The sequence below is a fragment of the Onychostruthus taczanowskii genome, unplaced genomic scaffold, assembly GCF_017590055.1.
Source record: "Onychostruthus taczanowskii isolate IOZ18803 unplaced genomic scaffold, ASM1759005v1 scaffold140, whole genome shotgun sequence".
NCBI lineage: Eukaryota > Metazoa > Chordata > Aves > Passeriformes > Passeridae > Onychostruthus > Onychostruthus taczanowskii.
In genome coordinates this window covers 444,094-516,182 of record NW_024498574.1, presented here as the reverse complement: position 1 = coordinate 516,182, position 72,089 = coordinate 444,094, and the positions used below count along the sequence as shown (strand labels likewise).

The window sequence follows — 72,089 nt, the reverse complement described above, 5'->3', positions numbered from 1 at the left end:
AGACCTCTAGGGAGTGCAGGGACCCAGAGTGCGGCGAACAGGGGCAAGCAAAGAGGAGCATGGCGCATCTCTGATGGCGTGGCACGGCAGTTTGCAGGGCAGTTCACACAGGCAGGGCAAGCAGGCAACGTTGCAGGGTTTCTTGCTAGTAAGGTGTACTGTGTGTTGTTTATGGTGTTTCTGTTGGTTGGTAGGTTTTAGGATTTCTGGTAAGTAATGGCTTGTATGCGATCGAAAACTGTATTTAGTATGAGTATACATAATCAAATGGCACCCTCCAAAAAGGATGCATCTGTCCAGACCCATTCCTGTGCAGACTGTTTGAGCTTATCAGTGGTTACAGGGGTCGTTGCAGAGGAAACCTGCCTGCGGTGGGAACAGGTGAATGATCTTTCACCGGTGGCTGAGCTTAGAGAGGAAGTTGAAACACTAAAGAATATCAGGGAAAGTGAAAGGGAAATAGATTGGTGGAGTTCAGCCCTTCCATCCTGAGGGAGGCCCACCAAGAGTCAGAGGACTCCTATGCCTCTCACTGTCAGACAATAGGACACCTGGTAGACAAAGGGGAGTGGAAATGGGTCCCTACTCGAGGAGGTAATAATAAAAATTCCTCCTGACCCCCACTCCCAAGCCAGGTACCACTTCAGAATAGGCATGAATCCCTGGATCTAGAGAGTCACGGTGGCTGAGCTTAGAGAGGAAGTTGAAACACTAAAGAATATCAGGGAAAGTGAAAGGGAAATAGATTGGTGGAGTTCAGCCCTTCCATCCTGAGGGAGGCCCACCAAGAGTCAGAGGACTCCTATGCCTCTCACTGTCAGACAATAGGACACCTGGTAGACAAAGGGGAGTGGAAATGGGTCCCTACTCGAGGAGGTAATAATAAAAATTCCTCCTGACCCCCACTCCCAAGCCAGGTACCACTTCAGAATAGGCATGAATCCCTGGATCTAGAGTCAGACAGATGATTTAGAAGAAACTTATCTGCCCAGTGAGCCTTCCAATCCATCTGTGAGAAGGATTACTGCCTCTAACATCAAAAAGAAAAGAAGGGTAATCTTGGTTCCTTCTGAGGGGAACAGAGAGCCCCATATGTCAACCAGACCCACCCCACAGCTGCTGCCTCCCTGGGGTCTGGGTATGGGATATTACTGAGATACTTTCTGGGCTGCTTCAGATTATTATCCACTGATGATACTCCAGGCTGGCAGTGATGAGATTGAAAAGAGGAGTGTCAGGGCAATTAAAAGGGACTTTAGGGCGCTGCGTCAAGTAATTGATAGGACAGGGGTACAGGTAGTCTTTTCCTCAGTCCCTTTGGTGGCTAAGAAAAACAGTGGAAGAAATGGGAGAGTTCACATTATCAATAAGCGGTTCAAGGGCTGGTGTCATCATCAGAATTTTGGATTCTTTGATGATGGGACAACTTTCACGGCACCTAGCCTAGTGGAACTAGATGGGCTCCATCTCTCTGTTTAAGGGTGGAAGGTTTTTAGCTCATGAACTGGCAGACCTTGTTGGCTTTAAACTAGGTCTGAAGGGGGAAGGGGATGTATCTAGGCTGTCTGGAAGCAGGCCCAAGGGTGGTAAGCCTGAGATAGGAGTGAAATCAGCAGCCCAGCTGAGATGCATGTATACTAATACACGCAGCAGGGGTAACAAACAAGAAGAACTGGAGGCCATGGTGCATGCGATAACTCACATGGCTCACATGGCTCACATGACTCACAGTGCTGTACTGGATGGCTACAAGCTCTTCAGGAGAGACAGGAAAGGGAGAAGAGGTAGAAGGGTGGCCCTTTATATTAGGGAGGCTTTGGACACCATAGGCATTAAAACTAATGAAAATGAAATTGAATGCCTATGGGTAAGAATTAGGGGGAAGGCCAACAAGGCTGATATCCTTCTGGGAGTCTGTTATTATCCACCCAACCAGGAAGAAGTGGTGGCCAACTCATTCTATGAGCAGCTAGATACTGTTTCAGGATCATCAGACCTTGTTCTTGTTGGCAATTTCACCCTGCCGGACATTTGCTGGGAACTTAATACCACTGAAAAAAGGCAGTCGAGGAAATTTTTAGAGTGGATGGAGGACACCTTTTTGTCGCAGCTGGTGGCTAGGCCCACCAGGGGAGGGACTATGTGAGATCTGTTATTGGCAAACAGAGGTGAGTTGGTGGGAGATGTGGGGGTTGGAGGCTGCTTGGGCCATAGTGATCATGAAATTGTAAAATTCTCAATATTTGGGGAAATCAGGAGGAATATTAATAAGACTTTTACACTGGACTTCCAGAGGGCAGACTTTGGCCTATTAGGGAGACTTATTCATAGAGTTCTTTGGGAAGCAGTCCTTAAAAACAAAGGAGTTCAGGTGATGAGAGAGCTGGCAGGTGAGCTTGCGAAGCCACCCCCCATCATTTACCAACAATCATGGCTCACTGGCAAGGTTCCAGATGACTGGAAGCTGGCCAATGTGACGCTTATTCATAAAAAGGGTGGGAAGGAGGATCCTGTTAATTTTAGGCCAGTTAGCCTGACCTCAGTACCAGGTAAGATTATGGAATGGTTTATATTGAGTCTCATCACACAGAACTTACAGGATGACCAGGATGTCAGAGCCAGCCTGCACAGGTTTAGGGGGGGTAGGTCATGTTTGACCAACCTGATCTCTTTTTATAACCAAGTGACCTGCCTGGTGGATGCAGGAAGGGTTGTTGATGTTGTGTACCTGGACTTCAGCAAGGCCTTTGACACCGTCTCCCACAGCATACTCCTAGATAAGCTGGCAGCCCATGGCTTGGACAGGAGCACTCTTTGCTGGGTTCAGAACTGGCTGGATGGCCGGGCCCAGAGAGTGCTGGTGAATGGTGCTGCATCCAGCTGGCAGCCAGTCACCAGCAGTGTCCCTCAGGGCTCTATGCTGGGACCAGTTCTGTTTAATATTTTTATTAATTACATGGATGAGGGGATTGAGTCTTTCATTAGTAAATTTGTGGATGACACTAAGCTGGGCTCGTGTATTGATCTGTTGGAGGGTTGGAGGGCTCTGCAGAGAGACTTGGAACGGTTGGATGGATGAACAGAGTCCAATAGAATGAAGTTTAATAAGTCCAAATGCTGAGTCCTGCATTTTAGCCACAATAACCCCCTGCAACATCACAGGCTGAGGATGGTGTGGCTGGACAGTGCCCAGGTGGAAAAGGACCTGGGGATACTGGTCAACAGCTGACTGAACGTGAGCCAGCAGTGTGCCCTGGTGGCTAAAAAGGCCAATGGCATCCTGGCCTCTATCAAGAATAGTGTGGCCAGCAGGAGCAGGGAGGTCATCCTTCCCCTGTACTCAGAACTAGTGAGGCCGCACCTTGAGAGCTGTGTCCAGTTCTGGCCCCTCAGTTTGGGAAGGACATTGAGACACTTGAAGACATCCAGAAGAGGGCAATGAGGCTGGTGAGGGGCTTGGAACACAAGCCCTGTGAGGAATGACTGAGGGAGCTGGGGTTGTTTAGCCTGGGGAAAAGGAGACTCAGGGGTGACCTTGTTGCTCTCTACAACTTCCTGAAAGGTGGTTGCAGTCAGGTGGGGGCTGGTCTCTTTCTCCAGGCAGCAACTGACAGAACCAGAGGACACAGTCTCAGAATCTGTGGAACATAATCAATAAACAGTAGGGCATAACGTGTTTTGCGTGCTGCAGCTGCCACAGTGCTGTGACCAAGTGAAAATCAAACAAAAGGTAAAGCTTACGCTCCAAACATAATAAAATGTATTACCTAGAGGTTAATAACAAATTTCAGAAAGTCAAGGTGTGATAAATTTATACTAGACTTTACACTTAATTGTGCACTTATATACTAAATTGGTACATTACCTGCTTGTAAGAACATAGAATGAAAAATACGATAGGTTTGTGTGGTACTTTTTGAAGGCAGGAGGTAGATATACATTAATTTTAGGTTACTAGAGATTTTCTCATCATTAACTTTTTTCTGCTGTCCTTCCACAGGGTAATTAGGGAACAATTACTGCAAATCAAAATTTTCAAAACAGACCTTAGACTGTCATCTCAAACCTCAGTTCTGTAGCTGAGATGAAAAACAACCCTTTTCTTTGATCTTTTATTAAAGTAATAAGTCTAGACAAAAGACCTGTTTGCTTTCAGAAAATAAAAGGGCAGCAAAATTGAGCTCTGTGATGCAGAAAATATTTACAAGCATTCTCCAAGTCACAGACAGTCTTCTGTCACAAACTGGGTCAAGCTACTAAAGAACATACCTGATAATAATTTTAAAATGACAAGCCTGCTCATTGAGACATATTTGATATGAATGGGCAACTTTCACCTCCATTGTGTTCTGACAGTTAACCATTCTTGAAGACAGTGTAGTTTCTCAGTCCCAGTGAAAAGGTAGATGAAACTTAAAGCTGTCATGGTTTTAGACAACTGGTTCTACCATCTGTATGCCTTCCCAGGAAGAAAAATACACACACACACACACACACACACACACACACACACACACACATATATATCTATATAAATCCTAAAATATCCTTTTTTTTTTTTTTTTTTTTTTTAAACAAACTTGCCTAAAAACCAGGGCATTGTTGTAAGTTGTAGCATCAGAACAAGGAATTGGGAGGACACCTGTCCACACAGTTGAAAACAGCATTTTCTCACCATAGGTGTTTTCCAAACAATATTCTCGTGTTCTTGAAATGGTTTTTTGTCAATATCAGGAAAAATTTCATCACAAGGCAGAGGTTCAGCTCTAGATTAGATAAAACTCCATGCCCAGCAAATACCAGTCCAGAAGGTCTGCTAATAAATTAAAACAATGTGATCTTACTTCTCCAGAATCAGCTTCATCAACACCAGCAACACTCAAGTGCTGGCAGAACAGAAGTTCAGATCTCAGGATTATCTTCTGCTAGCTCTTCCTGAGTTGTGCACGCTACAAATGCTGAGCACTTCAGAGCTCAGCCCCAGGAAGGATGTGAAAACACCTCATGATGAAGAGGATGTGATACACAGCAGGACTCAAGAGCTACCAAGTGGTGAGGGATTTGTCAGAGCTTTCCCCTAGAAGGGAGTATATATCACCCTTTCCAGCATTTATCAGGATATTGCTTGATACCTGAGTGCAGTTTATTTTAATAAAAAGCAAACCAAAGATAAAGAAAAAGGAAAAAAAAAACCAACAAAACCACAACAACTAAAAAAACACCCCACCACTAAAAATCCCCAACCAAACAAAAAACTGCCCACCATGCTCTGTAAAACATTCAAAATTTCAATGAATCACCATGGTTGTGTAGAAAAATTCTGTATCTAGCTTCTTCCACAATTCCTCCTCAAATAAAGCAAAACCTGGTGATACAATGTGTGGGGGGCTTGCAGGGAGGAGGGTCTTGTTTTGTTTCTCTATTTCATAACTCCTGACACTGATCTGATGATTTCCTGATATATGTTGGTGCAGTAGCAAAACACAAAGCAGAAATATAATGTCTGCTGGAGGTCCTCCTTATCACACTGGATCTAACACAGAATTGTAGAATCAATTTTCTTATACATGAGGGAGAACATCAGTTGATCTGCTGACTTCAGACCTTGGCACCTTAGTCATTACAAACACAGTGAAAAGACATCACTGCTTCTTTCCAGAATGCTTGTGTTGAATGAGGCTGAGAATCTGCACAAATTCAGCGATGCAAACCATTACTAATACAAAGAAGTTATTATGGTTCTGTTACCCTTTTACAAAAGAAGCCTATACTCACCGTTGTGACCTGCCAGCTGTAACATCTGTAGCCTATAGATTTCTAACTTGAATGATGATAAAATTGATTTTCAGATGACAGTAGGACCTCTAAAAATCTATAAAATGCAAAACCAATTCATGTTACAACCTAACTATTTATATATTATTTGACATACATTATAGCCAACTGCTTTTAAAATGTGCTAAATACTTACGCTGTAAAGTTTATAGAGGAGTTCAGTTAAGTTGTAATTAGGAGCACTATAACAGTATCTTGAGATGGACTGCTTGGAGCTGAGCCAGCTACCAGCTTGCAGTGCAATCTCTTAGAGTTAGTTTCATTATTGTGTTTCTGTTTCAATGTAGAGAATGCAATTACAATGGAGAATGCAAAATAATTCACAAGACCCATGCTTTCATTCAATTACCTGTGCAATCCATCTGCACTAGAGACCCTCCTGTGCTTTAAACTAATGCATAAGACTTTCATGAAACCATAGAATTATTTAAGTTGCACAAGACCATTAAGATGATCAGGTTGAATTGGTAACTCAGTACCACTGTGTTCATCACTAAACCATATGGCCAGGAGCCACATCCGCACGCTTTTTTAACACTTCCCAGGATGGTTATTCCACTGTTTCGCTAAGCAACCTGTTCAAATTCCTGACTACCCTTTCAGTGAAGAAACTTTTCCTAGTGTATAATCTATACATCCCCTGACATAATTTAAGGCCATATCTTCTCATCCTTGAATGCCCTTGTGAATACCTGCCTAAAAATATATCTGTTATGTTCATAAATACCATTGGCTTTTGCTTATCAAAAGTAAAAAGTAATTTTAAAAATTAGGACAAATTTTCCATAGTTTTCTACTAGTGTTTCTCCCGACACTTGCTTTATAATTTAAATTACAAAGTCATTGGATCATTTCAGGTCGATAAATGAAACCATTGCTAACAAAGGAGTGTTCCAACTCTGCTTAAGCTCTGTGTCAGCATAATTTAATCTTGAGGGTAGTTCACTGTTTTTAATTCAGTGGTTTTACGGTCTCTGAATATGATGCACATGTCAGCTTGTTAGATTTTGCAGTGTGTTGTTCAATAGTATATAATTTTATACAACAATAATAATAGTATAAACCCTGTTTCTGGGAAGTTTATACACTTAAAAACATACAAACCATACATCATTACCCTTTTTAAAATTAATTTACTTCTGTGCATTTGTACAAGACTTCAGCCCATAAATCTCAGTTTGATGCTGAATTGATTTTTGCCTTTTTTACTTTTATATATTCTCTATATTTTTTACACATACTTTGTTTCTCTGTGGCTTCTTACTGAATTTGTAGCTAGCCCCAGTACTTTTCCCTATCTTCTCCCCACCCTGATAGGCAAACACAATCCAGAGGATCCAAGCTGAAGGTCCAAGGCCCCTGTCCTGTCTCGGTTCTTCCTGAGAGCCAAGGTTGAAACCAGCTCTTAAGACCCATATTCATAAACAAAGTTTAGTTCCTATCTGAGGGGGGAGGATTTAGAAGAGGGTTGAACTGGAGGGAATTACCTCACCACTTATGTGTCCAATTGGGGATTTTTGCCAGTTGTGCTAATTTGCTAAACTTACAAAACTCTATTCACCTTGTGTGGGGGGTGTGCATTTGGCCATTTTCCATATCTGCTCCTTGGAGGTCTCCAATAAAGACCAGCCTTAATACTACCTCCTATACTAATACTATCTTGAAAGCATGTTGTTTCATTTCTAGGTTATTTAAGGCATCAAGTTACTCTAAAAAGCCACTCCTTTGACAGTCTGCAAAAACTATTTCAGCATGCAAATTATCGCCAAAGCATAAATGTGGATGTTCTTTCTTCACGAGTACTGCCTGAAAATGAAAATTCCATTATAAAGTTTTCCTTTTAGAGGGTGTCTTAGGTTGCAAATGCAAGATGTGGTCAGGGGTGTGTATTCTATTGCCATCTGTTAGAGGTGGGGCAGTTCTCTTCTGTTAATTGGGCCACCTGTTAAAACCAGGTGCTGCAGTTTTCTTTATCTCTTCCACCTCCCTCTGGGGAGATATCTTCTGTTAATGGGCTATTGAGTGTCACTGCATGACTCATAAAATTACATCATCCCATTGTGAGATGTTCTACCCAGGGAGAGGAGCCAAGCATTCCTACCTGGATATAATCTGAGATTTGGAACACCACAGGCAGCTGCTGGATCCCCAGAAGAGCAGCTTTCTTTTCCACCGGATTCCCAGAGGAAGACCAGGCCCACTTACACCACCACTGGACCTTCAGAGGAAAACTACACCCTTCTCCAGGATCACTGCTTCAACAGAACGACATCTGTCACTCCAGGAGGCCTGCAGCCATCATTTAATAAGACTGCTGCAAACACCCTGACCAACAGAGTATCAGGTCATATTCTGACTCTGCCAGTGGTGGGGTTTTTTGGGGTTGGTTTTTTTTTGGTTTTTTTTGGTTTTTTGTTTTTTTGTGGTGTTTTGTTTTGGTTTACATTTTCCATTTCAAGGGAGGCTCCTGCCTTCCGTAGCAGATACCTGTATTTTCAAACTGAGACAGATTTTGGTCCCAATCATGGGGCTCGAGGACATCAAGGGTGAAAAAAAGGAGTAACAGTTATTGACTAACCTAATTCTTGTGTGCTGGATATAGGAACCTCATTAGGTGGTGTTGTAGTGTGCTTTTCATTTTATTAGTAGGTTTATGGCTTGATTTGTAATTTGGTAGTTTTCTTTATGCTGTTTTCCTTTTGTCTCCGCCTTTTCCCAGTTATTTCGTCAGCTAGTTTCTAGTTTCTATTTCTCCAAACTTTACCAGTTTACTGAAACTGTTTTTCTTCCTTGGAATTTTATTGGTTCATACATTGTAATCCCCGCCTGGTTTTTACTCCCAAGTCTCCTGATTTGCTGAAGATTGTACCTTCCCCTTAGACCTGCCCACACATATAAGTTTTTGTTTGCCCCTTGATCGGGGTCCCGGGAGCGGAAAAGGGGAAGTTTACCATCAAATAAAGTTACCCTGGGACCCGAGTGCTTCCCTGTGTTTTATAATGTGCCGAAACAGTTGACACCTGGGATTCAAATGGAGCTCTAGGGGTAATCTGCCACCCCCCACCTCTTGTCATCAGCTAGCCGGGGGAAAGAGAAGCAGCAGGTGGCACTATGTGGTCTAGCTTACCATGATTTGGGTTGCACATGGTCATGGCTGTATTTCTCCTGCTTGCAGGCCCTTATCTAAACATGGGTCCCATAACTAAGGCTGATGTTTTACTTATCCAATTTGCTTTATGGGTTAATAAGGTGAGGAATGAATGGATTTTTAACTTTCTGTGGAAGGCAGGCACATGTATTCAGAGCTGTGATGCACTAACTGTATGTTTTACTTTAATAATAGTACCTACTGTGAGGAAATGACACTGGGGGAAATTTTCTCCCAACCCTTCAACCAGCTCTTTGGGTCTGCCCCACCAGTTTTTGAAGGGTTTAGATCCTCTCAAAATGCTAATGATATCATACAGTAGTTTGTGTTGCTGATATGCCTGTTAAGCTTGTTCTATTTAGCATTCAGAGATAAGGGAAGATTGGCTTAGATAACCACCCTGATACCCACCCCAGAAAATAGGGATGCTGCCCCAGAACCTGATATGGCACCAGAGATTAAGGATGCTGCTACAGAGCCTGACCCTGCCAGTCCACCTCAGAAATAAACCACCCAGACTGGATGGGGTAATAGAAGAGAAGATACACCAGGTGTATCTTCACCAGGTGAAGAAGTACATATCCCCAGCTGGTGGGAAACCCTCCCCCTACCTTGTAGAGGGATAGTCTAATGGTGCAGCCGTGAAATCCACAGATGTTGCAACTGCCCAGGTTCCAGCTGAACTGGAACTGTCACAGGCAGCAGCAGTCGCCCTTGTAAAAACGAGGAAGTCTAAGATGAAGTCAAAGCACTCAGATAACATAAGAAAGGAGGGCCCTCACAACCCATAGGGGAGCCAATGGTTGAGATCATCACTGAGTCCCTGACATATAAAAGTCTCTGTAACCTGCACAAAGACATTGTACGACAGAGGCGTGAGGCTTATGCAACCTAGTTGCTTCAGGTCGGGGACCTTATGGGTACAAGCATGCCACTAAATGGTGGTGAGGCAAAGAATTTAGGACCCTTGACCCAAGACTCAGTTGTGAATCGGAATTCATAAGGGAGCCAAGGCCCCTTTCCCTCTGGAGCCCTTTTAATGACTGTAAGAAAGAGGTTTGTCCACAGAGAGTGCAAGAGCATCATCACAGAATGCCCTGGAAGACCCTTGAGGAAGGGATCCAACACCTGAGAGAAGTGGCAGTATTGAAGGTACTCTTTAGGAGGAACGGACAGCATGATAATGACCCTGACAAGGTCAATACACCACCTTCATTGCAACAATTAATGCCAATAACAACTGCTACAGTGAGTTCTGTTGCCAACAAGCTTAGAAATTACGAGAATATGATCAATGACCCAATGCAGGCTTGTGTCTCTGCTGTAATTAAGAGCTTCCAAGGCAAGATGAGGGAGGAGGTGAGGAGGAACAGTTCCCATATGGCAGCAGTGTGAGTCACAGGTCCAAAAGTCAGAACCCAGCATGCTCCAGCTAGAGGGATGGTACACCCCATGACCTGACCTCTGGTTCTTCCTTTGTGACCATGGGGAAGACATGAGAAGGTGGGATGGGAAACGCACTTCTGTCCTGGCTGCACGGGTGTATCAACTCAAGGAGGGAAACACTAACCAAGGGAGTTCCACTAAAGTGAAGGTAAACTCAACCTCCCATGACTGAACTGCCAGGTGTGATCCGTCAGAACCCCTTGAAGGAACTTCTAGTATGCCTGCCCAGGAAGAAAATTATAACCAGGGCTAGAGGGTCCCTTCCTCTAGCCAGGAAGAGGCATGGGAAAACCAGGTATTTTGGACGGTGTGGACCTGATGGCCTGGCACATCAGAGCCACAAAAATATGAAGCGTTAGTTGATACTGTTGTGCAGTGTACCCTAATACCACTGGGACATGTTGGGGCAGAAACTGTTTCCATTGCCAGGGTGATGGCAATGGAAATTGGCCCTTTTGGAAACTGAGGTCAGCCTGACTGGGAAGGAGTGGCAGAAGCATCCTATTGTGACTGACTCAGAAGCCCTGTGTATTCTGGCCACAGACTTCCTCCAGAATGGCTATACAAAGACCCAAAGGGACTCAGGTGGGCTTTTGGAATAGCTGCTGTAGAGGCAGAGGGCATTAAGCAATTTAACACCTTGCCTGCACTATCGGAAAACCCATCTTCAGTAGGACTCCTGAGGGTGGAAGAGCAGCAAGTACCAACTGACACCTCAACGGCGCACTACAGGCAGTATTGGATGAATAGAGATGCTGTGATCCCCAACCACAAAATTATCTGTGAGGTGGAGAGCCAAGAGGTGGTCAGTAAGGCCTACTCAACCTTCAAGAGTCCCATCTGGCCTGTGCACAAGTCTGACAGAGAGTAGAGATTGACTTTGTGTTGAGATCGGCGGGAGAAAGGCGGCACTCAATATGAGTGATCAGCAAATCTCAAAACTTTATTGATAGGCACACATAGTTATATTGGTGTTAATGAGGTTAATGCATATTGCAAAAGGCGAGCTCATTATTGGTTAGTTACTTATCAGCTAACTATGCCTACTTCTACATTCTTGTGGTTATTCTGTTTGGGCTTTTCTTATCCTTTCTTCACTTTTCTAGCTAATGAACCTCTCCCCCATGCAGCTGTTGCAGCAGGGGCATAGTGACCTTTGTCAGCTAGCTAACTGTCCACAAAATCCTCTACAACTTTGGAATATTGTGCCTTGAATGAAGTGACTCCACTGCTGAGCACTGCTGTGCTGGACATGCTGGAACTCCAACACAAGCTGAAGTTGAAGGCAGCAAAGTGATACACCACTATTGACATTGGTAAGGCATTTTTCTCCATTCCTCTGGCAGCAGAATGCAGGCCTCAGTTTGCTTTCACCTGGAGGCGCATGCAGTATATCTGGAACTGACTGCCCCAGGGGTGGAAACACAGCCCCACCATCTGCCATGGACTAATCCAGGCTGCATTGGAAAATGGTGAAGCTCCAGAACATCTGCAGTATGTCGATGACATCATTGTGTGGGGGAGCACATGAATGGAAGTATTTGAGAAAGGAGAGAGGATCATCCAGATTCTGCTGGAAGCTGGCTTTGCCATCAAAAAAAAGCAAAGTCAAAGGACCTGCCCAAGAGATCCAGTTCCTGGGAGTAAAGCAGCAAGACAGACGGCGTCAGATTCCCAGTGAGGTTATCAGTAAGATCACTGAATGTCTCCACCGACCAGCAAGAAGGAAACACGGGATTTCCTAGGTGCCACAGATTTTTAGAGAATGCACATTCCTGAGAACAGCCAGACTGTGAGCCCTCTCCGCTAGGTTACTTGCAAGAAGAGCAGTTTCCATTGGGGCCCTGAACAGCAGCAAGCCTTCACCCGTATCAAGCAGGAGATTGCAGTAGCCCTTGGCATAGTCAGGACAGGACCAGTGGTGAAGAGTGTGCTTTACTCTGCAGCTGGGAACAATGGCTTGTCCTGGAGCCTGTTGCAGAAGGTGCCTGGGGAGACTCAAGGCCAACCACTGGGATACTGGAGCCTTAGTTACAGAGGGTCCAAAGCCAACTACACTCTCACAGAGAAGGAAATCTTGGCCACCTGTGAAAGAGTTCAAGCTGCCTCAGAGGTGATTGGCACAGAAGCACAACTCCTCCTGGCACCTCGACTACCAGTGCTGAGGTGGATGTTTAAAGGAGAAGTTCCCTTTACCCACCATGCCACTGATACCATATGGAGCAAATGGATTGCCCTAATCACACAGCACACCCATATTGGAAACCCAAGTTGCCCTGGGATTTTTGAGATAATTACAAACTGGCTGGAAGGTGAAAACTTTGGTCTCACTGATAAAGAGGAGCAGGAACAAGTGATATGTGCTGAAGAAGCTCCACCACAGAATCAATTACCAGCAGAGGAAACACGCTATGCTCTTTTCACTGATGGTTCCTGTTGTATCGTAGGGATGAATCGGAAGTGGAAAGCAGCCGTATGGAGCCCCACACAACAGATCACAGAAGCTACTGAAGGAGAGGGTGGATCAAGTCAGCTTGCGGAACTTAAGGCCATTCCAGACTCAGTAACTAGAAATACTAAAGGTAAAACAGAAAACAAACAAACAAACAAAAACTAAACCAACAAACAAAAAAAAAAGAAACCAAAAAACCTGCATAAAAATGATCTCTCACAATGAATTGCAAGGCATAGTTTTCCTAGGCAATATTCAAGATGAGGATCTCCTCCTGCATATGAGGTGAACTGCCTGCAGGTTGCTCAGAGAATTAGTTAGTGAGGTCCCTGGTAAAATGCTTTAGAAGGTGCTGGGACCTGTCAGTGTTGGTCACTTTTTAAGCCTCACCTTCTATTAGCACAGGATCTGGCAATTCCAAAATGCTGGAAGTCAAGCAGGTGAGAGAGAAGGTCAGCTTGGCTGAGCAGAGATCTTTGGAGCTAAGATGACAAAAAGGAAAGTGAAAGCAAGCTTGGATTACATGGGAGGAATACAGATGTGTGCTGGTCACCACTACAGCAAAAAAAATTGTGCATCCAAAGTTCAGTTTGAGTTGAAGCTGGCTAAGGCTGTGTCTTACAAGTCAGGTGTCTGCTAGGGAAGGCAGAAAACCTCCCTTGGAATGGAGAATGTAAACCCCCTCCTTCCCTCCCTCCAAATTATCATAATTTTGAAATTAAGGGGTTCTCAGGCAAAGATATGGGAAGAGAAATAACAGTTCTTTACTAGTATGTATGACAAGGCAAAACAAAACAATAATAACTAGGGCATTAACAAGAAACAGAACCAGGGACCTGGTAAGTCTCCTTACCTGCAGTCACTCTTCCTTTTTGGTACAGTTACCATCAGAGCCAGCAGGAATGAGCAAAAATCTTGGGCTGGTGGGCGAGATATATCAGCAGTTTCGCGGTAGTTGGAACTGTGGCAACATGCTGGCAAGGCAGCAGGGTGAGGGTTAACGGTGCGGAGAAAATACAGAGCAGTAATGAAGAAACAGTGGGGGTGGGAGAAAGAAACAGCGGTGGCCCAGCTCCGAGCAGGGCACGGAGAGGTGAAGTTCAGGATTCCATGAGCAGACAGTGATCTGTCATTCAGGGCTTAGCTCCAGAGGTGCTGGTGAATTTTCTTCACAGTAAGCGACAGGCCGGCAGTCCTCCTGGGATGCTGCAAAGCGAGAGAGGGCTGCCCCCAACCCCGTCTCCTTTTTTACCTGCTCCCATTCTCTTGGTAGTATCTCTGCCCTCTCATCACCGGTCGCCCCTCACCCCCTGCCCCCCAACCCTCGAGAGAAACTCCCAAAAACCAAAGGCATTTCCCCTCCCTGCCATTAGCAACTTAATGGGAAGAAAATTCCACAGCAAACAAGGAAAGAAGAAACCAAACCCCCAGCAGGATGTGGCAACAATAAAAAGAGCTTTTAAAAACATGTTAACAGCTAAATGTAGTGTAGAAATAAATATTAGAAATAATATTGGCCAGTGACATCATGGAGAGGGTCACTTCACTGAACAGGGACATACACAAAACAGAGATGTTTAAAGCTTTCTTTGCTTTGGAATCAAGGGAATGACACAAAGCTCTGTCAAGGGAGGGTTAAGCTGTGCTGGGCCAGGAGCTGGATTCAATGATCCTTGTGGGTCAATTCCAATTCAGCATATTCTGTGATTCTGTGTTTCTGTAATTCTACAGAAATCACAGTCAAGAATTAAGGATTAAGCAAAGATAATGATTAAGTGAATGATAGATGAGTAAGTTTATGTCTTGACTCAGTGAGATATGGCATTAATGCTCATCAGACTTCCCACCCTCAAAGGCAGGGTGTGTATCATTCCACTAATGTGTAATACTTGTCAGGAAAATTAATCCACAAATATCAGAGGTTTATGTCCAAAAAGGAGACAGAGGAGTCCTTTTAATTTATTTGAATAAAGAGAGAGGTCATGGGGCATTCCCCTGGGGCCTCCCAAATTTTTGGAGGATGCAGCCTCCTTTTTATCCTAATTTCCTGGCCGTATTTCCCTTCTTTTTTTCCCATTGGCTGAGGTACTTGAGAGTGTGATAGATATTAGTATAAATTCATATATATATATATATATATATAAATCATGCTTGTAGAATATCTGTTAAAAAAAAAGGCAACAAGGTTTAGAAATCTTACACAGGGCTTGGGAAAGACACTACCTCACTGGATTGTGAAAACACAGGTGGTCACTGAATAGAGGTCCTAATTAGCAAGTGAAGGAGCTAGCTCCTGCAGAAACTCTGGGAACACCCAGACCATCATCAGCCAATAACGACCCTGGATAACCCAGGACAGCCTTGGATTCCCATTTGAATGACTAGTTCCCATAACTTGGAATTTACATGTATCTGGTCCTGGACTATATATTTTCCCAAAAGACAGCTTTGTCCAACCAGGAGACAGGCGGACAGAGGACAGAGAACTACATGAATATTCAGGGAAAAGAACACAACAAAAGAAAATTCACTCCGGGCAAGAAAAACAGTATATAGACAAGGCTCACCAAATGAACTTCGTGAATTCCACAGGTCTGATGCAAGATGGGGTCAGATCTGTGTTCACCCAGCGTTAAGTCCCTGGATCTGCCCTGTCCCTTTGATTGTTGCTGTCAGAGATTCACAAAATCTCTGTATTTCAATTCACAAAATCTATCGTCTTTTAATTTCAATTTGGCTTTATCAAATTATTGATTTGGCCTTATTTGGTTGCTATCTATAACAAGAGGTACAGACTTCCCAAAACGCCTGATACTGAAGCTTTCCCTCTAAGGTATAACCCTCCCTTTTAATTTTTAATTCTTATGGAATTTAGGGTTTTCCCCCATTTTTCTTTCATCTTTCAATATCCAGTTTCATTTATCAGCAAATCTAAAGTTTATCTGTAAAAGCAAATATCTTTTCATCAATCAGTGGAATCCTTCCCATCTTTTATCTCTCAGTGCTAGTTTTATTTACCAGCAGACCCACAGCTGGTTTGTAAAGACAAATCCATCTCTCCTGTCATACGGAGCTCACACTAAATCCATCAAATACTATCAGAAGGTCATCCCTTCGTCATCCTCCTTATTAACACTCCTTGCCCACCATCTTTTTTAGATCTGCAACAACCACTTATTTTTGCCAGCATAATATTTTGATGAGGAAATCAAGCAGCAAAGATGACCACATTAAAGCTACATCTGAGAGGCAGTTAAAGCTTTGAAGAATGTGATGACTGCAGCCGAAGTTACTGAAAAACTGTGGTTGTGTCCTATAGGTCCTGTGTGGGCTGTTCTACTCTGATCTGGAAGCTTAAACAAAAAATAAATATGGAATGCTAAAACATCATTTTCACAGAAACACTTTTCCAACTTTGTTTTACATGTTTTTTTACAGCCATGTTTTAGATTGTTGTCTATTGTCTATTTTATTGTGAGTTACTGTATGTATTGTATTTTTGCCTAATAATAAAGTTGCTTTTCCATTTATGGAATACAAAGTGAAAAAATGTAAGGAAAGTTTGCAGCAGATAGTGTATATTCAGCCTTTTCTAGTCAGCAGAATGTATGGACCCATTCAGTGTTTGCTGCTCATGGAAATTCCAGGTACCAGGATTGTGTCAGGTGCTTCCTGTGTATTGAGCTATGCAGTCACATTGACATGGTGGTGAGCATGGATTACAGTATCTTTTCTTTCAGCAGTAATTATCAATTTTGCCTTATTATCACATTCGTGTCAGATGTAATTTTTGTTAAATCAGAACAAGAGCAGATCTGATTTCCAGCTGCTTGCTACACACCATGACAATGCATTAATTAAATCTTTTGTTAGGACCATTAGCTGGAAGGTAGGATGTGTATTCTGACTCCAGTTAGAACAGAAATATTATTACTTCAAATACAATTAATGAGATTTACCTGGAGATGCATCTTTAACCATCTGTAGAAGCTTACAAACAGAAACTGTGGTAACACTGGACTTTGGATGTTTCCTGAGATAGACAGCAACCACTTGGGAATATGCATATTCCAAAATTCTGACTTTGTCCCAAACACAACTTTCTTCCTGCAGGTTCTACCTTTGTCTCAGTGTTATCAACCTTGTGATGGCATTGCAATCCTCTGAGACTGAGTCTGGCTCCCCCTGTATTCTCAATGCCTTTATGAAACAGGAAAATATATTTCTGAATTACACCATTATGGCATTAGAGAAGCTGAACTAGTGTTTTTATTATTTTTCTCATACTAAAGAGAAAGTGAGTACCTTCATTAGTATGCCTTTTTGGAGATGTGATATCTATAATTGGCATGAAAGCATGATTTTAAAACAGACCATCACTGAACTGAGACAAACACTGCCCCATGGCTACCCCCAGGTGTTGGAAGCCTACATAGTATTTCCACAAGCAAAGCATGAGATGCTTGAGTGAGTCACACCAAACAATGAATAAAAGAATCCCCAATCAAAACACAAATCTCTCCTCTTACCTCTTGTCTGTGGTAAAATTATGGAAGCCTCAATGGATGACTTAAATCAGCCAGGAATTAAGGTGGTCATTTTCCTAGGTTGGAAAAAAAAAAAAGACAACCAAGACCATATCCTAATTTTTCTTTAACATTAGTCTTCAATCAAATTGTTTCACAGGAAAACACAGAACCAAGCTAAAGCAAAAATACTTCCAATAGTACCCAGAGGTTGTTCCAACCTTTCAAAAAAAGTTGATAATCTAAATAAATTTGAATACATTTGGAGTATTCTGAAGATAAAACCATGATAATACAAAAGTAATGAGAGGGAAGAACTAAGTGAGGGGGGAGAAAGAACAACCTAAAGGATGAAATGGCTCATCTCACTATTTTGAGCATGGCAAGAACAGCTACAGATTTGTATTTTCTTGTCCACCTAAAGGATGAAATGGCTCATCTCACTATTTTGAGCTTGGCAACAACAGCTACAAATTTGTATTTTCTTGTCAACTAAGGCATGTTATTGAGACTTCAACAATAATTTTAATGCAGAACACGAAATCTTTTGAATCCCTGCCAAGCATGCAGCATCAGTGTGTGATGCTTTCCACAGCTTTTCAAGAGCCATTTGGACCCACTACATACACAGCACCTGACAGAGACTCAGCTTCCTGCTGGGAATGGGAACATGACTATTGCGTGATACTATACACCTGTCAAGAGTTCTGGCACTGGTGAACTGTATGCCACTACAATGTTTTGATTTACCAAGGTAAAAAAAGCTGACCCACCATGTTTCAGGTTTTGCTCCTCTTTAGCCTGTGAAAATAGTAAATCTGATTTGTAAGAAGCTTTATAGAGGGAAAATCTGAGGTTAATACTGTAGAAAGAAAAGTGAATTTTGTTCAAGCACATAATTTTTTTATTACAGGCAACAGGGTTGAAGTGGAAGTATTAAAATAAGTGATCTTCATCATCACTTTCCCTCTGCAGAGAGAACAAGAAGATACAGTGGTTACTGGTATACTGCTCTGCATCAGATGCTGACAGTCACGATTTCACTTCCATTTTAATTTTCTGCTATGAATATGCTGCTGTCAACAAATGAATTTACGACTTGAGGAAATAAATTCCCATTAGGATCACATTTTAAGAGAGCAGCAACTGCATATTCTTGTATTGTTAAATCATGTCGTCACTACAGTCTAGTAAATTTCATAGTTCAGCAGTATATGCAGGGGGAGGGGAAGAAGGGATCTCAGTGCCCCAGTTTGTCCATCTCAATTACTCTTACTCTCTGAAATAAGAGAAGAATATCCCTGCTGAAGAGAATTTACTTACTTCAACTAGACTTGGCTCCCTGTTATAATAGCATATAAACACTTTGAATGCCAGATAGTGGAATCACAAAAAACTTTGCTTTTTAATGGAAGTTAAAGCTCAGGATGACCTGAAATCTGCATTGAAAACTTCACCTCAAGTTGCCCGAACAAACACTGCATTTATTGCTAGATAAATGCAGTTGCTTCTACCTTGAGTATTTACAATGGAGCTCAGGTACCTGCGTGTTGTACTCCAGCTGGACACACAGTCCCTTCAGATATCTCACTAAGTGAACTTATTTTTCAGATTGCTGAGGACGTAAGTCTTTCAGTAGAGCTTCACCCAAACACTCCACAGTAAAACACATGGTTCATGTTAAAATAAGCAATATGCCATTTTCCTAATAATGTGATTTACCATCTACAAGTGAAGTTAGGCACTATTCTAGAAGGATGTTATTCTTCAGAAAAATAATAATGGACCTAATGAGTATATTTTACTAATGGTTTTTCTTCCTCACCCCAAAAAGTTAATTCTCCCTATTTCTAATTCCATATAACACGTTACAAATACCACTTTCTAAACCAAATCATAAGATAGAAATGCAAGGAAAATATTTTGTCTGACATACATAATGTGAAGAAGTTATGAGATGAAATGAATACCTAGTACTTGGCTAGTTTCAATAGGAAAGTGAAGGGCAACAGAATACATATTGGGTGCACCAGGCAATTCATGCAAACCACTGTGGAGTTCAGGATGAATGAAATGTCTTCAAAGTAAGTCTAAACTTTTCAGACAACAGAGTCTTATAAACAAGACACTACCTACCATTCACTGTGTATAACATGTTGCACTTTTTCACAGAGCACAGAATAACAGCACTCACTGAGCCCATGTCAGTTCTGCTGAGCACAGTACTGGCAGACACTGACTACATATAAACAAAGTACACAAACCAACAAATGGAAGAATTAACTACATTGCTGTTGTCAGTCTGGTTTAGCTTGATAATTTTTCAAAATGAAGCAAACCTAGTCACTGTGACCATACCAACTTTAATACAGCCCTCTATGTACACAAGGGATACAATCTTGAATTGAGACTTCTTTATGTATTAAATGCCATCACAAAACAATGTGCAAAACACAAGCTTCCTCAAACACTAAAATTAAAAGTAAGTTCCAAAAGACTCATTAACATGTAATTATAAAGATGTAAGGTATTACATACCAATGGAATGTTCACCAAACCTATCACAAATTTTTTTTCCATAATCATTCCTGCACCAATTTAATTTCTTCTTTCTGTGACTTCTCTTGAAATTTACTTCGTGGTATAATAATCTACATTAGAAGATTAGCATGTAGCAAATAACAATAATATATTCTAGTAGAAAAGGAAACAACACTAGTGCAAAGGTAATTGAATAAAAACACCTAACTGGAATGTGTAAATAACTTTTCCCCTTTTTATTCAGTTTTATTGTATGGGAATATACTTATATTCATGGACACTAAATACTTTGACTAAGTAACAATGTGCTATAACTTACCTATGTGTTTCCCATTCTCCATTATTTATGTGACTTTTGTATTTAGCTGACAAATATGTCTTAACTCCAGCATTTGGGACAGATGTTCTACTAGATCAAATTTTATCCAGTCCACATTTCTCATCACATTCACATGTTCAGACAGCCATGTACTCTCACTGAAATCATGAAACCCATAGAAAAGACTATGAAAGCTATTGAAACCAATTGCAAAAGCAGTTAGATATTACTAATTCATTTGCAGTAGTATTAAGTCTACCCTACCTTATGGATCTTACTGCATTTTTCAGCAGAATAGTTTTTGGGACATATCTGTTTTCTTGAGCACTTGAGCTGATAAGGAAAGTCTCAGAGCCTTTTGGAGTTATAATTTTTTTTATTGGTATAGTAGAAAAAACACTCTTTTTTTCCCCTTGCCTGTTTTGCTAAAAAGCTCTATTTGACATTTTCTGAATACTGAAGTTACCATTCTGGGAATAGTTAAACAGATATTTTATTTCATTTTTAAATTTTTTTTTCCAAAATTTTGGCACTAGTTATGTGAGCAGACCTAAGCAAGTGATATTTATGAGGTTTCAGAATTACAAAAGTCTAATGATTTTTTTTCTGTTTAAAAGTTAGAGTTGGCCACTAAGGTATTGAAAAAAACTAAATGTCTTAGCTCAGTCTGTCTAAGAAGTTACTCAAGAATTTTTAATATGTTGTTACTTGGTTTCCCAAGCAATATTTAAAAGTGCTTTTCAGTTTCCAGAAGTCCTCAAAATATCTGGAGGGATATTGACTAAAGCAATGACGGTTTTTCTGTGTTCTCACAGAATCATAGAATTATTAAGATGGAAAAAAAGTTTTAAGATCATCCAGTTCAACCAACACTGCCACTGTCACCACTAAAACACATCACCCAGTGCCAGATCCAGGTGCCTTTTAAGTACCTCTAGGGATGGTGACTCTACCACCTCTCTCAGCAGCCTGGTATAGTTCCTGACCACACCAAAATTGTTTCCTAGTATCTAATATGAATCGCCCGTGAGTCAGCCTGAGGCCATTTCCTCTGGTCCTCTCTGCAGGCACAGTAGCAGAGACCAACCCTTATCTCACTACAACCTCCTGAGCAAAGGGCTTTTTTTGCTTCTCACCCCACCAGTAAGCAGGCTGGAGGTGCACAATGAGTTGAGAGGAGACACAGCCAGGACAGGTGACCCCAGATGACCAAAGTGATATTCCAGACCATCTGGCATCATGCTTTACGTATAAACTTTAGGAAGAAGAAGGAAATGGAGGATGTTTGGAGTATTTGGCCTCTCTTCCCAAGTTATCATTACATATGATATATGTCTTCCTGGGGATGGCTGAATACCTGCCTGCTCATGGGAAAGGATGAATGAATTCCCTGATTTGCTTTCTTTGCACATGTGGCTTTTACTTTACCTATTAAACTGTAGTTATCTCAATCCTAAGGTTTTTTCACTTTTACTGTTCCAATTTTTTCCATCCTCCCACCAGAAGGGAGTAAGTAAAATAGTGGCCCTTTGTGGCTTAGTTGGGGTTAAACCACAACACCTACTACATACTGCAATGTTCCTGCTACCAGATATGTTTCCAGGAGATTTTGTGCCTATGCAGTCATCGACTGTATGTCCTTGTGTTCTGGTAGATACGAATAACTGTTTTACAAAGCTCTTCAGATGCAGGTCATTAACTTGACTAGAATAAAATACATCAGCAATGTAATCTTCTTTATCTCCTATATGAATTTGCCTATGTCACATTTTCAGCCTGGATTTGTTTCATTTCCTATTCCTGATATAGCTTTTTTAGCATGTTTATTTGCAATATCCTGCAGGAACTGCTTCAGCTCACTTATTGCAGGTAATTACTTCAGTTTTGGAGCCTCCATTATCCAGAGCCTGACAGCTTGCCATTTGAAGGAATGGCAACAGATACTTGAGAAATATGAAGTGCAAAGGTGGAGATGTGGATTTGCATTAATCAGCAGGCTTTTCCTAATCTTTGAAATCAAACTCTACATGAAGCCAATTAAAACATGACAAGTGAGACACCTTTTAAAAGTGACTAAGTAGGAAAAAAATTTTTGAAAAGCACTAATTTTCTATCTCTAACTTGCATTTCTGCCATTGCTTAGTCACTTCTTACCAGGTTTATAGTTTACCAAACCCTTTCAATTTTGTGACAGAAACTTCCTCCAACTGGATACATGGTACACACATCACATATCAAACAACTATTTCGCAATTTATCCAAGCACCCTGATTCCTTTTAAACTTTCACTGACTTCAGACCCCTACTTTATGATTTTATTTCCATACAAAATGAAATACTTCCTTCATTTTGTATCTTTAAAGACAACCTCAGAATAAAATACTGGGGGCAAAACACGTATCAATTGAGCCCAGTAATTTTTTGAGGTACCTGAAGAATTTGGAGAGAATTATGATTTTTCTGGTTTATAGTTCACGTTTGCTCAAGAACTCCATTTAATACTAAAAATTAATATATTCTTTACGAAAACTCAAAGATTAATAATGATCAGAAAGAGACTTTAGATGTACGACTTGTACTTCCATTTGGGCATTTACTAAGGTATTCTGTAGACTGGAGAGGAATGCGTGTTTTATAACCAGGTAGCAACACTCCCATTATACAGATTTTGAAAGGCATACACATGAGTAGGCTGTCCAAATTCATGAGACTCCTCTGTATAGCAGACTCATTCTTCTGGCTGTATTTTCCATGGAAGCAGCATACAAATAATTTTTTTCATCATATATTACTGAAATACAAGAGTAAGAGTCTTCCCCAGTAACAGTAATTCTCTAAAGTTTCTTTAATATAACACTGATCTTTTTTGCCTGTGGATTTCTATCTTTTGGGGAAAAAAACTCCACCCACATAAAACCAGAGCTGTATAGTATGCTTCACAGTTATGTCATGAAAAGAAAATAAGTCATAAACAAGCATATTCATTTATTTATCACAAAAACAAAGTCACTGCCGCTGCAAAAGCAGAAATCAAGCCAACAAAAGGCACAAGTCACGCTTTCATTAACTGGGTATTTCTGCAAAAGATGCATATTATCTGCTCTGCACTCTGAAAATTGTAATATTGCATGCAAAACCAAACCAAACCAAACCAAATTGTTTTAGCAGAAACAGAACCATCTGGTGGGGAGGGGAAAAAGCACACACACATAATAAAAAAAACCACAACAAATAAATTAACAAAAAACCCTCCACAAAAAAACAAAAGTCTAAAGTTCTAATGTCTTACTGTATATTTATATATTTATATAAAGATATATGTTTTATATATATAAAATAACATATAAATATAAATAAATAAATAAATATATATGTGTGATATATATATATATATATATATATAAAAAGACAGTCTTTTATACTCATTAATTCATAAAAAATAAATACTATTTAACCCATAGACCTTTTAACAGCTTTCAGACGCAGATGTTTTTCAGTAGTTTTCTTACAGTAGCTTACACCTGAACCTACCTTAACAAGGCAACTGCTTTAACAATCAGTTCTTCATACTGTCAACATGTCAGTAATGGTCAGCAAACACGTAAAACCAGCTAATAAGCTGCAACACTGCTAAGGTTCCCATGTTTCTGTCCATAATCAGTCTGTAGATATACTTTGGTCTACTGTGTTTGTAACCAACATATTTCAGGTAATTTTGTTCAAATACTTCTAATCATGTGCAAAGAGACCTCACAAACCAGGTGTGTATACAAAATATTTTAAAGTTGTAAGTAATGATATTTATGGCAGCCACATGCAAAACAAAGTTCCCATTTTCCTCTTTCTCAGTATTCATGACACCAGAAAGAATGTACTCTGGCCATTGCAACTAAATTTTGGTGTTAAGCTATTAAATTTAGAGAAGTTTTCAAACAAAAAGAATTAGCTTCTTTAACAGTGGCTTGCTTTCACTGTCCAGACAGAGGGTGAGGTTTCCTTATCACAATCCTTCTTCTTCAAATGAGAGAAAATGCAGTCTGCAGTCTTGGTTTTGAGATTAAAAAAACATAGAACAACTAAGAAAGTTTAGGTCAGTTTAGTCTCACCGGTAACAGTGAACTACAGTCACTCCCTTGAAAGACTCATGGAATCCTATATATTTACTGGACAGAGGCTTCAATAAACTTTTGTATAATTCATTTGTGCTAGCCATATGGTATCCCGGTAGGCTCCAGCCGGGCTAACGTCCCGGTGGACTGCTGAGGCCAGGATAGTCTCAGCAGAGGCTCAGACTTGGTCCCATCTCCCAAGTCATTCCCAGCTGTGGGCAGCCAAGCAAGCTCAAGTGATTTTCAGCTCTTTAGTGATTATCAGCTCTGTGTGATTATCAGCTCTTTTGGCTTGCTTGTGGCCGTGGCAGCAGACGCAGGGAGAGAGAGGAGAAGCGCTGTATAAGGTTCCGCAGGATTCTTTATTAGGGTCTCCCATGAAGGGTCTCAGTGACAGCTCTTCTGGTGAACCAGGCAGAATTAGGGGTTTTTATACCCTACAGAGGTTTTGGAAACTGTCCAATAGAAAGGGTCAGGGAAAAGTGACCTATAGGCTTACAGAGAGATAAGCAGGGTCAGAAAGGCGGAAGAGAGGGGCTTCTAAGGCCCGAGTCTTCGTGATTTGGCATTTCCTAGCTCAGGCTTCTGACCTCCAAGGAGGCCATGCAGGCCCTGGGCCTGCTACAATATAGGGCAATGTACTTAATTTTAGAAGCTTACTTCTGGTTCACGGATGAATTACAATGTTTGTTCTACTACAATGTTTAGTTGGACAGTCTTGTTTACAGTAGGATATGTTTCTAAAAGTAATCATGCTGGTTAGAAGATGTAACTTTCAAAAAGTCTTAAATCATCCTTACTTTGGACAATACTTGAATTTCTTAAACCCCAAATCTGTGGTAATTCATATTACCACAAAGATCAGAATCCATGAATTTAGCAGTCCAGCCACTCTAAATAGCAGTTCACAGAGCATGTAAAAATCACAACTTCTATTTGAAATGTTTTACCACTATTACCATGACAGTAACTATAAAGAACTATAATCACCCAGTGAGGCATACACAGAATATTATTTGCTAAGTGTTGTTTAATATGAGATATGAGCTGATATTAAACAAACAAAACCATAATAAAACTCAAGAAAATAAACCAAAAAACACTGTGTAAAACCAGATAGGTCTCTGTTCTTGTAAGAACACATATAGAAGCTTCACATCATATTGGGCAAAAGTCTCACTGACGACCATCTCACAGAAATACAGAATCATTTAGGGTTGAACACTTGAGATCATCTAGTCCAAACCCTCTGCTCAAGGAAGGTCAGCCAGAATAGATCATTCAGCATCATGTCCAGTCAGATTTTAAAAATCACCAGGAAAAGCTCCACAAATTCCTGAAAAACTCTTATTACAATGTTTGACCATCTTCACTTAAAAAAAAAAATTTGTGTGTTCAAAAGAAATTTCAGGTGTTCACTTTGTGTGCACTGCCTCCTAACTGTCCAGAAAGTTGGGAATTAACAACAGTGTAGTTTCTCCTTAAAGCTCAAAACTCCCTTAAGCCTGATCTGCTGGGCAGAAGGAACTTCCCTAGGTTTCAGTATGAATGATACTCCTGTTCCTTAATCTCCTCTGTAGTCCTGCACCACACCCATTCCAGTGAGTCTGTAACACCCTTGTTCTGGAGGGTCCAGAATGGTCCTAGCACTCCAGATGTGATCGCACTAGCACTGAGTAAGGACAGCATCACTTTCACTAGACCTCCTGTCAGTGCTTTGCCTAATGCAGATTAAAGACACTCCTGGCCTTTTTTTGCAGGCAGTGTGTATTGCTGCCTTGTGGTCAGCTTGTCCACCATGAACTCTTGGGCCTTTTCTGAACGGTTGCTTTCCAGCTGGGTGGTCCCCTACATATTACTGGTGCATGGGATTATTCTTCCCCCCAGGTGCAGGCTTTTGTACTTTGTTGAAATTCATGAGGTTCCTGTTTGCCCCTTTCTCAGTCTTGTAAAGGTCCCTCTCAATGGCAGCAGTCAGCCAGTTTATCAGTCACTTGTCCAGTGCACAATATATCCCATCATTCAGATCATCATAACAGAGCTGAATTTTACTAGCCCCAGTACTGATCTGTGGGGCTCAGCACTACTGACTTGACTCAACCTGGACTTTGTGCTTTGACACTCTGGGCACAGTTATTGGGCCAGTTTTCAGCTCACCCTCCCTGTCTGGATACACACAACACACTTGTCTGTGATGTTTGCGTCTACTTTGTGAAATCTCTGACACAACATCTACTTGTCTTCACTGTGTATCGCTGTGAAACAAGATACATGGATAAACTCGATTTGGTCCATCTTCTAGTCATTGTAATACTCCTAAACCAGCAATGGAAATCTTTAATGGGTCATAAAGCTAGATTATAAATTAACAGCAATTCTTCCTTCCTTCTCCCCCTAAATAACCACTCCAGAGCAAGACTGCTGATAACTTCTTCAGAAGAGAAAGCTCTCATTGCTCTGCCCCATGAGTTTTGTAATCTATGCAACCGCATTTAAGCAGCAGAAACTCTAAACTATGATCTCAGCGTCTAGGACAGAGCAAAAGAGAAGTTCACCAGTTGAGCTACAGTACTATATGTCCTTTAATGATCTGCTACACCCCACACAAACCATGTCAGAGCTAGAAAATTAATGCAGAGTTTTAGGCCACATTGCCAAACATTAAGGAGGATCAGTATTTAATTCTTTCAGGGGTAGTTAATCTCCTGCTATCAGCCCATTCATGAGGAAACAAGCACAAAATTTATCAGGAGACATTTATCTGTATTGAAGCAAGCAAATCCTGCCCCTTTCCTTCTCTCCCTCAAAACCCATCAAGTCTTTTGCTTTCACATAGAGTGTAGTCAATTTTATTTTATTTCCTGAATTGTTATTTGCAAATAGAGGATCTTCTTGAGAAGATACTTAACCTCTACCTAATTCAATAGCTGTATTTAAAGAATTAGATGAAACTTGAGCCATATGTCATAATCCTTTGTTCTAGCACTTCTTTAAAAATCTTGACTGAGTCGCTGAACACAGTCTTTGTAACCCAAGGAAGAGGGCACACAGTTTCATAAGAGTGACATGAACAGCCAACAAAACAGAAAAAAAATACTACCAAAGTAAAGCAAGTGTAGAGGGTATCTTACTCATTAAAATTTTCCTGTCAATATTGACAGGAAAACTTCAGTAGTAGGCAACACTGTTGTTGCATGTCTGGTAACAGTGGCTAACTTGTGACCAACTGCATTGTGCTATACAAATAGGGCTTTAATAACGTGACTCATAACTCAATAAAACTGTAACATAAGTCAAAAAGAAAATGAAGCTATATTTGAGTTTTGATGCTTCCGTACACATTCTTGCTACATTGTGAACATTGTGTTTCTTCGAGTCAAGAAGAACTCAGTCACATTTGGAAATGACAAAGCATATACAGATGCAGTAAGAAAATAGCTTTTATTTCAAAATTTTACAGAAACATTTTTAGAATGCTTAAATAAAGCAGCTGGACAGCAAGTTTCTGTATATATTCCAGACAGAAACTCAAGTACTTAAATTAACAAATATTTTGATTTTACAACCCAGCTGTTCTATCATAACTATTTACATTTTCCTATAAATACTAAAATATGAACTGATGCCATTAATGTAACATGTAAAAGTATTTCTAAAACATAGCCAAACTCACACACTGCCAAATGTTCCTACAGAAAAATCCCCAAAGGCACTAGCCCAGATTATGTGCACATTAAGTCCTTTTTAAACATACACCGTTCCCTTCAATATAACACGCTACTTGTTTTCTCCCACTACAGTAACACTTAGGGATAAACAGTCAGCTCAGTTCACTTTATTTTTTCTGTTTTATGATCAGAGTGGTCCATCTTACTTCAATTAAGTTACATACTAGACTTTTAAAATTAGACAGCAAATTTCAATGTAACTTCTTTGGATAGCCACAATGGAATACTAAATGTTTAGCAAATTAGAGAATAGTACAGATTCAAAATATTTCAAGTTGTTCAAATGTTGAATATGATCTTTTATATTTGGGCAATGGTGTACAAGAACTTTGGTACAAGTGTTGTAATAATGCTTATTTTTACAGTTTTCTTTCAAAAGTCCCTGATTTGCTCATAATTTACATGCGTATAACAGATATCTTTTCTGGAGTCTTTCGTGGCAGGGCTTTAGTTAATCGTGGAGGCTTGTAGAAATACACTGCCATGACCACAAAGATGATTGTGACGATTTTGCAAGCAGCACCTGAATGCAAAGAACAGGAGAGTTTTTACCACACTCACTTTCAGTAGCAGATGCAGTGTTTCACTCATTTATAGAACTTCATATGGTGAGTTACATACACCCAGTAAGACTGAAATTCATAGCCTCCATTTAAATGTACTCTACATGAATGACAAAGGGCATGGTGAATTTAGACCTGCCTGCCAATTTTTGCTTTGTCCAATTCTGTATTTCTTCACCCCATTCTAGCCTGAAGTGCAAATCTTTCTTATTTCCTTGTTTCAGTACTGTTATTTGTTATATCAATATTCTCTTTTCCAGAAACTAAAACTTCCCACACATAACACCTGTTAAGTATTTTCTTGTCAGCTGTCTTAAAAGTTACAGAAAGTGTTTGTGCAACTTGGAAGGCCAAGGAGAAGGGCAAAACAAGAGCGATTGTATTTCATCACAAGTATGCCTTGAGATCCTTAACCTCAAGGTTTAGTCACTGCTGCTTTTTCAGTTGCAGAATTAGACATCAGTACTTCAGCTTACACACTGTAAATATCACAGTTGCTAGAAGACAGGACATCAGCACTTAATTTCAGATGCAAGTTTAGCCTGTACCCTCTCTCCCACTGGCATATATACCTCACTTTTGAAAGAACAAATTGCTAAACAAGTCAGGAAACCCAGATAACCACAGAATGATTTGAGTTGGAAGGGAACCTAAAGTCTGTCTACTTCCAACTGTTGTCCTGGGGGCAGGCACACCTTTCCCTAGATCAGATTGCTCAGGGCCTCATACTTTGAACACTTACCAGGCCTGGGGCATCTATAACTTGTCTGTGCAACCTGTTCCAGTGCCTGGCCACACTCTCAGTACACAGTTTCTTCCTAATATCTAACCAAAACCTACCATCTGAGTTTCAATCTTGTTCCATCACTATAAGGACTCTTATAATAAGAGTCCTTCTCTATCTGTCTCTCTTGTAGGCTACTCTTCAGATAATGAAAGGCCTCAATAAGGTCACCTTGGAGACAACACTTTCTCAGGCTGAACAAACCAAATTCTCTCAGCCTTTTCTTTATAGGAGAGGTGCTCCATCCCTCTCATCATCTTCACACCCCTAATCATGCTCATTGCCCTGAAGACAGACTGAAGTGTGAGCCAGCCCATTAAAAATCTAGTAAATAAAGTGTGACAGTGAAGCAAGATCAAAGACCAAAACTATTATGTGTAATTATTATAAGAGTTTAAAGTAACCTTTAAGTTTACTTACTGTGCTGTTTCTTTTTCCATAATATCTTGCTGATCATTTATGAAAGTTAGTTAAAAAACACTGCCGCCAAAAAGGAAAAGTGTAAGGTTTTATATCAAAATAATTCCCATCTAGCAGACAAGGTCAGTATGTATATTACCCAGTATATGTATTTAATATAAAAGACTTACTTATGCCCATCAGCAAATAAGCCATTCTTTCATTGTCATATACCCAGCAAACTCCTTTAGTTTCACATTCATTAATATCCCACAGAGTACAACTCTTGTCTATAGCAACACCAAACAAAATTGGTCCAGGAATAGTACCTAAAAAACACAGCAACACGTTAGAATGTTTGAGTTACTTGGCATACTAGTTTTCATGCACACAGTGAATTTCCAAGCTGGTGGGGAAGGTAAAATGGGAGAATCAAACACTAAACATAACATTTTAATCGAAGTCATAGGCTTCATATTACATAGTAAGTCTGCACCTAAAATTGCTCTCAGTTAATAAGTAGGAAATAGAGAGTTAATTCATTATACAGCTCTCACTTTGTTAAGCAAGAAATTTATTGAAAGACTTGAGCTTCTTAACTTCTTCTGTCTTCATTGGAAAAAAGTAATTAAAATCAATGGTGAAAAAAACTAATCAAGAAATCAGGAATTTAACTGAGAGGAATAAAGCTCCTTTCTTCTGATCATACACACCAATTTGTTCCAAAATTAAGAGAACTAAAAATCCTTATGATAAATGTTCAGTTACACATTTCTCCCCATTCCTCAGATGTAGCAAAGCTTCCAGGAAAAATTTCACCAAAAAAAAAGCAGTGTTTAAAATTATTCTTGCACAGATTTTATTAACTCCATGTGATTTTTGTGTGTTATAATGCACAAGTGTCTTGCATCCAAGTATAGCCAATTTTAGAATAAACACACCAGGTACATCACTGCATGTCTACCCAAGCTATCCAAGGCTTAAACTCTCCTAGAGCTAACCAAGTAGCTAGGTTCCTCACTAGGTTTTCAGCCTAAAACCCCCGTGTGATTCTTAAAGTCTACAGCAAAAATATTTTGCTGGTAAGTAACATTGTTAGTTACTGCCTTCTTCAGTCATAGTACAGGCAGTACTATGCAAAAAGTTCTATCACTCCACAGTGAAGTCAGGAGTTAGAGAACTAGCATAAATATCTGAACTCTGAGTAAAGGGAAACAGAGGGACCCTCATACAACACTGATCCAGCTTATTTCTACTTGTGAGGATGTTTGCTTTTATTACACTTTATCAGTAGAATGACTTAGATTAATCACAGTTTGAATACAGCAAGGCAGAACTCACACTGCAAGTGTTAGATATGTAATCTCAAAGGAGGGGGAATGGCTGCAGTACTAAATATTGGCATAAAAGTCCAATCAGCAACGGTGTCTTGTCCCAGTCTTGAATTAAATATGCCATTTAAAAACAATCTACTACTAAAACAAGAATTTTCATTATGCCTGAGAAAATTCAAATGCTTGTGAACCAGAAAATACATATGCTTATCTTTGTTTTACTTAAGGAGATTCATCTGTCTTACTGAAATGCTGGAGATGCTTAGATATAGAATTTAAGTATTATATTTCCCACATCACACTCTAATTATTTATGTACAATTATCTACAGTCTCAATACATGCTAAAGTTACTCAAAGACATTTTAAAGGAAAGAAGAGGAAAGGCTGCACATATTCACTTTTCTTTTAACTTCTGGATTTCAGCTGTTACATGAAACTGTTTTCTATTACATCAGCTCTTCTTATCTCAGCTTTCAGAATAGGCCTTCTTCTGGGGAAAGTAGCACCAGACGTCTTTTACAGTTACCTGTATCTGGTTTATGCTCCTAAGAGTGAGAAAGGCTAAAGAGAGCATGAATGCCCTATTAACAATGAATTTGAATCCAGATGTTACCTTACAAGTGTATCCTATAAGCCAATGACAGACTGCTTCAAGCTCCTCTGAAAGCTTTTTAAGGCATTATTTTAAGTCTAGGAAAAAAGTCTAGAAAAAAATGCCAAATAAGTAGATTATTCAGAGGCAATGTTTCAACAAGAAAGTCATACCCAGTAGTCGCAGAAACACTAACTGTACTCCAAGAGCAAATGAGCGCTGTTTATCTGGCACACACCTGTAAACAAGATTTGCAGTTTAAGACAGAGTAAACAAGTTCCACTTCTGTGCTGTGTCACTCAGTGAGAATATGCTTTTTCTCTATATACTCTTTTAACCTGTTAATTGCTGAGGGGTTTAGAAATCCAGTGTGCAGAGCAAGTAACCCAACTGTTTCAAGTGCTGTTTAGGAAAAAGACAGAGAAAACACCAGTATCACATCAAGAAATTTTAGATGTAACTAATTTAACAAAATAGTACAAATAAAAAGGAAGCTTGCTATCAGCATCCTGATATACTGCTGAACATTTTTTTCCATAAAACAAGCAAGGAAATTAAAACAAGTGCTAGGATGCAACCCTGAGCTACTATACATAAAGAAGTCAGTGTTAGGATTCTATTATCCAAAAAGGCAATTAAGAGAAGGAGAATGAGTTCCACATCATGTAGGTGATTATTTCTAGTACTAGAACACTGTCATGAATATATGAATTTATCTTTGAAATTACACAAAACAGGCTCACTGAAAAGATACCAGAACATACTGTAAAGCTTATTGACATTTTAGCTATTTAAATTAGTTTTTGAAAAATTAATCTACTTACAGTCCTTTTTTCCATAAAAACTGTTCCACTATTTCAGCTGAATTATATAAGGATTCAAATATCCAAATGCTACTGCTTAGAATTACTGAAATAAAACTATGCCAGCACAATTTTAAAGATAATGCAGAACTTCACGTTATTCTGCCCCCACACTAATATGACAAGCTGTTAATTCCAGATTTACACCAAACCTGGACAGGAGGCTAATACAAAACACTGCTCTAGAATTTTACTGATTTCCTCAGCCTCCTGCTGAAGGGCATCTAGCCACATCCTCACAAAGCAACATGCTTATGCAGCAGGGTTATCTTTTCACTGAAAGTATTAGAACTACAAGTCAAACTTCAACATAACACAAAACAGATCTAAATTCAGAATGAGAAGCACGTTTTAAAAATAAAAACAAAACCAATTTCTATATTTCATGAATATAAGTTTCAGCAATTTAAAAGGCAGCAAAACCACTGGTTAACTCACATTTTGTATTAGTGGCCACCATACATACAACATCAGTATCATGGGAAATAGTCTATAGTTCTTGACAGACTACAATTTTTCAAGCTAGAACTCTGAGTTGAGACAGCAATCTAAGGTTGAAAATACAAGACTAATTGTTATTTTATCCTTTTCCTGATACAATTTGAAATGCTGACACTATCAAATAGTCAAATTTTTTTTTCATCAAAGCACATGGCACGTTTATTCCTTTTTGCTTTGCTTTAGTGGAACAGTCAAGAGTGCTCCCATAAAATGAATTTTGCTACATGCTAGAAAGATTTTTTTAAAATAAATTCAAAACTTATCTACTAACAAGAGTGAACAGCAGGATGACTACGCTCTGTTTAAAGTACTGCTTTCTTACTGCCCACCCTTGTTCAAATACCGCATTGCAAAGCAAAAGTAGTAAGTATTTCACTGACAGTTTTCAAAAGAATGTCACTTTCCTTACAGACCAAAAAACATACCTGAGAATGGCCACAGTTGTTGGAGTAGTAGCCATAAATGTAAAAACAACAGCAAAAAAGAAGAAGGTCAGGAATAAAGGTAGAAATTTGCATTGTGTTGGACATTTCCCAGGGACAGCTTCATAGAGAAAGTCTTCTGAACCATTTTCTCTTTTTGGTTTCCCAATACAGGAACAGTTGTGGTATGTCTACAAATAATTTATAAGGCAAAATTTAGCTCCAAAAATGACACAAAAGGACACATTTTGGTAAACTTTCATTACGTTTGCATCACACAAGACAAGAATAAACATTGACTTTACCATATGGGAAACAGTCAATTTCCTGCTGAGCACATGACACTAACACTAATTTTTAAAACTGGCTCACCAGAACTTGACTGATCCACCTCACCTGAGCAAAAGGTATTTTTGGATTTTTGACCTAAAAAGACAGTGATAGCTTCCATTTTGTATGCTTTGTAAGCTTTTAGCTACAAGCATAAAAAACTTGCAGAAGCAAGAGGCAAACCATATGCAGAGAGGCAAGCTCTACACTTAAGACTTAAGCAGGAAAGAATAGAAGCAAAATAGGACCACTTCTATACGCAGGTGAACAAATGGAATATGCTCTCCATCTAAATCCACAGAGTTTGTTTTCAAAGAAAAATAAAATGTGTCAGCAAAGTGTGAAATTTCGACTGCAAGAAGTAGTTAGTCTCCTACATTTCCTTATGGATAATACCTTCTCTCATTTTCCAATATAAAAAGTATAAAGGCCTCTCCTGGGTCAGCTTGCCCTTTGGATCTCTCTATACTGCTCCCACATCCCTGCTCAAGGGTCTATTGTAATAGAAGAAACAAGCACAGAAAGTCCCTCAGTTCTGGGAAGGTTTGATAATAACCTAGGCACTTTCATGGCTTACCATTCCTGCATCAGGGGCTACTGACATTCAAGTTTTCAAAACCGACGGAAGCAAGTTGTCATGTATACAATAAACATTGCATTTTGCTTAAAGAACTAGATAAGAACTTCAGGTTCTCCAGAACTTCAAGACAATTGCTGACTTTTCTGATTGTCAATTCTATTTAAAGAATATTTATATTTAACTTATTTTCAGCATTAGGAAGTCTGGTAGATGTACACTTGGAGAATGGCATCACACAAGTGAGAAACACTATGGCTAAACAGTAAACCCTTACAACAAAAGAAGGCCCAGAGGTTGGCAAGAGTGTTGTGCCCAGAAAACTCACAGAACAATGCAGGCTGTGAATGACCAGAACTGTTGCAAAGAAAGCTATACAGAAAACAAACAGTTATGCCACTTCAGTGAATCAACAGTGATGTAAATGCTTCTCTCTGAGTTCATTAAGAGAGTGGAAGTATCTTCCTAAGTTAGCCAGAACAGCATGAACATGGCAGGTGAAGGGCAGGGATAGAGTACAGAGTATAAAAAGAGTATACATAGAGTATCAAAAGCCAGACAACTACCACAAACATTTCAGAGAGCAATGGGCTTGACCTGGCTTCAACCCCTGAATGCCTTCCCAACAACTGGGGAGGCCCTGCACTGTAGCAGTGAACATTTTAAGAGACCAGTAGTGGGAGTTACACTGGTACCATAAGAGAACTGTGTATTGTAATCACTGGATTTTGTTAAATACAACATACATTTGGTATTGTAGGGAAGGACATTTTGAAATACAGCACATTTTACAGGAAACCAGAACAAACCATATCAGCTACCTTCATTGCATAAAGTACCTTTTTCATGTTGTTAAAAATATATGAGGCACATCCTGCAAAACAGGGAGAAAAGTACTGGACTTCATCACTGCCACAAACTGGGTAGTATATGGAGCGCAAACACCTGCAGTTAGCATTGCATGGTGCTGTTAAGTTATATAGAGTGCCTGTTCTGAAAAGCAGAAGTTAATAGGCTTTTAATAAAGCAATTGGAAAACAGAAGATACGTAAATAAGTAAAGCAATATTTATAGCATAATAAATTTTAAAATACTATATTCACGTAATTTATGCACTTAGTTGTTTAAAAATAAGCATAGTAGTTAGAGCTCTAGATTTTCCATTTATAATGCACCTAGGTTATTTTTATGCTGTTACTCTACCCAAGGATTATTCCTCTAATTTCCACTCACAAAAGAGATGACAAAATTCTGCATCACAGCCCAGCTCTTACATCATCCTCTTCCTCCCACTTAGGTATTTGAATTTCTTAAATTTATAATTTCAATAAAAACATACAAGATTAAAACCAGTATTTGGAGTTGTTTATTCTACTGATCATACTCCAAGATTTTTCCCCTTTTTTGATTTGAGTCCAGTTGCAAAGCCATCTCATTTTTACTACTTCTAACACTGCCAGGCAGACATCTAAATTGTATGAGCACAAAGACAACTGCACATGTTAAATGCAGAATGCAATGACACACCCTGAAGGACCTTAAATATTTCCTCTGGCTGTTTAGGGAATAACTAATAACAGTTTACTTTTACTCTTGTACACTATATTTACTTTCAATTTACTTCCAATACATGTAATCATATGGTTTTATTTGAAGTAGTCCCACTGTATTATTAGCATGAAAAATCACTTCAGTTTGTGCGAGGACTGTCCTAAGGCATAACCAGAGAGAATAAAAACATCCTTTGATTTTCAAATGGTAGTTCATTAATAAGTAAAGAATTTTCACAGGTTAAAAGTTCAGTCAACTAAGAGTTTAAATATTGTACTGTAAAATTAAAGTTCCACATTAATTATCTAAAAGTTTGTTTATTCATGAGAATTTGAGATGGTAAAAAAATACTAATAGGAGAAATAGTTTATCGAGGAATTAACTTGCGCACATTCAAACTTCAAATGGAATATTAGGGACATCGTAACTACATATAAAATCCATTTTGTTGTAGTTCAGCAGAATCCCACTAAATTAATTTGTGCTTTAAGCTTAAGCAAACTAACTTCAATTCTTTTAAGTATGAAGAATGAACTACAGTGCACCAATAAGCAAATTCACTGATCAGATTTGTACATTCAGTGCCTTCCTAGCCTGTGAGGCATGCAAAGCCTGGAAATATTTAATCAATTTGGTGGTATTTGTCCTGTTTACATGTGCAGTGTCTCTTTCCCCGACCTCCAAAGAGGGACTGAACACTTACTTATACACAGTCACAAAAAAATACAACAAAAAAGATACTCCTGGCTTTTATAAAAAATCTAGCAGATAAGACCATCAATTGCTCATTAAAAAACTTCTATAGGAGTTTTTAAACAAGAGTCCCAGAGACACGTGGAAATAAAAGTACAGAAATAGTCAGTGCATTTCTGTTCCTTCAAGTTTTCAGGGAAGCACTGGGCAATAGAATTTGGCAAAACCAATTCTTTGAAGTGCCTGTTGGACAAAGTTGTTAGTTCTGCCGATAGCCTTATTTAGTAATAAACAGCGTTACTAAAATGAAGATGCTGTTTTCATTAACACAAACAAGTGTCCTGTACTCACATAATTCTGAGACAAAACCTGCAAAAGGTCCCCTCACCTTTCTAAGCTATTTTTCAATATGAAGATAATGCTTGCCAAGAAGGATTTCTTGAAATTCTCCACAAAAATCTACATCAAATTCCAAGTCAACTCTCAGAGCAGTCTCATAATTTAATCATTCAGAAGCATTTGTTCAGTAGCACAAGCAGGTGGCAAACACTTGGCTGTTCTTGCACAAGTTTATTAATTTATTGTTTTTTTAAGCTTCTGCTACATATTTACTGTATTAAATTAATTCAAAAAGAACATTAGCCACAAACTGTTCTGATGCACACATCCAGTAAAGTATAATCCAGCATGCAGCCCTGAATAATGTAGAAATGAGCCATTTTTTATAATGGATACCAAGGCAAGAGATGTACTTCAGGACTGGTTAACTTCCAGTTGCTGGAGGTAAGTAGCCTTTAGCAACAGTTAAGCTACATAATTGAAAAAGTAACACAAAACTGTGAAATACAAGTTAGCAGTATTTAACTTAGGATGAAAATCAATTCAGCTGTAACTTTTGTCAGCTGCCTGTTATCAGAAGACCTGATATAAAAATACTGGTAGTTTCATATACCATTTTCTATACCATATCTTCAGTATTTTTTTGATGACTACAGACTCTTTTCCTAAATATGTAACTGTAACCTTTTTACAGCCAAAATCTGAATTATGATTCACAGTTATGAGTTGTCTAAGTCGTCTGCTATTTTTTTTCTATTCAGACACTGAAGCAAAGCCATATCTGAGTCATCCAATTTCAACACCAGCCTTTAAATATACTGTCAATTTATACAGCAAGTTGTAAAGATGAAATCAGAATGAGTCATAACTTGGGCTTTTTGGGATTTAAGATTTTTTTATTTTCTTTCAGTCACCAGCCTACGGAACTTTGTTGATTCACTTTGCATACTTTTGCATACCAGTAAATTTCTACTTTCCACCAACTTGCATGGGCATTAGAGGCTACAAAACCAATTTCCTCCCCAATCCACCTTCTGTGTTTTCATGGTACGATTCATGCTATTGTGTCAGCAAACTGCACCACTCCTCTTCCCCATCTCATTTAGCTTCAAGTATCTTTTTATGCATTGGAGAAGAACTATCAGATTATGTTTTTTTACAAGATTGTGGTATCTAACCTTCGCATAAAATGGGGGATTTGGGAAAACAATAAAAAGGTATTGGTAAGTTATTTACCAATTTTCACAGCATACAAACCTTGCCTATGATTTTTTTTAGATGGCATCTAGCAGTCCCTAGGTACCAGCCTACTTGCATAATTTTGCACAGCACCATCTCGCTCTTTGGCAGACCTTCAAGCAGCTGCTGTTGCATCTGGCTCTGTTAATTTATGATGGGATAACTGATAACTTGAGAGCAGACTTTTGGAATAGCTAGCTGCCCTCCTTCTGCTTTTAAACACTGCTGGTGTGCACTATTTGAAACTATGGGAATTGAATAAATATTAACATTAAACCCAAGAGTGCATTAAAATATATTTACCCATTATATGTTTCAGAGACACCTGCAAAAGGTTCATTCCCACATTTAGCAAATAAAAACACTGTGTTTAATATTAAGGCCACTGAACAGGTGCTTATCATGAACTTGATTATGCCTTTGCAATCCATTTTGCACTTGGAAACCAAGACACCACTTATGACTTGGCCTAGTGCTGCTCCAGGAATTAGTACAAGTCCTAGAGGAAAACAAGACAAGTTACATAAACAAGTTACATAAAACAAGTTACATAAAAATGCAAAACTTAACTGTGAAGCAATTTTATGCTAAGAAAAAAATCAAAACAGTTACCTGCAAAATGCAATCCATGTGATATTGTTTTCAAACCATGCTACCAGAATCTAACTACATGAGTAATTTATTCTACTGTTATATCACCTTTAGCCTTTCCAGAGGCTTAACTGGACAGTGTAATTTATAGTTGTACAAAACCCAACTTCAACACAGCCAAACTATATGACTTAGGGGCACTATGGGGTGGGAATCTCTGAACACCAGAAGGTGTCTCCACAAAACCAGAAAATCCTATTTCATTCTTTCAGTGGTTTTTTGACATGTCCATGTTCTTTCTCATACATCTGTTATGAACATGTTAATAAAAGAACGTAAACACTATTACACAAGAGACAGCACACAAGATGCAAGAAGACATCTACTGAAAGATTTAAAGAAGTCTAGATCAGCGGGTCAGATTTGCTGTCATAGTCCATACAGTCCACAATGATTTATCCTCTTTGCACTCTGGATAAATAACTGAGCATTTTTATATGGCTAATCTATAATACAACACAGAACTCAGTATAACTTACACCAATCTAAGACAGTTAACTTTACAGACAGTTCAGGTACAGCAACAAAACTACCCAGGCCACAGACCTGGGCATTCCACAAACCACAGTCAATGATAGTTTAAATAGTACCCATGATCATAGGTAATGCTAAGACTAATTAGCTCAGTTCAGGTACAGCAAGCTTTCAACATTACTGTAGGTTTTTCTTTAAAGCTTTTCTTTTAAGCACGGTCAATATTTTCAACTCAAAAGACATTCAGTCAAGGTCTATGCACAAAAAAATACAACACTCAGTTTTTCACTTCACTCCTAGTTTTTGGTTAACAACTGAGCATATAGTCCAATGTGTTTTTATGTAAAAGTTACAGATGCTTTGTTTTGATGCAACAATACTATCTAGTATTGCCCAGAGAAGTAATTCAGAAAGTCTTTCCCAAACACATTTCTGTTGGAAAAAACAGAGCAGCACAGCTACCATGGTTATAATGCAGCAAGACACATTCTATGAGTATTAAATCTGCATATTGCAAGCATCTGTTGGCATTATGGACATTTCTGCCTTGATCTGGTTGCTATTCTTCAAAATTAATTGTGTCAATGATGTGAGCTTACTGAGCACAGCTCTTCCATCTGATGTTTTCATAGCTCTCTCCTGTTCTACCTATTACTTCTGCATATCAGGTAATAAATAGGTGACAGTAGAGCCAGTTATATAACACTTATTACATATTCTGATCAGTCATTTTATTGCAAACTCATTGTAATGTCAGTGTAGAAATAAAGAAGAGAAAGGCAAAGTCAACTTCTTATTTGTGATAAGCACTGCTTTTTTGCCCTAGCTGCCCTTCATCTTGATTGCTTTAGTAAGGACTAAGATACTAATGTTCCTTCAGCCAATTTTAAATAAAGGAAAACTAAATGTTTTTCACCAAGAATAAGAAAGGAATAAACTACTAGATAAACTAAAAGTTTCATCAGCACACAAAATCCTCAGTCTACTTTGAATAAGTAGACTAGAGTATTTAAGTAGTACTAGAGTACTTAAGGGCAGGAAAGAGTAACAAAAATACTGTTCTGATTACTGCATTCCATCTAAGCACATTCACAAATATCTCATACAAAAAATATACCCATATAATCTTCCAACTCTAATGTTAATGAAGTGTTCAACACAATATATGTAAGATTTAAAATTAAAAAGCCATATTACCTCCAAGAGTTGCTGAAAAACTTGATGACTTTCCAAACTGATTTTCTATAAACTTTGGTAGAAATGTGGCAAATCCAGTGGCAACTAAAGCTTCTGAGGAACTGGCTATTATTAGACTCATAAGCACTGGATTCCTCAAGAGTATCTATGGGGAGAAATTATTATCACACTCTGGAAATTATTTGATTTTGGTACCAACTAAAGCAGAAGTCATTATATTTCAAAAGTAGATACTCTGAAATGGAACTTCAGTAATGTGCTTTTCTAACAATCTCAAGCATCAACAAAAAGTATGTGCATTAAATTATCAGTAACACTGAAGTTTCCCTATCACGACACAATAAGCCATTTCTAAAGACCTCTGACATCTGTAAAATAATTTCATTTCTCAGAATACATTCAGTTTTAGCAAATTTGAGATTTTTCTTACCAGGAGAGCCATAGGAAAGTCTTTAAAGTTTTGTCCAATATTGTTGGTCTGAACCAGTACCTGACCACCATCATCATGAGTTTCAGAGATTCTTTCAGCCTGAATTTTTGCAGTTCCTACAAACAGTCATATTTATCAACAATGAAAACACTGAATACCTGCACTCTTAGACAATGCCAAAAAAACTACAAAAACTTGTGTTTCCTTTAGTTGAGAAAGCTCTTTCAGATATTACAGGTCTTTTTGCCTGTTTTATTGGTACAGATTTTTAAAATAGATCAATACTGTATTGGTGAATGAAGATTTTTGTTGAAAGATCACACTTCCATTGGAAGGTCTTGGCTGCAAGAAGATATTATCAGGGACATGCTAAAAACTTCAGAGTATGCTGAAGTCCTTTTATTTCTTAAAAAATCATCCTCACATTCTCCCAATTCCTACTTTATTTTGTCTTTTTTCTTTTCCTCCATCATTTCTCCTTCAATATTAGTATAGTAATATTTTGGATGCCCATGGAATTTTTACATTGTTCTTGGTGGGTAGCACAGAAGCTTTAAACATAGTCTTGGGTGCTTAGCTACGAGCATCTTTCAAACTTTGACCACCAGCCTCCACACCTAGGTATGTGCTTCCAGTCCAGTCCATCATTATAGAGAATCATAGAACTATGGGCTGATTTAAGTTGAAAGGGGACTTTGAATATCATCTATTTCAACTCCCTGTCCATGGGCAAGGGAGTTGAAATAGATGATATTCCACCACACACAAGATCCTCCCTCTAGCTGATTCACCTTGTTTTAAAGGCTGCATATTGGAGAGGGAAACATAAAAACCGAACTTGTCCTCAGATTTTAGTCAAAGACAGTTAACTGAGAAACAAAATCAAAGAGGAAACATTCAGTTCAGTACTCTATAACCCAAAAATATAAACAAATGTCTCTTCCAAAGTAGCCAAGTATTTCTAAACCTTTACCTGGTAGGTGCCTCGGAAAGCATGAAAAAGGTATTATGAGAAGCCAAATGGCAAAAAAGCATGCAAGAAATCCTATCCACCATGCTCCAAGCCAACGTGGGTCATCTTGATCCACCTTTGTACTAGAAAAGTAATTCAGAAAAAGCAGGTTTACCCTTCTGAATTTCGGACTTCAGTGAGCTGGAATATTTTCTTTTAATACATTTTAACAGAAAGCCTTTTAATATTACTATTTTCTTAGTTTTACATGTATTAAACTTATTGTTTGCTTGTTTAAATCAATTTCACTGGGCAATTATAAAAATATCGAATTCTACCAAATGTAGCCCTCAACTCATTAGTTTATGTCATTCCAATTTAAAGACTATTCTTTGGCCCTGATTTCAAGATTCTGAGGCATTATGAAGGATTTAGAAAGATTCCTCATAGTCAATGAGTTACACCAAAACCAATTCAGAAGTTCAGAATGCCATTGCTCAGTCTGAAGGCTCTAGAACAGAGAAAATAAAAGTGTAAATGAAGCTGCTGGTTCTAACATTAGTACAATTTATTACACTTTTTTAAAAAATGTACTATTATTCACAGACAGATTTTCTAGCAAGCTCTTCCCTAGGAGTTAAGGATACTAATTCTCATATTCCAGCTCAAGGAAACAGTTCCACAAGATATCAGTAGATGCAGCTTAATCCCAAATATACAACTAAGCAAAAGAAAAAACATTTTTTGCTACTGAGGTTTAGAATAGCTAATATTTAAATGCTAGAACTATGTGCACTACAGAGAAACTTCCACATGCAATGGAGTCACTACTCACTCTAGGAAGCAACTCACTAACTTGAAGCCTTTGTAAGTGCAACTTGTTTCCAAGTTAATGAAGCTCTCGAAAACACAGTATTTTCAAAAACTTTTCACAGGAAGAAAAGCTGAATATTTTAGTAAAAATTATTAGGAAAAGAAAATAGGAAGCAAAAAAAAAAACAGTTGTATCTTGCCTTTTTGGGATCTGGATATCAATATAAACTTTAAGCAGCTGCCCTCCTAAGACATAGCCAATAGCAGGACCCAGCAGAGACATGGCATAGCCAACTCCTAGAAGAGAAAAGACATCAAGTTCACCTTAACATCTTTTTTTTTAAGCTTTCTTTTAATAATATACTTAAGTCAACTTCAGACCAAAAGGTTTCTGTAAGTCAACATGTTCTTTCACTGCCACTGTTTCAGTTATAGCATATAGAAGACAAAAATCGTAATTATGCCTCAACAAGAAAATTTGCAACTCTCAGAAGCTTCAAATCAGAGGTTCAGAAAAAGGCACCTCACTGACTGCACCTTTAAGCATTATTAGATTGCTTTTCTCCCCATTTTGTGGCTACATGTAAAAAATAACTGGTGAAAAAAATAGTGAAATTATGAACATTAGTTGTTAACTGTATTAAACACAATCTTTAAGAGCTTTCTTATTTCTAGGTTTGAATCTTAAGTCGTTTTCTAGATCTTCTAAAACCAGAAGACAGTTACATTAAAGTGTGTGACTGGAGTAATATCTGCTTTAAAATACAATGCCAAGGCTCTTAACAGCTCCTGACAGTTTTAAAGAAAAAAAACCCAAACAAGCAACAAAACAAACAAACACCCTGACCCCCTCCTCCCAAAAAAGAAGTCACCAACCTGCAAAGTTGCTGGAGTAACCATACCCTACAAAAGAGTACAAGATTTTTCTGATGTCACAATAGCACTCCTGGCCTACCAGACAGATTTCTGTCACAGTTTAGCACTCACTGACAGCAGGAACACTCTCTCTGCGGATTAAGGCTTGCAATTAATAGCAATTAGATCCATCTTTAATTAGTAAACATGCATTCCTACTGTCTCCCCAGGTAGAATAATCTGGATTTCTCATTTATTTCTGAAGTGCATGGATCACAAATAATTTCCCTTCAGTTAGTAAGAGGAAATGATGGGGAAGTCAGGACGGTGAGAGGGGTGCAAGAGGATAAAGCAATGCAAAATGTGACAGCCAAGTAAGTAAAAATAAATATTGACTAGATATATCCCAGGTTTTCCTGCATTTCAGAAACAGTGACATGGTCACAGGAACTTTCTGAGTTAAGCTCATATTCATCCTACAGAACTTCAAACTCACCTTTAAAAGTGCCTATTTTCTCCCTCACACTCAATTTAAATACTATTTGGAATTGTTTAACTTCAATTGCTTTAGTTGTAGATGTTCCAGTCCTCATGAAAATGCACCCAGGGTAGAGGAGAAAGAATACCAACTTATGAGCCGCAAGCTTACAGCAAAAGGTGCTACCAGCTATTTACGGACCATTTTAGGGGTGGGTTCTGTGTTTATTTTGGTTTTATTTTGTGGGGGGGTTTTTTTGGGTTTTGGCTTTTTTCCTGCATTGCATATAAGGTATAAGGTAAAGCAACACAACATACTTAAACACTTACTACATTGCATGAAGCAAGGAAAATGATCAAGGCTTAGTTACCTACCCACTCACTTGCATTCCAGTTTTGTTATATTAGGCAGAATACACTGCTCTTCTGAACTCAACCCAGTTGCCTGAAGACTGTGCATGAATTAGTTTATTGTATTGGTCTTTTTTTAAAAGTATAAACATTGACACCATTCTCCTGAGTTTTCAGATCACTTCTTGTTCCCCCAGTTATGCAGACAACCCTAATTCTGCTCCATTTATTTCACTGGATTTGGGGGAGGAGGCAGGGGAGGAAGAAAAGATGTAATATTATCTCTCTCAAAATAAAGAAACAACAAAAACAAAACTTGTCTTTTTCATCTAAGAGTTATCATAGGCATCTACCCTGTTTGTTGACATCAAATGAAGTAGCTTGCCTGGGAAAACTGAAAAATTTGCATGCACTCTTGGTGCAATGATTTGGTTTGTTGATTTTTGATTATTTCAATGTTGCCCCTTAAAATATTGTTTTAGTCTGAAAACAGTCCTGGAATCTGAGATGTTTTGAATTCCTCCTGCAAGTTAGAAGTATAGGTAATACATTTTTAATCAGCTTACATATGAGACGGGTGAAATAAGTATCTTCATACCCATAGAAAACACATTTAGACTGCAACGAACTTGGCAACAAAATGGCATATAAGCTAGAGAGTGGTGACTGAAAAAGATTAAAAACTGTTGCTAAGTATTAGTACTCCTTAGCTTTTAAACAGTCCCAGTGAAGCAATCTCTGTACTTCCAGTACAGCCAAGTGCCAAATTTGTGTGTGGCTAGAGAACTGGATTGATCAGATGGGGCACACCAGTGTTTATGCACTGAGTGGACAGTCTACTATTAGAAAGTAAATAAAATTATTAAAGGATATAATATGATATAGATACTGACCTGACTGATACACACGTATTTTTCAACACCTGTGACTAAAAAGTAAGTTTTCTGCTACAACTTCTTCTGTTGTTAACAGACAAGCTACACGAACCATTTAACAATTTTCAGTTACTGACATGAAAACGTGACAGGAGGGTGCTCACAGTAGCTTTACCATGCTCTACAAAATGCAAATTGAAAAGACTTGGCACTTAGAGTAGACTAATACTTAAACTGCACAGTAACTGATGTGGAAATACTTTATGCACATAAGTAATAATTACAAGATTGTTTAATTAGAGGAATTCATAAAAATACTTATAATGCATTGCAGTCTATGATCTATGCAGACAATGTTCTAGAAACAGTTTTAAATTTACCTATGTAAAGGGAAGACTTGTGTTTTGGGACACTATCATCAATAAAAGCTGTCCCCAAAGTATATAGAGGAGTTCCTCCAACTCCCAGCAGCAGCTGTCCGAGAATAAAGACATACAGATACTTGCGAAGTGGAGAGTTTGTGCTGGCACTGCAAGTGGCATTAGCAAAGGTGGTTTCTGCAGTTTGACATGTGTCTGAAAAACAGAGACAGCAAGACTTTACAATTCTGTTAGCATACTCACAGTCCAACTTGAAGAATAATCTGTAGTGAAAGCTAAACTACAAAAGAATGCTGTTATACCAGGCTCCCATTTTAATTTTCACACCTATTAATATACACAATATTGAAGTGCCAAGCTTCCTGTGATACCATATTCCCCAAAAGATTTACTAGCAGGTCTTGGTTTTTGTTTCCTCTCCAGGAAGAAACAGGAATGAAATCGCCTTATAAATACGCTTTGGCTTGTCGAAAGTATTACTGACCACATGTATGAAAAACCACCTGTGAAATGGTCACTCCATTTCCGTTTAAGAGTACTCCCATGTAACAGACACTTCACTGTATTTTTGTACCTTGTAACAAATCTGAGGAGCACTAACAACTTCCACTCTTAGGTGACAGAGCAGCCTGCACAACCTGAGGAAATCTGACTGATGGAAAGCACAGTCTGTCATTAGCAAAGATAATCCTTCCTTTACATTCACTCTTTTGAGAAGTGTTTGCCTATGAAAACCTTAAAAACCTACAGCACTGTCTCACAGAACACACACTGCTATGCCTCTAAAAGGAGAAGTTAATGTAAAGCTCCTGCACTTGTGAACACACTGAAAGAGGAAAGCAGCGGTACAGCAGCGTAAGGTTGTGTCTGCTGTAATATTTGGCACTACAAAGAAGGAAGAGAAAAGAGGAACTGAAAACAGGGAGTACCATGTTGTCTTCTCCTTTCTCTTGCTATCATTGCACTTTTGGTAGCAGAATACCAAGAGACAAGACATAGGAAAAATATCCATTGTTCTCCTCCTAAGGGCATAAAACCCTAAGAAGGAGGATAAACCTATCTGTTTGGTAGCAATGAGCCCCACTGAATAATATATGAAAATGCCATCCAGATCAGATAAGTAGACTGGTTAATTCACTCTATTTCACTAGAAAATTATTACAGCCTTTATTTTCCTTAGCTCCTTTTACCTTTGAGAACGCTTTTTAGTTACGCAAAGAAGAGGCAAGATCAATCCACACTATGGACCCACAAAATGTAAGGAAGGACTGGCCACACACCAGGTATTTAGAGAAAACTTATCTAAATCATTACTTCTGGTAGCAGACAATAGGTGATACAGTGCCATTCACAGAGACAGGCCAACATGTGGGATAAGAAAACCTCACTTCAAAAGGAAGAGTCTAAAGTTTTCCTTCCTTTCAACTTGGGAAGTATCCTGGGTACTCTGTCCCAATGTTTGACTGTCTTCACAATGAAGTTATTTTCCTTGTGTCAAGTGAGAAACTAGGATTCACATTTGCTGTCACAGAAATATTGAAGCATGTTTAATTCTTAAAATAAAATCGGAGATTGAAGTTTAAAGGTACATTGCTTATAATATTTCCTGTTTTCACAGTCCTCTGCGCTGTCTAATTAATAAAATTGATTCTGTTAAGGACGCACCAGCAGGGGGAGCCCCTGACTGCACATACCGGAGCCAGCTGAGGCACCGGCAGCCCATGCAACATGGAAATGTTACCAGAACAAACAGCTGGTCGTACCCGGGTTACAAATTTGAGTCTAAAACCTTTCTGGAAAATAGAAAACACATTTTACGGTGGTTTAAAAAAAAAAAAAAAAAAAAAAAAGAAATAAAGCCACAAAAAAACCAACCCCCCAAAAAACCAAACCCCAAACCAAAACCCCAAAACAGTAATAGGCAGACGATTAGAAAATCTTTCAATATGAAATGGATTATACTATTTCTAGGAAGTGGTATTATGATAAATAAATTATGAAATAGATTTGTAGAGTAGGATATGTGTATACTAAGAATAAAAGTAAATTATTATCTCAAGATAAAGCAGTATGTTCCAGGAAGTCTGTAAAACTTATGCTGGAGGCTAGATGTATTTGGTATTTCAGACTAACTATTAATTATATATATATTATATATATATATAATTATATATATATTATTATATATTTTATATATATTTTTTATATATATTACTAACTAATATGGCACCCACATTAAATATTGCATTGAATTGTACTTTAAAGTTATCCTGCATGTAAAACTCATTGCACTGACATATAACAGACAAACATTAATAATCACGTAACCAGCTAGTAATAAAGACCTGTTCAGAAATAAATTAAGGGGTAGATTTTAACACAAAACATCAAATACAAGCTTAATAATAAAAAAAAAATAGGATTTCTATAAGCAACTCACACAAAAAATTAAAAGGAATGCTTCTGGGGTGTGGTGCTATTAAATACTGCAACTAATTGTACAGTTAAAATGTTTCATCAACCTCAGAACTAGCTAAACCCATAATCCTTTGCTGTGGTTGACTTGACAGTTAAGGGATGCTGTTGCACTGTACCTGAAGATTTATACTGACTGCCCCAGTGCCGACATTCCCTGCACTCTCAGTAATTTATTTTTGATAGTGTTTTGTTTAAGTCAGCTTAAGATCTTAAATGTGTTCACCAGCAGCACAGCAGAGGCACCTGCATTACAACAGTCAGGTGACAGGTAAGCTGTCAGCTGACAGTGCTATGGTGAAGAAACACATGCCAATTCAAAAATTCCCCACTGCTTTTAGATTTCAAAAGCCCATAGGGAACATGTACCTAATAAAGGTATCAACATATACTGCCATCTTCAATGATGGATGTTGGATAAAACATTACCATGTTCCTTGGGATTTTAACTAAAATTGTTTGAAAGAGGAAAGAGCTGCTGGAATAGCTGGTACTCTGCACTCCCACACTGTCAGTATCTTGTTCCAAATGAAAAAAAAAATCAAATTTAAACTTTTATGTATTAAATTCAGCTTCCCTTTCATCAAAGTGAAGTACAAAGGTCAATACTGAAACCAAAATTATAGGGAAATGGGACTGTAACAGAGCCAGGAGCAAGCAGCCTGTTGTCGCTCTCCCAAGAGCTAACAAGTAATTATCTGCTCATAGCCCCCAAAATACTAAACAGGTTTTCTTCTGACCTTGTTCAGTGAGAAGGTCAGTTAATTTCCACTTCAGATCCTCATTTACTAGATAGGAAAAAATAGCTTGCCCAACTTTTTAAACTAACATGTAGACTGTTCACAGAAGTGGACAAAATGATTACTACTAAAGATATTAATTTGAGAATCAACAAGCCTTCATCATGTTGCTTAATAGCTACTGATTTTTTTTTGTGAGCACTCTAATATGCTTAGTCATTGAAGGCATAATTTTGATTAAAGACTGCAACAAGACAATCCTAAAAGATTAGTCATCCTGCTTTAAACATATCTAAACATTTCTGTATTATAGGTGTGCCACTAAATTGAAATACAAATAGTTGGCATTAATCACACAGTGCTAAGAAAAAAAAGTGAGAAAAAAAGTTGTCTTTTGTGAGAAAAGTTTAAGAACTGAAAGATAGCTACATCCATGACTTAAGTACTGCTTTGTGCAATACGGTACTGCTTGTTTCCTCTCTATTTCAAATAAATCCACAAGGTAAAATCAACATATTTAAAAAGAACTTAGAAAAACTTGCTAATGAATTAATCAACATGCCTTTAATAGTTCAAAACCACAAAGAAATGTAAGCAGTAGTCACCTTTCAGGTAAGATGGTAAGACTTAATAGCTTTAACATTTCTCCTACCTGCTGACCTAACTCAATTCCTAGTCACAAATAGATGCCAGATAATTGTTTCTTTAGTGAATTTTGATTGCATTCATAAAGGCAAGAAAAGAAAGCATTTTATACAAATGTTGCTTAAGAGCAAGAACTGATATTGACACTCAGATTGCTTCTGGAAAAATGAAGTTTACTGTGCAGAGAGGCAGTTCTTAAACTTCTGGATTTCAAAGAATCAATTTTCAGTTATAGATATCATCCTGTTTTAGGACATTGATGGAGATTAACTATTTTGTAAGGAGCTGCAAATAAGGAGTTGCACCAAGTTAATACAGAGATTTTAATTTTTTAAATTTCAAAAAAATCCATAAGCTTACCTTCAATTTTACTTCCATATTGATATTTACCACTGCTGAAGTGTGGTAAGGAAAATACAAGTGAGCCCAGTCCTAGCATAAATGCTGAGAAAGCAAGCCATCGTGGTTTGTGCCCTCTTTCTCCAAAGTAAGATACAAACAGTGACAATAAACAAAAAGCAATGTCATAACTTGCAGAGATTAAGCCAGTGAGGGAACTGTTCAACTCATAACGCTTCTCAATTGTTGAAATACTAATGTTAATCAGGCCATTTACCACAATACCTAGAAAAATAAAAAAAAGGAGATAATTGGTCAAAGATACTTTAATTCAATAGAGTTGCAGAGGTAAACTTAAAGGAAAGGTTAAAATTAATATATATTTATACAAGGCTGCTCTTTAAGGTATTTATTAGCTGTAAAATACAAGTCCATAGTAGGTCAATACAGTGCCAGCTTAGCCAGTCAAATTGCACAGGACCGATGTATTTGTCTGAAGCACTGATTTCAAACAGAATGCATTACTGTGACATAAGATACTTCAAAAATTAAAGGTATTTTAAGCAAGATCATAACTTGCATTAGAATACATGCTATGACTGAAGCAAGTTCAGGACATAGTTTTCAACTTACTGCAAACAACCTGCAACCACAAAGGGAAGATAAAAGAAGGTGAACAAACATGTATCCTGTATAATAAAAAGAAGTGTAAAGCTATTCAATAATTCTTTGCAACTGTTTCAGAGCAACTGAGGTGATTTACTACAACTGAGCAAAGAAGGTCTGCCCCTTGAATCTGTAACTTCCCTGAAGTTACAGAACAACCTGGAAAGAAGTCATTGCACAAGCTGCCCTACCAAGCACAGATGAACTGAAAAAAAATTACCTAAAAGTAGAACTAAGCTACAATTGCCAGTACACACTTAAACACTCTGTCTGTCCATTTTTACAAAAGCACTGTTTATAGACTAACTTAAATCTTCTACACTGCTTCACATTGTCTTTCTGTGAAAAAGACTAGGTAATTAAACTTCCGTGAGTTTGGTTTTAGCAGTCCCAAAATAGGATTAAGTTACAAGATAAATAGTTGTAATTATAAGATTGTCAGATAACTTTATGACAGTCCAATTAAATTGTGTCTATAATAAAATATATACCTCTAAAAGTAGTTGTGAAGTCTTAAAGTCAGAGGTACAAATATGTCTGAGTTCTGTAACCTTACAGATGACTGATGAGGATCTTCCTGACACAATCCCTATAGTTAGTCTAAAATTAAAACGTTGTTCTATTGTCTATCTAAGAAGAGAATACAAGACTAGTGACAGAAATGTGCTTAAGTTAGTTCTCAACAAGCATTGCACCATTCATAAGTACGACTACTTGAGCTAAGCTTCAACATCTCCTTAGAGCACTCTAATATATTAAAATATTACTCCAAATAAACCAGCCATTTTTTAATAGCCAGACTTCAGCCTTCTATATGGAAACAACTCTTGGCACAATCTTAGTTCCAATACCCTACTATGGCCTCTTTATTAAGGCTGACAATTTCACCTGACAGTTTAGTCATCACACTTAAATTCATGCAGGATTGACACAAGTATCCAGGTGTCCTTCCAGTGACATTAGTTAGACATTCAGCAACATTATTTTCCTCTAAAGAAGCGTTAAACGAAGAACAATACTATCATGAAGGAATGAACAAACAAGTTTTTCCCCATCTGCCAGAACTTCAAACATTTACTAAGGCTTTAAAACACTTGAAGGTGTGCTGCATAGCAAGTGGATTACAGAGCTAGAAGGCTTTTTTTTTTACAGGTATTTTAAGTCACTACCTTTAATTTACATTTTAAAAGCCATAGAGCCTTCCATTTAATTATACTGGATAATTAGACTTCATCTCTAAAAATACAGATGTGATGAATGGCAGCATAACTCCTCCAGTTACCCCAGTGATTAATCACTAAAGTCTCTTCAAGAAAGTCAGAACCTGGCTGATACTAACTTGATCTGAAAAACAAATTCTATAAGGACATCCCAACACTTAAAATTGTAGTATAGAAATTACCAACCAAAACCTTGTTGTCCTGCTACATCTGTTAGAGATTTAGGTACAGTGTGCATACTGATGCATAAAATCCAGATTAATTATAAACCAACTTTATTTGCCATCTCAAAACACGAGTATTCTTTTTCTTCATCCATTCAACAAAAATACGTGTTTTGCAGCTGTCATAAGAACGGTGGCTTTAACAACAGGCACATAAAAATAATTTAAAATGCTTTGGTAAAAGTACCAGGTCTAATCAGCCTATGACATGAGAACTAAACAGTCCTTCTTGTACTCAAAATAATGAGATAATCTCTCCCTTGTTTTCTACTACAGCTATGAACTGCAGCATATCCAGTTAATGTATTACTAGATGCAGTCATACATTTAGGCAACTCCAAGTGCCATACAGAAAGCAGGTATTAGTCATGTAAAAAAAATCTAGGCAAAGAAGTGTTTTGTATTCTGGAAATACAGGTTTCACATGTACTTGAAACAGAAAGAGCCAGAAATTAATTAAGTTCCACCTGAAATCTTCTGAGAAGCTGCAACACAGCATATCAGGTGTTGCATTTTTGAGAGCAGCTAGAAAATATTCTTACAAATACATGCTTTCAGTTAGATTCACAACATACCAAGTCACTACAGATAATCATGCACTATGTTCACTCATTTAAAAAGTCTAGCAAAACAACTTACATTCATCAAAAGTGTGTTATGGATTACTTCATTAATCTTCAATGCATTAAGAAATAATCTTTTCTAGAAGTGCATTAGGCAAGTTTAATAGGTATATCTTCCTCAGTGTTGGTTTCTGTAATTTGGAGGGTAAATCAAATTATTAGACCCAAACTAGAGTACAGTATTAGGTCACATAACTTCAAAATCCTAGTTGTGTTTTGTGTGCTTTTATCTAAACTCTGAAACTGCAAGACCTGAATATTTTTACAAAGTTTCACACACAAGCCTGAATTTCTTGCTGACAAACCTTGTTTTTTCCACGTCTCAAAAAGAATTGCAGCTTGTCTTCAGCACCCAGTTTCCTTTATGTTTTAAGCAAAGGAAAGGTTCTTCAGAAAATCCAGGCAACACATCAGGAATATCACAAGATCTATAATAGCCATGCCTACACCTGCTTCCAAAATAAACATAATAAGTTTCTGTCCTTTAAGGGCCCTAAACCTGAACTAGATTCGACAGAAGCCTGGCGTACATACAGAGTTAGATAACAGAGGCAATATTTGGATGAGTGGCACAAACACCACAAATAGTCTCCTAAAGGGACAGAGATTCTTATAATACAAGGTGTTTTTATATGGTTGGGAACCTATCCAGACTACAACCAAGATTTCAAAGTATGCTGAGTTTGTTGTTCAGCTCAACAATCAGAACAGAAGGACTGATTTTAATAAATTTAGACAAAATAGGAATATTCAAGACACTGTATTTAGTTTAACAATCTTTTCAGTGTCATATTCAGGGCATTTTTAATTGCCTATCCCTATTCTTAAGCTGCCCAAAAAAATTTTTATGTGTATTCTAAAAGTCTTCTACTACTCAGCTACTATTGAAACCTATGATGTAAAAAGTTCTTCCACAGACACATGCCCACTTCTTTTTATTTATAAAAAGAGAAAACAAATTTGGCAGGACAACTGCAACAGGAATAATTTTCTGACCCTACTAGCTGTAGCATGACCTTTCAAACTCAAGCAAGAAACAACAGACTTATGCCAAGACTTTCTAAACACTTCTTTTCTAAAGCTAAACCTATATGCTAAGACAAGATCAGAATCTGAAGGCCATAAAATCAGAAAAAGTTCACCGAAACACATACTAAGGCACTAGTTTATGCAAGGACTCTCCAAGCATCACAAGTAGCATTAAAATCCTTCAAGGTTTTAAGCAGTCTCCAATTTTCTTCTCATACCATTCCAGTTGCCTCAGTGTGGTTCTCCACGGAATGGAGCCATCCAAACCATGCATTTCTTTGGTATAGGCTCTTTCCTCTAAAATCAAATATCTAACACTCCCCTCCTCCTCTCTGTAGAAATCCCTTTATGAGTAACAACAAGGAGCTTCAAAGCAAATTGTTCAGGAAACACCCTTTTCTTTCCTAGCTAGTCAAATAAAGCGGAAAGGTTACGAATACAGACCAAATCACTCCCTTTGGTAGACAAGTATCCAAGTTTCACAAACCTCAATTTTTTATATTTTTTACAGTAATTCTTCTCCTGCCCTCAGTCAGCATTTCTACTTTCTAAGTCTAAGACTTGCTAAGGCCCTAACCAATCATTACAGAAAACCAATAATATGGACAAGAATCTCTGAAGCTGAACAACAGGAATTTAAAGCAAGCTAAACTTCAGGTTACTCCCAAGGTCAACTTAAATAATTAGTTAAGTTTTAGGAAGATGGCTGCACTGGGATTCACAGAACAAAATCACATGTTTTTGCTGTTTTCAAATTTACCTAAAGTCCTACCCAACCAGGCCAGGACAGTGTTTCAATAAGCAAACAGGTAAGAAAGTAGTGGGGTGCTACACTTTTGTATTTATATTGGTGTTTTAATCCCTGTTTTTTAAGTCTCTGTATCTGTGTGCACATGAAGCACTATTTCCCTGTAGTCAGTGGGGATGCAGCATTGACAAGTGCATGAAGGAAAGAGCCCACAGGTGCATGGACTCAGTGGTCAATAAAGTCCGTGGGAAAAGAAAAAAGGACAGAGTGAAGTACAAGGAGTAATACGGTGCAACTTCCCCATACCGGGCACAGAAGAAAGTACACTTTCTTCCCCTAGTCAAACCATTACCGTCACTGTTCAGCCACAGCACTAGAGGAACCCTGCCTCTCCTTACCCACCACCCGAAACACCACCACTCCTTCGCCGCCTTCCCCAGCCCAGGCTCCCGCCCGGTTCCCCCAGCCCCGGGTCCGTGAACAGTGTGTGCCCTGGGCAGCAGGGACAGGTTACCTTGGAAGACGGCCAACAGGCTATAGGCAGCCAAGTACCCTTCTGAGTTGTTGCAGATCTGCAGGGCTCTGGGGGTGCAGTGACCCCACCCGCAAGGCCCCTCCTCGGGGCAAGGGCCGGGCTCGGCGGGGGCCCCGGCGCCGGCGCCTGCTCTGGCGGGGCCCGCGTGGCACCGCTGGCCGGAGTCGGAGCAGGGTGTCTCGAACGCCAGGTTCTCGACACCACCGCCCGTCATGGCGCACAAAGCCGTTGCCGGCCGCGGCTGCGAGCGGCACCCGTTCCCAACGCTCCGCTAAATACCCCGAAGGCGGCCCGGCCCCTCCGCGCAGGTGGCGGTGCTTCCACCGCCCCTCCCCGGCCCGCCCCGTCCTGCCCTGCAGCCGACCCTGCAAGGGCATCCCCCCGCACCGCGGCCTCGTAGCAACAGCAGGGTTAAGAGATTTGCTGAACGTCGGACGGGTGGACGGGCATGTCGATGTCCTCCAACAACATTCTTTCTGAGGGAAAAAAAGAAGTATAATAATAACGATAAATCACGTACCTGAGAAAAGTCATCAGGAATGTTCCTTTCAAGAAACAGAAAAACCCAAAGACATTAAAATGTTCTGTGTAAGTGTTGCAAAAAGGGAAAATGTACCACATACAGTACTTTCCCACTTGAGGCAACATGATTTGCCCACAACAAAAACTCTGTACATTTGCAGATGCTATCCTTTTGAAATATTATTCTCTTCCTGTGCCTCAGAAAGTTTCCACATGCTGGAGTTCCCAGTCATTAAACACATTGACTCAGTTGCAGACATCAATCATGAGAATTTGTCAAGGGCATAAGAAAGACTGAGTTTGTTTGCATTTAGTATAAATTGATTGATCTTCACAAGCATAACTGGGTGAGAGGCTGGGGATCCAGACTGAGAGCTTTCACCACTGATGTTCATCTCTGGGCAGTAAAAGTTCTTCCCCTTTCAAGAGTCAAGACATCAGCAGTGACTTTTGTTTTAGAGTGAAAGCCAGTGCATCATCTTGAACTCTCAACTGTTCGTAAATAAAAGCACACATTTTCCAGTATTTATATAATGCAGAAATTTAATGGAGACATTCTTCTTTAAAAAGAAAACAAGTAAGTTACACGAGAAAATATGTTTCTATTTATTCAATTAGATAGGTTGAAAATGGAAAATCAGCTATTATTGATGTTTCTCTGGCATCATGTAGGGACAGTGTGTGGTGGCTAGAGCTGGAGGGCCACGGACTTTTCTGGGTTTTCTCCACCCTCCTCCTCGGCCCCCTCAGGGTCCCTCCTGCCCCACATCCACAGCCAGAAGTGACCTTCCCAAGCCCACAGGAGTGCAGAAAGCAGCTTCCCAGTGAAGCATTCCTCTGCTGGTCACTGATGATCCCAAGCCCTGAAATTAATTATAATTTCAGGCTTTAATCCAGAATGTTGTTTCCTCAAATGGCTATCAAGATATATCCCAGTTAACAGCTTCATGAGAGGTCTAAGAATATGCCTAAACCAGCTGGCACACCACTCTTTTTGTGCTTCCATTTTTTTTTGGTTTTCTTTTATATCCTCCTAATGATAGTGAAGTAGGACATGCCATTTGAAAAATCATCCTGATCTTTGCTAGAGTGCCTACATGTCTGTATAGTAAGAGCAACCCAAGAAATTGCTTGATTATTATACTGCTAATAAGATATGAAAGCCTCCCTTGATCTGTCAGATCAGCTAGGTTTTTGTTACCTTCATTTAGTAGTCACTCTACCAATTGGTGGTATTGTTTTATCACCACAGGAAGGTGACAGAACACAAGGCAAAAAGAGAAGCTAGTGGAACTTTGTATGAAAACAAAAAGTGTGTTCAGATGAAGCCAACAACATTTTTAAGAAAAGTGGGGAGGAGGGTAACATTGTGGTGTCCAGTGTAGGTCTAATCTGAAAATTAAATAGGGAATTGAATAATCAAGGAAATTAAATTAGGTTGAACTTAGTAGAGTACAGATTTTAGGAGAAACCTACAGGGACAGGAAGAGAGAGACAGAGAATAAAATATGTATCTTTGTACTGGTTATGTCCCCAAAAGCAATTTACAGAGAAATGTGGAAGATTTAACCAGATTTTATAAACTGCTTTACTCTGAGACAGTATCTAAAGCCATAGCAGGAGTTTAAGTTCCTGGCATTTAAGACTGGATACAAATCCTACCTGAAAATGGCAAAATATAAGTGGTTTCTATGATAGTACATAGAGTGCTCAGATAAAAAAAAAAAAATAAATAAAAGACTGTGAGGTGACTTTGGTGAGGTATTTGCCTAGATGAGGTAATTGCAAAGATACTTATCAAAAGGGCAAATCTGACCAACAGTTTATGAGTGAAATCAGAGGTATCTGCTAAAATTCTTTTTGATGTTATTCTATATAGTGTACCACTTGTATCCTCAACTTCAGATGAAATCACTTTTGCAGCATAAAATGTGCAGAAATATTACAGAGAAGTTTGTTTTCTACAAAAAGGTGAATGAAACAAGCTTGTTCAGTCTGAAAAGTTAAAGTGCTTCATGATATATGCAACCATAAGGAAAAAGATAAAATGCAGCAGACACTTTCAGAACAAATGAGCAAACTGACTCCAAATAATTAATTTTCTCTTTGACATTAAAAACCTTTTAATCTTCAGTAGAGGTGAGTTTTTGGAACAAACTAGTAATGGATTTACAGAATTTTAAAATTCCAAATGGAGCTCGATCAAGTTATAACCAGGAAATGAGAACTAATTAGCTAGGAAGTCCCTTTCTGATCCTAAGTGTAAAGGAGGAACAGGAAACCATATTCTAGGGAAAAAATAAGGATGTTTATTACAACAGAATATAATAAAATTTATACTGGAATACCTTGCAGAGACACTATTTTAAAGAAAACAACCATTTTAAAGAAAAAATTGCTAAATTTGTGGAAGAATTATAAAATTGTGGCCCTTCTAGCTTCACAGTATTGTGTTTGATCAGCTACTGAGTCTGCACCCTCACAAGTCATGACTGTCCAGTTGCACGTTATCATGCCACGTCACATTTCTTGCAGTCATGGGAATGCTAGCTAATACCTGTGGTTATGTTTAAGAAATATTAGTTGCATTATGAAGTCTCAGAACTGCCATTCTCTGAATTTCGAGTGATTGAGATTTTGCAATCAGATAAGGCAGAAGGGGGAAAATGCATATTCAAAATATTTTTTTTCAAGGATCTCAAAGCCATCCCCTTTCATATAAAGGCCAAGTGGAGCACTGACTCACTCTCATGTTGCAAGATTATCTCCCAGAAACTCAGTAAAATATTTTGTCAGTAAATATTTCCTTTGACTCTGCCAGCTATAAAATAAGATGCAAAGCAGATTACCTGGGGTCCTTAGAGCACAGTTTCCAGGCAGCTTTTGAGTGTTTGCTGAATGTTTCAGACTTCAAATGCTTGCACAACTTTATTTCTGATATCTTGCCACTGACAAAAATCCTCCTCTTTTAGTTATTTAATTAATATAATTATTCAGTTATTTAGTCTCTGCTACCTATCTCTGTGTAATTTTCTACTATTTGGGCTGGGTCAGAATTTATGCTAAGAATACTATGAAAAAAAATTAATTTATTTTTTAAATGAAAAGTCTCCTCTTGCATTTTCTTTCTAAATTTTTTTCCAGTTACAAAAATTAGTCTTGAATTTTTACATACTTTTTGCTCTTTAAAGATGCAGCTAGCACTTTTACCAAGTATATTTCCTGTTTTGAAGAGGAATGTTAGTAACCAGAGAGAGTCAGAATGAAATAGAAATTAGCCTGCCCGCTTGGCTTGTAGAACTAGGAATTTCATATACTAGTTATTTTTTCTCTAGACTATCTTCATTCTTTTATATTACTAGTAAGATCTTAATCCTGCTCCAGTCCTGATTATGTGTTTGCTCTCAAAATCATGTAAAACCAGTATTTTTATTGCCTATGTGTAGTTTTCTACTTATTTATGTAAAAAATATCTGCTTTGGTCTCCTTTTTACCACCCTAATATCTTTTAAAGTGAAAAAAGCAAAGCTACAGCTATGTACACTTCTCCCGTAGGATCTAAGTCGCTGACAGTATCTCCAAATACCATTGTGCCTCAGGGAAATCATATACTTCTGTCACTGCAGTAGTGCTTGTTTAGTATCTTGTATCTACTTAAATTACAGCAATGTATCTTGTAGTTTGGACTGTGACACTAGTATGGGCCAAAGGAAACAATATCTACTTTCCTATTTTGAATATATGACACAGGAGATATTTTCTTTAATCTTTTTTAAGACATCCCATTTTAATTCTTGGGAAGTCCAACCAACATATCCATAAGTGTGTGCTTTTACTAGGTTAGTGATACTAAAAGGGTTAAAGTGATATCCTACAATTAATACCTATAGTTACTCCCATAATTTATTAAGCTGCCTAACTAATATGCTTCAATATTGAAACTTAAGGCTTCTCCTGTTTTTGTCTCAATACCATAATCTTTTACTTTCAGCCAAAGTTCACCTGCTTTCTGTAACCTTCATGTTGTTTGAGCTGTAAACATACTCAGGGCTACTACCTAATACAATGCTAATATCACTACCAGAGTAATTGATTTTTCAATTACATGGACAAGCAAGTTCCATGTATTTTTCCTATCCTTGCAATTTAATGAGTAGATCAATAAAGAAGAATGAATTATTTCTTTTCAGAAACACTAGTTTCAGTGTTTTCTAAAACTTGGAAGTCTCTTCTCTTTTCTTTTTGCCTGATTGACAGATTGAACAAAACTAAATTAAATTGGATCTGCTTCATTGTTTGTTTCATCAGCAAATAGATGGCCTCTAGTGGCAGGCAGCTAGTAAATTTTTATGATATATAGTAATTTCTGCGTATCCAGTGCAGGAACATGCACAAAATTTCTGTCTTACATACTATGTTTGCCATAATGGCAGTTTGGTTTTTTTAGCAGTGAATTTAATCTACATATAATGTTCATATTGCATGTGAAAATACACAGCCCCTCTGTGTTAAATCTGCTTCACTGGTTTCATCCCCAGGTAAGTTCTACTCATCATGGGTGAGACCACACCTGGAGCTGTGTGTCCAGTTCACACCACAGCAAGAGAGAAATGAAGATGAAAAATGTGCAGTGAAGGGAACTGGAGAATCTCTCTTATGTGGAAAGGCAGAAATAGACAGGACCCTTCAGCCAGGAGAAGAGTACGCTCTGGACAGGGATCTTATCAATGTACCTGAAGGGGAGAAGCAGAGAAATCAGAGCCAGACTATTCAGTCGTGTCCAGTGATAGGATCAAAGGCAATGGACACAAACTGAGACATGGGATGTAGTCAGAACATCAGGAAATTCTTGTCCATTGTGAGGATGCTCAAGCACCACCACAGGTTTCTCAGAGAGGTTGTGGAATTTCCATACTTACATATGTTAAAATGATGACTGGATATGGTTTTGACACCTGGCTGTAGGTGATGCTTGAGCAGGCTGTTAGACAGACTGGTTCCAGAGGTCCCTGCCATGTTTGACCACTCTATGATTCTCTGCTGTGTTGCATAAACAAGTATTTCAACAGCAGAAACTAAATGTGCATATTTTGGAGTGGCATGGAATAATTCTCTTCTGTTAGAGTTCTAGTTATTAGTCTAGAAGTAGTCTAGTTGACTTTTCCTCTTTATTAACTGAGAACACTGCTGTAAACATGCATGAAGAAAGAGAATTTATCAATCTCTCCATATGGGCTGTTAAAAAAATTCCCTGACAGAAATGTGTAAAAAAAGAAACTTCCTAATATATTAGAGATACTTGTACAAAAGAAGTCCAATCAGTACTAAGTACAGTCCATATAGTTAACCTTTAAAAAATAGATTGTAAAATCAGTTTTTTATAAGATTTGAGTTCTAAATTAAATTGACAGAGACTTGATGTCTTTGGTCTTAAAACCTCAGACCTATTTCTCTTTCCTGAATATCACATTTTCCTAAGAAATTTATGGTTTCAGTTTTGGAAAATCCATTTTTAAGGGATGGATCAATTGATATTACATTCTTTGTAATTCAAGTCATCAAGATTAGATGGAGTAGTTGTAGCAGGCTTGAAAAGTATAACCACACACTGCATGAAAACTTCTTACTAGCAGATATTTCTGTCTAGATGTCAGGTATATATCCAGATAAATATATATAAATTCTAAGTTTGTTGCTTTGATTTTCAGAACGTCAAATATTTGCAACTGTTCTGGCTTTTTACAGGAAAATTTTAACATTAAGTATAATAAAACTAAAATTACACAATTCTGCCCCATTATTTCACTGATGCAGTGTAAACTTGCCTGTTTTTTTTTCAGGATTTTCCCATTTTTCTGAATATATAAAGCTTCTGTTTGTCCAGGAGATTTTAGTATGATTTCATTCACTGACTTATCCTCCTGGCTAAAAATGTTTCCCTGAGTTATTCTTGGATAGGTTTATTTTTATATGGGCTTAGTCATGATAATTGTATATGTGCAATATAATAGGTGAGCAGCATTAATATATATTACAAAATGAAAAATATGTGCAAGAAAATTGTTAAGCTGAAGAACTCCATAAAATATCTCTATTATGAAAAATCTATTAACAAATTAAGCCGTCAAAATTTTCCTTGATGTCCTAGATTGCAAGGCAATATGTATTCTATTTGCCATCTGTTAGAGGTGTGGCAGTTATCTTCTGTTAATTAGGCAGTTTTCTTTATCTCTTCCTCAAACCAATCCTCCCTCTGGGGAGACGTCTGCTGTTAATGGGCTATTGAACATCACTTGGATGACTGATAAAAATTACATCATCCCATTGTGAGATGCTCTACCCAGGGAGAGGAGCCAAGCATCCCACCTGGATATAATCTGAGTTTTTGGGACACTAGAACAGCCTTTCTACTGGATTCCCAGAGAACCAGCTGCCTTTTTCCACTGGATCTTCAGAGGAAGACTACACCCTTCTATAGGATCACTGCTCCAATGGAACTACACCTGCCACTCCAGGAGGACTGCAGTCACCATTTCAGTTAGACTGCTACCAACACCCTGGCTAAGAGGGTGTCAGTTTGTATTCTGACTCTGTCAGTGGAGGGTTTTTTGTATTATTACATCTATTTTGGGTTTTTTCCCTTTTCCTAATAAATTGTATTTCTGACTTGGACTCTCACGATTTTGCTTTCAAGCCAGAACACTTTAACAGAAAATACTCTAAAATTTAAGCTTTGAAGGCATTAATTACCTTTTTTTTTATTTCTTTTAAACAATAAAATAATAAAATACTGAAAATAACATTAAGAAGGAAATATATAAATTAAAAGCTGTAAATGAAAAAAAAGAGAACTTGATAACTCAAAGTCAATTGAATATCTGCACTGGAATTTCAAATAATTTTAGCTACAAATTAAGCAAATTTTAGCTACAAATTAAGCAATTAATCTACTCACCAGTCCACTGAATACCATGTTCAGCAGGTAGATTTAATTAATGGAGTATATCGAACAGATGTAAGTTAAGAAAAATCTTATAGCCTTCATATGTTAGCTCTTAACAAAGGCAGTAGCCAAATTATGAAGTTGAACAATGAGACTTGGGTTTTTTTTCAGAGATGCTCAAGTGACTTATTTGACTGGAAAAGAGTGTTGTTCTTCATTCAATGGTTTACTTCCAAGTGCCACTTTAGAGGTCCATAACACAATAATTAAAATTGCAATTAATTGATACATAAAATCATATTATTGGATGTTGTTCACAAGAAACCATATTAATACATTTCCATTTCTTAATTTTTGATTGAGGGATTGTATATACCAGATTTAAAATTTGCTTCATACACAGTTTAATTTTGTACTAGATTTTTTTTTTTTTTTTTTTTTTTTTTTACTTTTATAGTGACAAAGGTAATGAAATAACAAGACTTCTGTTTCAGATCGTGTAAGTAAAATATCCTGGTCATAGCTACCTAATTTGCTGAAGATTACCTGGTTGGGAAGCTGAAGCTCTAAGAAAACAGAAATAAGCTAAACTGATGGTCTTCTATCAGATAAATCATATTCACATTTTTGTATCATGTAGAGTTACTAAAGTAGCTGATGTTAAAGAACCTTGCAAAAAGAAAGGGCTGCGTTCAATGCAAGATAAAATAACCAAAACATTACAGTCAATCTATTTAACAGCCTGGAGAGTGACAAAGAGCTATAGGGTGAAAAAGGATTCGAGGATTTCCCACTAAATGCAACAAGATACTAATCAGAAGTGTCGGGAAACATGACACCAACAGAAAGGCATGGGAAGACTTTGACACAACTACAGGCCCTTCTTACTATCACTAGGTTACGGGGTCCCAGTTGAAATAGCTTCCTTGAATTTTGAATAGTTTGTTAAGCTCATATTTCTTATAGGTGAAACAAACACAAATTATTGATAGTCCAATGACAATGCTTTTAACATTTGGTGTCTAAGCTAAAATGACATGCATAAACCTCTTGTGTTCAGCTCTTCCTTTAGTTTTCTATTCATACTTCCACAAACCCTCTGAGACTCAAAGCTGATGGCTTCAGTTTAGGCGATGTGGGAGAGGCTGCTATCATGTTTCCATTTGTGTAACTTGGAAAAGGACGTTGTAAAGGCAGGCAGAACAGCCCATGAACCTATCTGCTACTAGCCATCACTTCTCAATAGCTAAGGATCAGCTGAAGAGTGGCTTAGTCAAATTTCCCCATAAACACCCTGAATTCTCCTGGTGGCAATTTCAGCACTGGCACACTGAGACTCTGAAATTTCAGGAGGCCCGAGGGAGCAAAAACCACCTCCAGTCTCACAGAGAGTTTTGGAGTAAACAATGACTGTGTAAGGAGTACCAGTTGATTGAGACACCAGGTAGCCTAACCCCTAATCTGGGGTTAGGGAGCAAAAAGGGCCAGTGGCTGTGCCAGGGACTAGGAGCCAAGAGGAAACGACAATAGCACAGCCAGGAAGGCAAGGCAGGGGCCTCTCCTCTGTCTTCCCCTGAAGCCCCAGGATGCAGGCAGAAGGGCAAAGGTGTTGGTGCAGACCCCATGTGAGGCTCTTCAAGGCCTCCAACCCAAAGTGTCTTAGAGTGTGTCCCCAGAAGAAAGTCAAAAATTTCAGGAATAATTACAGGTATATTGCAGTGGTATATCACCTTGAGGGACGAGGATCCGCGGCTAAGAGAGAGAGGGCTGCTAAGCCACAGGAGGCGCACCAAATCAGCATATAACATAACGAACACAATACAACAGTATATTAAAAGTGAGAGAACAATCCATAGTGTTTTCCATTTGGCAATGAGAAACACAGGGTGGTCATAAGAAAAAGGATATTAAAGGTTACAGAAACTGTTACAGAGGGCAAACAAGTGAGCAGTGGTTGAGTTTTGGAGGCAGTACAGTTCCATCACTGTGAACACAACAGAAGTATGTTCATGACTGGCTTTGTCAAGAAGCAGCACTTGCTGCTGTGCAGTTTCTGGGAAGCCAGGCACTGAGAGCATCAGCACCACAGATGGGGGGACCTGGGCCTGGTGCACCTCCCAGGGGAAGCAGAGACAGCCCCTCACCAAAATTCTCCCAGTTCCTGCTCATGCAGCTCTACTCCCTGAACTCTAATCCAGGAGTCCTGGGTTGTAAGATATGTGTGTATTCTATTTGCCATCTGCTCGAGGTGGGGCAATTCTCTTCTGTTAATTGGGCAGTTTACTTTATCTCTTCCACAACCAATCCTCCCTCTGGGGAGATATCTTCTGTTAAAGGACCATTGAGTCTCACATCATGACTGATAAAATTACATCATCCCATTGTGAGATGATCTACCCAGGGAGAGGAGCCAAGCATTCCTACCTGGATATAATCTGAGATTTGGAACACCACAGGCAGCCTTTTCCCACTGGCTTCCTGGAGGAGCATCTTTGTTCTCCACTGGCTTCCTGGATGAGCAGCTTTGTTCTCCACTGGATTCCCAGAGTAAGACCAGGCCCATCTATATCACCATCAGACCTTCAGAGGAAGACTACACCCTTCTACAGGATCATTGCTTCAACAGAGCCACATCTGTCACTCCAGGAGGCCTGCAGCCACCATTTAATCAGACTGCTACCAACACCCTGACCAACAGAGTGTCAGGTCATATTCTGACTCTGAAAATGGTTTGTTTTCTGGTGGGTTTTTATTTTTTGTGTGTGGGGTTTTTTTTTTTTTTTTTTTTTTTACTAGTGCTTTTTAATTTTCCTGGCAAAGAACTGTTATTCCTATATCTTTTCCTATATCAGTTCCCATATGTTTCCCTGAGAGCTCCTTAATTTAAAAATAATAATAATTCAGGGGGAGGGAGTTTACATTTTCCATTTCAAGGAAAGCTTCTGACTTCTTTAACAGACACCTGTCTTTTCATCTTGTGTGAGCATATCCATGGAAACCTGAAGAAGAATTGGATGGGAGTAAAGAGTCTGGAGCATTGGACACCCTGGTTGACCTGGTTAAGAAAGAATTCACATTATGAATACTTGTTCTAATTTTGTTGAGCTACTTCACATCAAATAGCACCAGCTGTGCATCTTTCCCATTTGTAATTTCTTTAATTGCTGTCATGTGGTTTTCTTCTTTTGTTCCACATACTTGTTTAGATGGAAATAACAGACAGCTGGGCACACACTTTTTTTTTTTTATTGTGTCAATATCCTATTATTTTACCTCCAAAAAGAAGCTATTAGTAATCTTATTTGAACCTTAGATGGTCTTTTTCTTGTTCCAAGCATGCAGCTCACATCCATGAAGTTGCAGGAGGCTTAAGTACTTCTTAAAATTCATTCTGACCTTAGGAATTTTTCAGGTTACTAGATTACAACCAAGAAGAAAGTGTACAATTGATTCTACTTAGAATATGTTCTCTTTGGAGGAATGTTAATCATCTAAGGAAAACTTAGAGGAGGAATTGAACAGATTGGATACCATTCTAAATAAATGAAGACCAGCAAGTAATCACTTGTGTGAGTAGAAACACTACAATGTGCATTCACTGTCAAGATTGTATGAACTCTCAATAACTGCAATATTCTTCCATAAACATAGATTAAACTGCTAAGGAAATATTTTTAGAAGATGTAAAGGGTCACTATCTGCTGATACAGACTAATGACCCATGTGCCTCTAGTAGTAGATGATGTGAGGAACAAATTCTTTAAATGGAAACAGAAAAGTTGGTAGTTTTTAGGATTTCAGTTTAAGCCACGTAAAATGCAATAAAATATAATGTAATAAAATGAAAAATATGTAAGTATAAACTATGAAAAAATAGAAACTAATATGAAGTTATTGAAGTTAATATAAAATTAAGTACATTAAATAGACTCCTGTTTGTATGGGATTAAACAAAAAATAGATTCTGGTTATTTTTTGAAACTTATTATGGCATTTAATTTTCAGGGACAGTGTTACATTAAAATGTGTTGCATAGGAAATATGTTAAAATTCAATTCATAAATACAGTCTACCCATTTTCTAAGTTGTGTAGCATATGTAAATTGTAATTTAAATGTTTAAGGCACAATCTTTAAGCTAAACTCCAACACTAAATCCATCAATGCAGTGAATGTTTGAAATGTTTGTGAGACAATATTAATTAAATAATTGGTCATTGAGGAAAAAAAAACTTACCCACTCAGTCACCCCACAGGTTTAATACTAACATCTAGTCTGAATAAGTTTTAAAGGCAGTGGTCACCCATGCATTATCCCTATGCCAAAATCATTCTGCAGGGACTCTTTCAGAACCAGATAAAGCATTCCAAAATTCTGGCCTCGATTTTCAGAAATAATCTGATCTGTTGAGTCTGTGAGACGCACTCTGCTGTAAATATGTGGAGAGGATGAAGAAGCAGGTGGGAGAAAAAAAAAAAAAGCTGTTTTAAAGGAAGAGATTATTTATATCCTTGCCATATGTTTGTACTATTCTTAACTTTCTTAATTCATCCTTTATGTTGAAGGCTGGGCCAACCACCTTTATCTATTAAATACTTTAATGTCTTGAAATACATGTTATTAACATAATTCACATAACATTTTTCTGTGTAATATTTCAAATACTCTTTAATTCACTTTTACTTAATTTCTTACATGAAATTTACAAATCTGTTTTATGTCAAATCTACAGATCCATACATTTGGAGTTCATGTTGCAAATATTAACTTCAATTCAAATGTTGTAGCGATAAGATTTTATCTTCCATTAGTAAATACATCAACACAATGTGACATCTATGAAACATTTGTAAGTGTGCCAAAGCATCAACACAATGTGACATCTATGAAACATTTGTAAGTGTGCCAAAGCAATCTGCTATTTTTCTATAATCTCATTTTTGTTCAAAAAATAAAATTCATATCAATCTTAGTAGAATAATACTTTAAGAAATATTACTTAGCAGAATGTCTTAACCTACCAAAGTAATACAACCATTGTATGTCTGATTTTTTGAGATAGAAGAGCTGATAAAAATAGTGTGACTCTTATTAAATGGAAAAAAACTAAAGAAACAGACTGAGTCTGTGAGGAAGAAGTGGCTGCTCAAGGTTTCAAAGGTACCAAGTGAAATGAAATTTCACTTTGACTTATACTTGGAAGTTACAGGAGACGGCTCCAAATCGGACTACTGAGAAAAACAAAAGAGAGTTTATTGTAATTTCCATATTCTGTGTGATAGTATGAATGCACATTTTGAAGTAACTTGTTGAGTTCAGTACTATTTTGTTTATCATTGTTGTTTACAAATGTTGGTTCACTCCAGAAATGCCTAACTTGCTTCTACTTCTGTGGTCTTCATCTTCTTGGAAACCGTTACTTGATTAGCCAGTTTAAGTAGAGTTAGACCTCAAGGTGTTTTTAATAATGTACTTAGGAAAATGTTTATTTATTTCATAAAACTAATACCTTAGAACCTATGTTTCTCTTTTCTAATTTTGTTTATTTGGGAACATTTTTTCAAACAAAAGCAAAACTAAAAACATGTGTTTGCCTTACGAAGAAAGAAAGGAGTTCAGTGAATAAGATGCATTTCAGTTATCTATTAGAATGTGATTTCCTAGCTTTTGAAGGCCTAAGAACACCTAATACCTAAAGGTGGATGGTGCATTCCATTATAGCAGTGGTTATGAGCCCATGATTTCATCATAATTTGAAAGCACAGGTGTCAGATCTCATCTGTGGTATGAGTCAATAGGGCTTAGGTCAATATCCGTGTTTCAGCCACCTGGAAAACAACTGCCCTGTTGTACCTGCAGTGGTGTGTTAGGAACTTACCGGTGACCCAGAAATCTGAATAATATGATCAACAGGAGAAACCAGCTTTTTTAGGGCCTGTCTCTAAAGACAATTTCACTACACCTTCAAAAAATTTGCTACAGCAAGAAGAGATAGCAACCAACGGTAAGTTTTCTAGTACATGTCAGTGACAGCAGTCTGGGAGGTTCTAATGCACACACTGTGGAAAGGTTTGACCATGTTGCTGTATCATGTCACTGGGAAGACAGCGTTTGGTTGTTTGCATATTAGTATGCATATTAAATTAAAAATATATTAAAAAAATTAAAATTGCTGTTAATGGTATCTTTCATCAGAAGATACCAAGAACATATCTTTCATCATAGATTAAAAAATAAAAAGTAATGTAACAAACAATGGATGTGAGAAAACTTATCTGTGGCCAAATAACTGAAGAGAGAACTGCATATTGCATTCTGACGAAATCACAGAATCAAAGACTGGTCAAAAGCAGAAGGGACCTTAAAGATCATCTAGTTCCAACCCCCTTGATGTGGGCAGGGACATATTTCACTAGACCAGGTTGCTCAGAGCTCCATCCAATCTGGGCCTGAACACTTCCAGGGACTGGGCATCCGCAGCTTCTCTGGGCAACCTGTGCCAAGGCCTCATCACCCTCATAACAAAAATTTTCCCTAATATCTAATCTAAACTGATTTTATTTTAAACCTGTTTCAGTAAGCCATTCCCCTGTGTCCTATCAATACATACACCTGTAAAAAGTCAATTTCCATCTTTCTTGTAGGCTCCCTTCAGGTACCAAAGGCTTCAGTTAGGTCACCCAGAAGCCTTCTCTTCTCCAGACTGAACAGTCTCACTTGTCTCAGTCTTCCCTCACAGGAGAGGGACTCATCCCTCTGATCATCTTGGTGGTCTCCTCTGGACTCTCTCCAACAGCTCCATGTCCTTGTTGTGCTGGGACTCCAGAGCTGGAGGCAGCTCTGCAGGTGGGGTGTCACCAGAGTGGGGCAGAGGGGCAGAATTTGGTCTCTCCACTGTTGCCCACAGGGCTTTGGATCTAGCCAATACTTTTATTAGGACATAAAGAAATGAAATTTTTCTTTCTCAGTTTTTAAAGCAATCTACACAGTGGCTAGAAGTTCCAGTAATAGTCTGCTTCAGCAAACATTGCCACTCATCTTTGGAACATCAGGGTCTGCTGTACACAGTGATAGTCTGTTTTATGGTAATTTTTTAATAACTATGTTTCATAATTGTGTCATAATTGTTTCATAATGGTGTCTACAATGAAATCAGTCATATATTTTTCTGTCCTAATATGTTAATGCTAAAAGTTCAGAGTTATTAATTATTCAGTTTGGGTTTGGGTTTGAGGTTTTTTGTGATGGTTGTGAATTATATTTCCACTGGCTATAAGAATACCACTTTAGTGTATTTATTCTAAAAGTTACTGTTTCTGGAATTCGAAATCAGTAGTGTGAAACCTCTCACATAACCAAATACCTTCAAAATTGCTATATTAATCTTGTTCAAATGAAACTATTATGTCCTCACCCTCAGCTGCATTTTGGGAGAGCACAGAGAATTCTTTCTCAAGAAACACAAAGGAATTCCTTGACAAGAAAGAATGTTTTTCTAAACTATATCTTTCTAGCGTTATCTCTTTCTGTTAATGTTCCATTCAGAGAGTTAAATGTGCCTCTATGACAGGATTTATGCTGCAAGAAAAGAAGACATCCACTATTGGTGATACTTCTTGAAGTGGATTATCTGATTTGCTGCTGCAAACACAAAGAAGCTGTGAGATGCTGAGTCACCTCTGCTCCAGTTTATTTTACAATTATTTATACATATTAAACTATCCCCTTGTTTGCCAAGGGTTGGGCCATTACCATAAATAAACTATTGCACTGTCTCTTTTGGCACTGTGCAAGTATTTTAAAAGTCGTTTTTGTGCTCCTTAACAGGTATGGCAAAGGAGAGACCAGTTTTTTAGCTGTCATTGCATGGTGCTCTAATACATCAGCCAGGGTCTCATCGGGCAAGTCCATTAACACCTTTTTCCTTCTAGTCCCTGCTATCTCTCATTTCTTCTTCCAGAGCTTAGCAGAATCTCTGAAAATGCAGTAAACCAAGATTTCTTTAATAGCTGATAAAAGGATAAAAGTGTAAATGCAGGAAAAGAAGTGTTAATCAGCACACTGTTCATGACTACTTTATCAAAGCGAAGTCCTCAAAGGGCAGCCTGGCTGCAGTTTTTGCTGCCAAAAAGGAAACTGATATGTAAAGCATGGCAACTATTTAATGAACACCAAATCCTTTCATCAGCAGCAGACATGGCATCATGACCCACACCTGCCTGCTGGCCTGACCCTTCAAGGCTTCTCATCTTTTCTCTGCCAGTTTCCTAACTCTATTATGCTAATTTTTGCATCAGAAAAGTTTTGAGCACAATCTTGTCAATACTTTTTAACACTTGCAGAAATATTTATTTTATTCCTTTTGTTGGATTCTCTTTTTAATTGTGTACAAGCAATAAAGTCATTAAAATATGGTAGAAAACATACATTATGATTTTATCTGAATAGAAATCACTTTTTTCCACCAGTACTAAAAACCAGTCATTATACGTTTCTGCAAAGTCTTCAACAGTGCTTTTTAAATGCTGTTCTTGCCTCTGTCTTTGAATTTCCTGAATTATGAATTGTGCTGCATTTAGCTTATTTTCACCCTTCATACCAGTATTGGGTCAGCTAAATATTTTAGCCACAATAATTTTCTCCTCTTTCAACATTCCATGTCTGCTGTCAGAAATCTCTTCAGTTTTCACTTGGCTTGACAACGGAGGTAAGACTGTGTAGTTTTCTTCCAAATTAGTCAGTACAATTTCACAAGAGTTCTTTGTGCAGCTGACAGAAGTGGAGAATGTAAATATAAACAGACCAATACTACTGTTTGAAACATTGTTTTAGAAGTATGTTATTATGTTTGAGACCAGTTTAAAAAATCCTCAAGATTCAAAGGCAATAAACTATAGTAAAGTAAATCAATGGAGTATATCAATATCACTATCTTAATTTATATCTTTTGACTCTCTGGCCAATGGCATCTTCAAGACAGATAATAAGCTCATTGAAGTTCAAAATAGGAGAAACTTAGTGTAGGAGTATAATTTACATATTTAATGTGTTATTTTAGGTTAAACTGGAATTTCTAGACTGTTGCTATGTCATTTGTTAGTGAGTTGAAATTACTTATACTGTGAGTTCAAAAAAACACAGGGAAATTTCATTTATATTACCAAAAAATCATCATTAGCAGAGATAAGGCTCTAAATAAACACACATGGAAGTCTGAATTTGGCTAATTTTCTGAAATAATTTCTCCTTTGGATTCTAAAGCAGATAAATTAGAGCTTGTTGTCAGATCCAGTGTGCTTTAAGCATTATGTTTACCTTAGAGAATTGAAAGATTACCTATAGAAATACTATCTTTGGGGAAGATTCTTATTTAACTTGATAGTTCCCAGGATGGGCATTATAATGAGACCAGAAATAGTTTTCTCCTCAGTACCCAGACAACATATTTATTAAAACAATTTTCTGCTGCTCCATGGCAAATTAAACTTGTAGAAAGTTTTGTTCAAATGTTTGATAAAAAATATTCAGCAAAACAAATATTTACATTTATTATTGGCATTATTTAATTTGATATTTTGCACCCATTTTTGTCATTGTTTTAGTTGGCAGGTTTTACTTTGCTACTAACATAT

The 72,089-nt window shown here is 38.1% G+C and overlaps 1 protein-coding gene across 1 annotated transcript; it reads right to left on the bottom strand.

Moving 5' to 3' along the window:
• Positions 1-28,119: 28,119 nt before the first annotated feature.
• SLCO4C1 (solute carrier organic anion transporter family member 4C1) lies at positions 28,120-55,212 on the bottom strand. The gene is made up of 13 exons (XM_041398130.1): positions 54,972-55,212; positions 49,969-50,232; positions 45,749-45,943; positions 43,011-43,107; positions 42,019-42,140; positions 41,046-41,161; positions 40,616-40,760; positions 38,597-38,792; positions 35,311-35,464; positions 33,568-33,755; positions 31,952-32,016; positions 30,042-30,179; positions 28,120-28,627 (listed from the first exon to the last, which is right to left on the bottom strand). The coding sequence occupies exons 1-13, from the start codon at positions 55,204-55,206 to the stop codon at positions 28,503-28,505; spliced, it is 2,040 nt and encodes a 679-aa protein (XP_041254064.1). The 5' UTR covers positions 55,207-55,212; the 3' UTR covers positions 28,120-28,502.
• Between the last annotated feature and the right edge of the window lie 16,877 nt (positions 55,213-72,089).

Coding starts and splice junctions, on each gene's coding strand:
- SLCO4C1 (XM_041398130.1), bottom strand. CDS start 55,206: ATGACGGGCGGTGGTGTCGAGAACCTGGCGTTCGAGACACCCTGCTCC. Junction 50,233..54,971: donor CCTGTTGGCCGTCTTCCAAG/GTAACCTGTCCC, acceptor TTATTTTTCTAG/GTATTGTGGTAAATGGCCTG. Junction 38,793..40,615: donor TTTTTCAGCAACTCTTGGAG/GTAATATGGCTT, acceptor GTTTTCCTCTAG/GACTTGTACTAATTCCTGGA.